Below are 67,876 nucleotides of genomic sequence, written 5' to 3' on the forward strand. Positions count from 1 at the left end.
ATCCTATCACAATTTCTATCATCTTCTGTAATCACATCCTATCACAATTTCTCTTCCTATCATAACTTCTGTAATCACATCCTATCACAATTTCTCTTCCTATCATAACTTCTGTAATCACATCCTATCACAATTTCTCTTCCTATCATAACTTCTGTAATCACATCCTATCAATAACTTCTGTAATCACATCCTATCACAATTTCTCTTCCTATCATAACTTCTGTAATCACATCCTATCACAATTTCTCTTCCTATCATAACTTCTGTAATCACATCCTATCACAATTTCTCTTCCTATCATAACTTCTGTAATCACATCCTATCACAACAATTTCTCTATTCCTATCATAACTTCTGTAATCACATCCTATCACAATTTCTCATCCTATCATAACTTCTGTAATCACATCCTATCATCTATCATAACTTCTGTAATCACATCCTATCACAATTTCTCTTCCTATCATAACTTCTGTAATCACATCCTATCACAATTTCTCTTCCTATCATAACTTCTGTAATCACATCCTATCACAATTTCTCTTCCTATCATAACTTCTGTAATCACATCCTATCACAATTTCTCTTCCTATCATAACTTCTGTAATCACATTCTATCACAATTTCTCTTCCTATCATAACTTCTGTAATCACATCCTATCACAATATCTCTTCCTATCATAACTTCTGTAATCACATCCTATCACAATTTCTCTTCCTATCATAACTTCTGTAATCACATCCTATCACAATTTCTCTTCCTATCATAACTTCTGTAATCTATCACAATTTCATCCTATCATAACTTCTGTAATCACATCCTATCACAATTTCTCATCCTATCATAACTTCTGTAATCACATCCTATCACAATTTCTCTTCCTATCATAACTTCTGTAATCACATCCTATCACAATTTCTCTTCCTATCATAACTTCTGTAATCACATCCTATCACAATTTCTCTTCCTATCATAACTTCTGTAATCACATCCTATCACAATTTCTCTATCTATCATAACTTCTGTAATCACATCCTATCACAATTTCTCTCACTATCATAACTTCTGTAATCACATCCTATCACAATTTCTCTTCCTATCATAACTTCTGTAATCACATCCTATCACAATTTCTCTTCCTATCATAACTTCTGTAATCACATCCTATCACAATTTCTCTTCCTATCATAACTTCTGTAATCACATCCTATCACAATTTCTGTAATCTCTATCATAACTTCTGTAATCACTCTCTTCCTATCATAACTTCTGTAATCACATCCTATCACAATTTCTTCTCTATCATAACTTCTGTAATCACATCCTATCACAATTTCTCTTCCTATCATAACTTCTGTAATCACATCCTATCACAATTTCTCTTCCTATCATAACTTCTGTAATCACATCCTATCACAATTTCTCTTCCTATCATAACTTCTGTAATCACATCCTATCACAATTTCTCTTCCTATCATAACTTCTGTAATCACATCCTATCACAATTTCTCTTCCTATCATAACTTCTGTAATCACATCCTATCACAATTTCTCTTCCTATCATAACTTCTGTAATCACATCCTATCACAATTTCTCTTCCTATCATAACTTCTGTAATCACATCCTATCACAATTTCTATCTCTATCATAACTTCTGTAATCACATCCTATCACAATATCTCTTCCTCATAACTTCTGTAATCACATCCTATCACAATTTCTATCCTATCACAATATCTCTTCCTATCATAACTTCTGTAATCACATCCTATCACAATTTCTCTTCCTATCATAACTTCTGTAATCACATCCTATCACAATTTCTCTTCCTATCATAACTTCTGTAATCACATCCTATCACAATTTCTGTCTCTATCATAACTTCTGTAATCACATCCTATCACAATATCTCTTCCTATCATAACTTCTGTAATCACGTCCTATCACAATTTCTATCTCTATCATAACTTCTGTAATCACATCCTATCACAATATCTCTTCCTATCATAACTTCTGTAATCACATCCTATCACAATTTCTCTTCCTATCATAACTTCTGTAATCACATCCTATCACAATTTCTCTTCCTATCATAACTTCTGTAATCACATCCTATCACAATTTCTCTTCCTATCATAACTTCTGTAATCACATTCTATCACAATTTCTCTTCCTATCATAACTTCTGTAATCACATCCTATCACAATTTCTCTTCCTATCATAACTTCTGTAATCACATTCTATCACAATTTCTATCTCTATCATAACTTCTGTAATCACATCCTATCACAATTTCTCTTCCTATCATAACTTCTGTAATCACATCCTATCACAATTTCTCTTCCTATCATAACTTCTGTAATCACATCCTATCACAATATCTCTTCCTATCATAACTTCTGTAATCACATCCTATCACAATTTCTATCTCTATCATAACTTCTGTAATCACATCCTATCACAATTTCTGTCTCTATCATAACTTCTGTAATCACATCCTATCACAATTTCTGTCTCTATCATAACTTCTGTAATCACATCCTATCACAATTTCTCTTCCTATCATAACTTCTGTAATCACATTCTATCACAATTTCTTTTTCTATCATAACTTCTGTAATTTTCTATTATAATTTATAACACCTTTTATCACACTAACTTTCATATCCTTTCAAATTTTTATCACTTTCCATCACAACTTTTGTGACCTGATATCACATTTTTATCTCATTCTCAAACAATTTTGATGACCTATCATAATCCCTACCACGGTCTACCGCAATTTTTACAACCTTCTTCCACACATATTTTCACCCTCTATCATAATTTCTATCACAACTCCTATCACCTTTTTCACAATTTCTTCCACAATTGTTATCACACCTGTCATCTTCTATCCTATTTCTATCGTCTTCTAAGACCTTCTATCGCCATTTTTCAGATTCTCACACAGTTTCTTTGACTTTCTATCACGCCTATCACAATAAGTGGCATCTTCAATCACAACATCTGTCTCCTATTTCTATTACTTTTATCACAATTTCAATGACCTTCTATAGGCTATTATTGCACCATCTATCACAACAGTTATCAACTTGTATCACACCAATTTATCACCTTCTATTGCAACTTTTGTCATCTTCTATCACCTATTTTTCTCACTTTCTGCCACCTTCTATCAAGATTCTATCACTTTCTTTCACTCCCTGTCACAAATTCTATCATCCGCTGTCAAAATTTCCTTCGCAATTTTTCTCATCCTCTATCACATATTTTATCATCCTCTGTCACGACTTTTATCGCCTATCACAATTTCTTAAACCTTCTACAGCAATTTCTTTAACCTTCTACAGCAATTTCTTTCATCTTGTATCACAATTTCTATAATCTTCTGTCACAAGCCCCATTTTTTACCTTTTCAAATCTCACACGACTTGGAGCTATATTTTGTTTTCCGTTACTCTCTTTGATAACTTCCCCTTTCTGTCATCACTTCGGAACATGATATAGGATCGCCATCTATCCCTACTCCCATGAATCTGAAGGGTTCTGACTTATATACCCACTGTTTGATGTTGCCTTGGTAAATCAGAAAACATCTCCCAATTCTTTATACAAACATCAAATTCTAGCGATCCTTTCAATGGTCAGCATTCACGAAATGCTTTGCTAATTTACGACATCGCATTAGTTTTAAATACATCGTTTGAAAAGCTTTGTTTCTACTTACTGGCGTATGTATCAAAAAGCAATTAAAGTGTTGCTAAATAAGGGTATCTACTTATTTTCACTTTCAATCATCCATCCTTATAAAACGACCAAACCGTTACGTCTAGGAGGTTCTGTAATGGTTGTTAGGGCAAAATATTATCTAATGTCTTTGACACATATACGGCTCAGTAAAACAGTTTTCACGTTCCGTTGCTGTAAAATCTAAAACTATAGGCCTTGTAGGGGTCGGTAAAATTTATATATAGGGAGAAACTCTGACTACCGACCGAGCCAAGAAAACATAGCGATACGGATAGATAGAATCTTTGGCACTCTACTCTCCCTTTCTCTACACTCCAAACTTCAATTAGACCCAGTTATAAATTTTGCGTCCTACAGAATTAAGTTTTTCTTCTACTAAAGGAACATTGAAGAAACCAAATTGCGCAGTCCCGATTTCAATAAATGGGGATCTGAATACTTTCCATTGGGATCCAATACTTTCCTTTGGGATCTGAATACTTTCCATTGGGATCTGAATACTTTCCATTGGGATCCAATACTTTCCATTGGGATCTGAATACTTTCCATTGGGATCCAATACTTTCCATTGGGATCTGAATACTTTCCATTGGGATCCAATACTTTCCTTTGGGATCTGAATACTTTCCATAGGGATCTGAATACTTTCCATTGGGATCTGAATACTTTCCATTGGGATCCAATACTTTCCATTGGGATCCAATACTTTCCATTGGGATCTGAATACTTTCCATTGGGATCTGAATACTTTCCATTGGGATCTGAATACTTTCCATTGGGATCCAATACTTTCCTTTGGGATCTGAATACTTTCCATTGGGATCCAATACTTTCCATTGGGATCTGAATACTTTCCATTGGGATCTGAATACTTTCCATTGGGATCCAATACTTTCCATTGGGATCTGAATACTTTCCATTGGGATCCTTTTCTGTCTTTTTTTATTTCTGCTTGTACTGAATACAAATACAGTTAAGATACAGCAGTAATGGAAATCATAGAATACAAATACAGTTAAGATACAGCAGTAATGGAAATCATAGAATACAAATACAGTTAAGATACAGCAGTAATGGAAATCATAGAATACAAATACAGTTAAGATACAGCAGTAATGGAAATCATAGAATACAAATACAGTTAAGATACAGCAGTAATGGAAATCATAGAATACAAATACAGTTAAGATACAGCAGTAATGGAAATCATAGAATACAAATACAGTTAAGATACAGCAGTAATGGAAATCATAGAATACAAATACAGTTAAGATACAGCAGTAATGGAAATCATAGAATACAAATACCTGTTGAGCATGTATCATGCTAATATTTTTCTATCTCACATTAAATCAAATGAAAATTTGTATCTCGGCTAAAAACCAACTAAAAACTTTTTATTTCAAATCAATTTCAATGTCTCTCTACAAGTACATGTATTTTGTAAATTTTCCTCTCTTCTATAAAATAATTAACTTGATGATTGCAAATAGTTTTTGACATTTATCACTTCGCTATATATTTACGTAAGCGTCCAGAATATGTTAATGCCCAAATTAAGCATCACCTATACCCAGCTACATTACTTAAAGGCTGAAAAGGTCTCGCATACAACATTATTTTCTCAACATTCCAGTCATTTGTTCACTGCGGCCATTCTATGTGATCTTGTTAATCACATCTGTCATGTCAATTAAGAGATCAGGGGTTATCTTGACTCTACCGTTTGTCCTTTGTTAAAGAAGTATCGGCCTTGTTACAGTCTATTAGGACTCAGGTATGCTTATGTAACAAGCCTGTTAGAAAGATGTTTTCTTCTTTTTCTTTGAGCGAACCCACGCTATGTTTTGACTAATCAACGTGAAAGGTCCCAAGATCTGGCCAATCAAATCTGTGAAGACTCCCGAGTAAGTTGGCAGTATCGCGTAACTCACAACCAACTCAACAGGCTGTCTCCATGATCATTTCAGATACCAGCTAAAACGAAAACAACATTTAAAGACAAACAAACGCAACGTTAAACATGTTCTAGTGTCAAATCATGATCGATTTTGTGTTAGAATGTCTCACTTGATAACTGGCGATTGGCCCCCTTTATGTAATCATCTCTGTCCATGACAACCACTGTGAAGCCTTTGTCTACTGGTTTGATCACGATATCGGTGTTCTGTTTTAAGGCCTGCAAGGTCTTTCCTTCTCCCATCCCAAGGTTATCTCTTCGGGAATGAGTTTTGGTGCAGTGTTCAGATATCTCCTGTTTTACCGCATCCATAAATGCTTCCAGTGCTGGAACTTTACTGGATGGTGGCTCCCATATACTTTTTTCTTAAATGCGTTAACAGGGGCCGGTATGGCAGAGTCATCTGTTTCTTCATCATTGGCAAAGTGCGAAGACGGAGTCTTCTGTAGAAGCTTTCCATATCCTGAACCCGCGTTGTTTGGATTACGTGGGATAGAGCAGTTGGATTACGTGGGATAGAGCAGTTGGATTACGTGGGATAGAGCAGAAATTTAAGTTAGTCTTGAGACAAATTCAACATGAACTGTCTCAAGACAAACTCAATTCATCATCCCATGAAATCAACATATGCAAGATTCAATCCTTAAATGTACACATTTTCAGCTTGCAATTATAGCATACAAATGGAGGTGCATTAAAGATCAAGAAATAATAGGTTAGTGAAACCTTTAACATACCATGTTCTCCCCATACTGTCGTTCATTATTATATGTATACACAAACACACACATATATGTATACCACATTCAAGGTATCCTTTCACCTCGTATATCACATATCTGATGACAAAAACTTCACATCTCATACCCTACCATCACACCTATTATCCTATATCATCACACCTCATAACCTATATCATTACACCTCATATCCTATATCATCACACCTCATAACCTATATCATCTTACCTCATAAACTATATCATCACACCTCATATCCTATATCATCACACCTCATAACCTATATCATCACACCTCATAACCTATCACACCTCATAACCTATATCATCATACCTCATAACCTATATTATTACACCTCATAACCTATCACACCTCATAACCTATATCATCACACCTCATAACCTATATCATCACACCTCATATCCTATCACACCTCATATCCTATATCATCATACCTCATAACCTATATCATCACACATCATATCCTATCACACCTCATATCCTATATCATCACACATCATATCCTATATCATCACACCTCATAACCTATATCATCACACCTCATAACCTATATCATCACACCTCATAACCTATCACACCTCATATCCTATATCATCACACATCATATCCTATATCATCACACATCATATCCTATATCATTACACCTGATATCCTATATCATCACACCTCATATCCTATATCATCACACCTCATACCTTATACCATCACACCTCATATCCTATATCATCACACCTCATATCCTATATCATCACACCTCATAACCTATATCATCACACCTCATATCACACCTCCTATCCTATATCATCACACCTCATATCCTATATCATCACACTCATAACCTATATCATCACACCTCATATCCTATATCATCACACCTCATATCCTATATTATCACACCTCATAACCTATATCATCACACCTCATAACCTATATCATCACACCTCATGTCCTATATCATCACACCTCATATCACACTTCATATCCTATATCATCACACCTCATAACCTATATCATCACACCTCATAACCTATATCATCACACCTCATAACCTATCACACCTCATATCCTATATCATCACACATCATATCCTATATCATCACACATCATATCCTATATCATCACACATCATATCCTATATCATCACACATCATATCCTATATCATCACACATCATATCCTATATCATTACACCTGATATCCTATATCATCACACCTCATATCCTATATCATCACACCTCATACCTTATACCATCACACCTCATATCCTATATCATCACACCTCATATCCTATATCATCACACCTCATAACCTATATCATCACACCTCATATCACACCTCCTATCCTATATCATCACACCTCATATCCTATATCATCACACTCATAACCTATATCATCACACCTCATATCCTATATCATCACATCTCATATCCTATATCATCACACCTCATATCACACCTCATATCCTATATCATCACACCTCATATCACACCTCATATCCTATATCATCACACATCATATCCTATATCATCACACGTCCTATCACACCTCATATCCTATATCATCACACCTCATATCCTATATCATCACACCTCATATCCTATATCATCACACCTCATAACCTATCACACATCAACCTATATCATCACACCTCATGTCCTATATCATCACACCTCATATCACACTTCATATCCTATATCATCACACCTCATAACCTATATCATCACACCTCATAACCTATATCATCACACCTCATAACCTATCACACCTCATATCCTATATCATCACACATCATATCCTATATCATTACACCTCATATCCTATATCATCACACATCATGTCCTATATCATCACACATCATATCCTATATCATCACACATCATATCCTATATCATTACACCTGATATCCTATATCATCACACCTCATATCCTATATCATCACACATCATATCCTATATCATCACACCTCATATCCTATATCATCACACGTCCTATCACACCTCATATCCTATATCATCACACATCATATCCTATATCATCACACATCATATCCTATATCATCACACATCATATCCTATATCATTACACCTGATATCCTATATCATCACACCTCATATCCTATATCATCACACATCATACCTTATACCATCACACCTCATATCCTATATCATCACACCTCATACCTTATACCATCACACCTCATATCCTATATCATCACACCTCATATCCTATATCATCACACCTCATAACCTATATCATCACACCTCATATCACACCTCCTATCCTATATCATCACACCTCATATCCTATATCATCACACTCATAACCTATATCATCACACCTCATATCCTATATCATCACATCTCATATCCTATATCATCACACCTCATATCACACCTCATATCCTATATCATCACACCTCATATCACACCTCATATCCTATATCATCACACATCATATCCTATATATCCTATATCATCACACATCATATCCTATATATCACATCTATCACACCTCATATCCTATATCATCACACCTCATATCCTATATCATCACACCTCATAACCTATCACACCTCATATCCTATATCATCACACCTCATAACCTATATCATCACACCTCATAACCTATATCATCACACCTCATATCACACCTCATATCTTATATCATCACATCTCATAACCTATATCACACCTCATTTCCTATATCATCACACCTCATGTCCTATATCATCACACCTCATGTCCTATATCATCACACCTCATATCCTATATCATCACACCTCATATCCTATATCATCACACCTCATATCACACTTCATATCCTATATCATCACACCTCATATCACACCTAATATCCTATATCATCACACCTCATGTCCTATATCATCACACCTCATGTCCTATATCATCACACCTCATATCCTATATCATCACACCTCATATCCTATATCATCACACCTCATATCACACTTCATATCCTATATCATCACACCTCATATCACACCTAATATCCTATATCATCACACATCATATCCTATATCATCACACGTCCTATCACACCTCATATCCTATATCATCACACCTCATATCTTATATCATCACACCTCATAACCTATATCATCACACCTCATATCCTATATCATCACACCTCATAACCTATATCATCACACCTCATATCCTATATCATCACACCTCATATCCTATATTATCACACCTCATAACCTATATCATCACACCTCATAACCTATATCATCACACCTCATATCACACCTCATATCCTATATCATCACACATCATAACCTATATCATCACACCTCATACCACACCTCATAACCTATATCATCACACCTCATAACCTATATCATCACACCTCATATCACACCTAATATCCTATATCATCACACATCATATCCTATATCATCACACGTCCTATCACACCTCATATCCTATATCATCACACCTCATATCTTATATCATCACACCTCATAACCTATATCATCACACCTCATATCCTATATCATCACACCTCATATCCTATATCATCACACCTCATATCCTATATTATCACACCTCATATCCTATATTAACACACATCATATCCTATATCATCACACCTCATAACCTATATCATCACACCTCATATCCTAGATAAGCAAAAGTATAAATCGGTTAAATGTCTACATAATGTCTACAAACTCTTTGGAAAGGCTCAGTGTGGTCAACATAGATAATATTTTGATATTGTCTTAATTCCTCTGAGCAGTCTTCAAATTCGGTTTGGGATATTTCTAAGAGATTCGATTGACAGGAATTATTGCTTAGAAAGCTGTTCTGAGTGCTGGCTCTGTATAAGTGGTATTAGGTTATCTGGCTAACAGGTTACAGCAGTGAATGGTTGGAAGCTCGAAGGGATTTCCCAGAGCTCAATTAGGGGGCCCTTCTTTTAAACATTTTTTAGCCCACCATATTGTGGTGGGTTATTCAAATCGACCTATGTTCGTGGTCCGTCCGTTCGTAAACAATTTTTGTTAGTTTAAACATATTTTATTGTCATGTTAGAATGTCAAAAGGACTCGTCCTTTAACAGAAGAGAGTCTACCAGACCTTCCCAAGAAATGCTGTTCAGCTTTCACAATCCTTATATTGTCATTAAGTGAGATATTGGGATTTTTCTTATCGATATTTCTATGTATTCTTTCTCAAATTTCATATGTGGGTTCACCTTGATCCCTAGTTGTGCCCAAAACCAAAATGACCAACAAGCTGTCATCTTGGATTTTGATTTTGAAGTATTTTAATCGCTATTTCTTCAGAACTAATGCATAGGCCTTTCTCAAATTCCATGTGTAGGTTCAATGTGATTCCTTGTTGTTTCCGTTTAATTTTGGGTTTGATGAAAAAAAAGAAATAGCCGACAGGCAGTCATTATGAATTTTAACTTTGAAAGTTTGTTATCGCTATTTCTTAAGAACTACTGAATATTTTTTCTCAGATTTCATGTGTAGATTTCTCTTGGTCCCTAGTTGTGCTTGTATAATTTTGAGAATGATTAGAAAAACAAAATGGGTTCCAGTACTTGGAGTAAGTTAAATCTTGCATTAAGAATATTAAGCAGCAATATTGTTTACCCATCTATAATTTAAACTCTCTTAACCACATTCCTGATAGTGAACTACAATTCCTGATAAAAGACCAACTTTTCATAGAAACTCTTTTATTAGAAATAATGGGTAAGACTATATCATATGCATCATTTAGAAAAAAAACTAAATAATAAGATCTAATAAAATCTATTGCTCGGCTAGAGGCTGAAACTGACCAGGGACTTTTAGAGGGACTTAGAACTAAATTGGGAATCTATTCGATCAAAAAAGATAAAAGGTAGTTTAATTCGGTCAAGGGCAAAATGGGTAGAGGAGGGAGAAAAACCTACTAGTTATTTTGTAAACTTAGAAAATAGAAATTTACCTCAAAAATCATCCCAACAATCCAGGAAGAAAATATTTTTATAATAAAGCACGAAGATATTCTGTCTGAAATTAGTTCCTTTTATGAAAATTTGTATAAGTTTAGAGAGGTTAATGATGTTGATTTAGAGGCTCATCTTTTGAATTGTAATGTTAAAAAGTTAAGTAATTCAGAGTCAGATAGCTCAGAGGATTAAATAACTTTTGATTAGGCAGGAAATGTTTTAAAAGATATGAAAAATAGTAAACGTCCGGGGTCAGATGGCTTTAATGCAGAATTCTTTAAAGTTTTTTTGGAAATATATAGGTTTTTTGTTGTACGCTCTATAAACTATAGCTTTTTAGCTGGGCAGTCACACAGTCACACAACGACATGCTGTAATTACATGTATTCCAAAGGGAGACAAACCTTGTCAGTTCTTAAAAAATTGGAGACCTATTTCTCTTTTAAATGTGACTTACAAAGTAGCGTCAGGGGTAATTACACGTAGAATTAAAACAGTGCTAGGTAACGTTATTAGTGAAGACCAGACTGACTTTTTATCAGGGAGGTGCATCGGGGAAAATATTCGAACATTGTATGATACTATGCAGTATGCAGAGGAACATAATATTCCTGGTTTGTTATTTTCAATTGGTCGACTCAGTCTCATGGAATTTTATTAATAAAGTAATGGGGTATTTTAACTTTGGCAATGACATTAGGAAATGGGTCAAAACTTTTCAAACCAACATAAGTGCATCCGTTAATCAGGGTGGTAATATCTCTAAGCATATAAACATTCAGCGTGGCTGTCGTCAAGGGGACCTTATTGCGCCCTACATCTTTATTCTATGTACAGAGATCCTGTCTGCGAGAATTAAAAATAATATGTTCATTAGAGGGATTGATATTGATAATACAGCTGTTCTAAATGTACAGTATGCAGATGACACAGAGCTGATATTGATAATACAGCTGTTCTAAATGTACAGTATGCAGATGACACAGGGCTGATATTGGATGGGTCGGAAAGATCTTTGCGAGATTCAATCACAGAGTTAAATGCTCACACAAGTATTTCTTGTCTTAACATTAACACAAGCAAATCACAAGTAGTCTGGATAGGAAGTATGAAGTATAGTGATACAATATATTTGCCAGAACTTAATCTCCAACGGGGAAAACATAGGTTCAAGTTTCTGGGTATAGATTCCTCAGTTGATCTAAAAAAGATTCCAAAAATGAATTCTGATAAAAAAATTGGTTAGCTAAAAGCTTTAATTAGCACTTGGAGTAGAAGAGTTGTGACACCATTTGGTAAGATAAATGTTATAAAATCTCTATTCATTTCACAATTGAGTTATCTGTTTATTACCTTAACAAATCCAACCGAAAAAAATAAATCTCTCAGTTGAACTCTGTATTATTTGAATTTCTATGGAATGGTAAATCTCATAAAATCAAAAAGGAAGGCGTTATACAGAACTATATTGAAGGGGGCTTAAGATGGTTGATGTGTCTGTATTTATGAATTCCTTAAAGTTAGGACGGGTAAGGAGAACTTTTTATTTCAATAGTAAGTAGGTATTTATTTTGAAATCAATTGTTGATATTCAAAAGCTTTATAAGTGTGGAAATGAGTACATCTACTACTGTGCATCTAATTATCATAATGTCTTCTGGCGAGATGTTTTCAAGGCTTGGTATATACTTAATAACTGTAATTCTGAGAGTATTTATAGACAGGAATCAATTCTAAAAACACCTTTATGGTATAATAAAGATATCAAGATTAATGGAAGGCATGTTTTCTATTCCCATTGGCTCAATCTATACGGTTAATGATTTACTCATAAATGTTGACAGTAGGAACTTTCTCTCCCTTCACGAATTTTCACAAAGTTTCCAGATAATTGCTAATTTTCTTCAATACTATGGTCTAGTTCGTGCAGTCAGACAATTTCTTAGAAATTATGTTGTGTTGGAAACTACTTCTCAGCCTGCCATTCCGCCCCAATTAGAAATCTTAATAAAAAAAGGGTCAAAAGACTTCTATAATGGTATTATCCCAGCAGCACCAGAGTCTACTGGGACCGGAAAATGGAATCTGGAATTTGATTCTAATGATGAGAAATGGAAGAAAACATTCAAAATACCATTCTTAATTACCAAAAATTCTAGACTGCAATTGTTCCAGGTTAGAATCATATATCGTATTTTGGCAACAAATATTTTTCTTCATAAAATAAACTTAGTTGATAGCCCTTTATGTACCATTTGTAATCGGGAAAATGAAACAATTGTGCACTGTCTCTGGGAGTGCCAAGAGGTCCAGACATTACTTCAGCTATTTGAATCTCTCCTTGATATCTTATTTATTCCGTTTGCGTATAACAAAGAATCGTTTCTCTTTGGAATAGTATTGCAAAATTGTACTCCTGTTGATAATGAAATACTGCTTGTTATCAAATTTTACAAATATAAAAGTAGATGTCTTAGTAATTCTCTACACCTTAATGCAGTTGTCAATGCCATAAAGGACCATTACTGGACTCAAAAATATATCTATAGCAGTAAAACGGATCTCCGTAAAAAGCAGTTTGAAGTTGATTGGAGTAAATGGAAGCCCATTCTGGAACTTTAGTAAGTCTTTCCTGGAAATTGTTCATTTTCAGTTACAATATATTTTTTATTGGAATTATACTACTATTAGTAATCTACCGTTTTACAGTGCAATAGCTTGTAAAGACCCTGACATATTTTGCCTACAATTTTTGTCCACTTTAAAAAGGTATTCATCTCACACTAAATTTATTGATGCTTTTTCTGTCTATTATTCCTCAAATACAAAGCTGTGTGTCTCTCTCTCTCTCTCTCTCTCTCTCTCTCTCTCTCTCTCTCTCTCTCTCTCTCTCTCTCTCTCTCTAACTTCCCATCTCTTCTTTTCTCTTTCCCTGTCTGTCCATTCGGATAGAATATTTAAATACATGCATATATTTGAGCGTTGGTGTGTGTACAGTGTGTTCGAGGGTGTGTGTATATGTGATTGTGTATGCGTGAGTGTGAGGGTGGGCGCGTGTGTGATATGGCGTGTGTGTGTTGGGTGTGTGTGTGTGTGTGCTGTGTGTGTGTGTGTGTGTGTGAGTGTGTGTGTCTTGTGATACATTGTAGATAGTTGAACTTATACGGTATGTACATTGTATAGAAATTAAAGTAAAGTGGTTATATTACGTCATATATGCAAAAACACTTAACTGCAAGTCTGATGATATTGATGATGATGATGATGATGATGATGGTGGTGGTGGTGGTGAATGTATTATGTTGTTGATGTTGTTTGATGATGATGTTGTTGTTGATGATGATGATGATGATGATGATGATGATGATGATGATGATGAATGGATGACAATGTTATGACACTGATGATCAAGTATGATGTTCTTGTATCATCAAGTATTAAATATGGTGATGGTGATGATGATGATGATGATGATTGGATGATGGTTGTGATGATGAGGATAATGAATGCAGCAGTGTTGTATATCTGTAATGATTTTCTTGAAATTGTCTAAAATGTATGGAAAATAACAATAATAAAAAAAAATTTTAAAAAATGGGCTCCAGGCAACCATCATGGATTTGGCAGTTAAAGATTATTATCGATATTGCTGCAAAGAAAATGTTCAAATTCATCATTAATAACAAAAACAGAGACGATAAGAGAAAAGAAGGGAAAATATCCAACTTTCAAAGAACAAATAAAGATCAAACAATGGTGGGCTCCAAGATCCATGTGGAGAACTCTTGTACAAATGATATATTCGTTTATGCCAAGTCTTCCAAACTCTATAATTATTCGGATGACAATATAATAATTACATCAAGCAAAGACCCTCGTGTTGTAAATCAAACAGTCTATTCAAGCAGACTGTACAAATTTGGTTAAATGGTTCCTGATATCAATCTCAGATTATATATTTTGGTAAAAAAAACTGTCGCGATTTCAAAATGTTTTGAGATAGAAAATGTAGCTATCAAGCCTGAAAAAACTGTAAAAATTACTTAAGTTTGACTCCTTTTAAAATTTAGATACGTATGCCTCAGAAATGTGCTTTAACGTTTCTACTCAGCTACACATGTTTCTAAAAATAGAATTCTTATAAACAAAGCGATATACATATAGGATGATCTCATGGAATTCTTTCAATATATGCTGTTTTTAATTTTGCCCATTGGTTTGGCATTTTACAAATTTGAAAAATGCAATAAAGATGTAAAAAGGCCAGGGGCGTGTACTGAGATTTGTTCAGAGTGATAATGTTTCATCTTTTGATAAGCTTTAAGATCCGCAAACACCCCTTTATTACATGATAAGAGGTTTACGGATATGGTATGAGAAATTTTCAAAATCTCTCCTACATATATACAGGACCTAGTTAAACTTAAATGATTTGTTTAAGAATTTTGGGAGGGGTTTTACAGTCAACATTCTGAAAGTGTAGAAAGCACAACAAGGTAGGTCAGAAGTCCTTCGTATTTTCGTAATGCAGAGTTATCTGCTCTTGTGAGCGAGTTTTGGTTTTTTGAGCTTGAGTTCTTGATTGAGAAAACAACGCAAACTAGGGACGAAATAATCAATACTACTAACAAAGGCAGGTAACTCTGCATTACGAAAAGACGGAATTGTGGGATGTGATTACTTCCCAAAATTCTAAAGGGCTGGTTCGCCTGGGATAGACCCATCTACATGTATTTTTAGAGCTTTTAATATGTAAGCTTATTGTTTTCATTTTATTTTTCAGTACTGCTTTGTATTCCACTCCTATTTTACTTTGCAATTGTCGGTAACGTTGAAAATGGACCCGCGCTGAAAACAGAACCGACTAGCCCTGTAAAGTGTGATTTAATTGAGAAGTGGACAATGTCTTTAAGGCATGCCATAGAAATAGCATGGAACCTTCAATTATATAACTTGTCATATAAAAATAATCATATTACGACATGCGTCCATAATTGATCCAAGACTAATCCTTGGTCCATACGTTCTGAGCCCATGGAATCATTCCTAAAGCCCGGACGTCAACGTTTAAAAACAGTTGAGATCCCAGATCATTTCAGGAATGGCGAGACGAACACACTCGTGGCGAACAGCACATTTGTGTTGCTGATTTTGATTCTGTTATATCTTATGTTCACTGTAGAATTAATTTATATATTAAACATCACGTCACATGTACTGAAGTACTCGTCCTAAATACTGTTGATGCTGATTATACTAAGGAAAGTGCTAAACATGTTAAATGGAGATGTGATCTTTACAAATTTTACAAGACTTTACAAATTTGATTAAATCATAATTTTTTTGAAATTTACTTAGTAAATGAAAAGTTGAACCAGTTAAGTGGTTCCCTACAGTCTGTTAACGCACAAAATAAATTAATAATGCTGTTGCTGAAATAAGCAAAATATTTGCAGATTCTTGTGAATTGGTGTTTGGACTAAATAAAAGAAACTCGTATTTGTCGCATAAGCATCAGTAATAACAAACCGTGATATTCACAAGAGTGCGTGATGAAAAGGTACGAAAGCGTATTTGTGCAACTTTAAAACTTTTTTATTTTATGTTTTATCTGTAAATTTTACACATTTATCTGTAAAATTTACATATTACTAATTTTTCACTTTAATCTGTAAATTTACATTACACGTTAATCTGTTAAGTTTTCACTTTAATCTGTAAAATGTAAAGTTTACAGATTAATATGTAAAATTTCTTGATTAAGGTGTAAAATTTACTGACTGACGTGTAGAATTTACTGACTGACGTGTAGAATTTACTGACCGACGTGTAGTATTTACTGACCGACGTGACCGACGTGTAGAATTTACTGACCGACGTGTGGAATTTACTGACCGACGTGTAGAATTTACTGACTGACGTGTAGAATTTACTGACTGACGTGTAAAATTTAAGAAAGTTTTAAAGTTGCACTAATACGTTTCCGAAAATATCAGCTTGGAGGTCTTAAATAATAATGAAGCATATTTTTATGTATTGTTGTAATATTTTGGTTTAACTTTGATTTATTATATACTATTCGATACTTTGTTTGTACTTTGCCAAAACATTACTTTTAATTTCTGTAATATTTTTATATGTTTGGTCGTAATAATAAATGGATCTTTCTAAGCTGGTGCTTCATGCTTTCTTATATACGTCAAAACACTTTCCTTTATCTTGTTATTACTGACAGTGAAATATCAATATTGCCAGCGAACATCAGAATTTAAGCCATGTGAAAAAGTATTGATCAATACCCTGACATGTTAAAATCCGGATTTGTTTTACCCACTAGTTGTTTTATTCTCATATATACTTTCCACTACCTACATCAAGGTCTGTGCAACGATTTACTCTCAGGCGTTTACGAATTTTACAGTCAAGCTTGAATTTAACTGCGATTAATTTGTTTGCGATCGCTACAAGAATTTGTGTCCACGAGGATGTCGAAGTTTCGTAATATGACGAGCGGGCCAGACGCTGTTATATCTCTCGGTAATATAACACTTTTGTAGTTCTAATGTTAATGACTGACAAAGACACTAATGTTTCCGAGTTTATCTAGATTTCTATGTCGTCAAACCACGCACATCCAAGAATCATTTCTCGTTATTTACACTATGTCGATGAACTGGCACCAAACAGATGTATAAATGACTTGTGTTCATACTTTAAGATTTATTTAAAAACTTACCGGTGAAACACCAGTATCTTTTCAAAAAAAAATATACTAACTCAAATTCGTTCACCTGAAATGACCGACATGTGTATCGGACATGTGACTGTACTTCTGTGATCAATAAATCACAGAGATGCTTCAGTTAGTTTACAGTGACCCAGAAATACACATGTATTACTTAAAATCATCATTTGATGGAATGGGATTTTAACGACAAAATATTAAAATGACATAATGCTGTATAAATGGTGGATATCTGTGACGACGTGTGCACCTTTTCTAAGGGGTTAGATTCCAGTTTTCTCAAATGAAAAATATTTCGTGGTAAATTGGAAATGGACCACAAAATTCGAGAATTCCTCTAACCACATTTCATCACCTTTCAAGGTTACATACTTCTTTTTACTAAGTTGTCTTCCTTAATTACATTTTTATTATCAAGTTTAGGGTATTAACTTGCCAAGTGCTGGTACATTCTTATTTAAGTGTGGTTATATTTTGATATATTTGATACTGTATTAACTGCAGAAATACTATAGGGAGGATGATTCCAATGTAATTTACAAAGTACTTGTATATATGCAATACAGTAATAAGACATGTTAAATATCAAATTACAGCTTCGATGTTCAGATCTTCATTGGGCGTGAGACATGGGTAAGTGATATTGATCTTATTGTAATGAATTGCTTTATTTGTCTGTATATTATATGCTGAAGCTTTGTGCCTTATTGATATAATATTCCTGTTACCTTTGTAATACAATATGTAATCAACACAATTTACACCACGAAAGAACTTTTCAAATTGTTTTGTGACTAAACGGTCTACTAGTAGAAATCACTGAAATCATAAACAGAAATTTATAAAATCTGCATTCTTTTGTTTAAATATTGCTATTTGTACTATAATTTAATTTTGTTTTAAAACTATTACAGAAAAAGATCTGGAATAATTCTTTGACTGTTATGAGAAAAAGAAATAATGCATTATCTTTTCTATAAGGTTAGACATACAGGATCCAATCACAGAAAGGATGTTCTGAAACTGTGCTGATTTATTTACAGATACAAATGCATAGTTGATGGTGACAAAGAACTTTTCTTGAGGTCAGCGTCCCTGATGCTACAGAACCTGGATATTGAGGTAATGATACAGAGTAGGTAAGATTATGGATGTCTGGGATGCTGTTTTCAAGAATTAAAATAAACGAAAGGAATTAGGTGGCAGCCTTGTAGCTTGACAAATTCAAACTGCTGACTGTGATCAAGTATTGTGTTGATCTATATTTGATAGTTTTCAATATTTCCTATATATTATGACATTGTCTAATAATCCATGCAGTAAATGTGTATGATATGTGTTTAGTCATTGATGATTTATACATTTAAAAATATCTAACCAATATTTCTAGGTCATTTTTAATATGAAGTCATGAAGGAAGATGGTGGTACACATTCTGTGAACATGGTGTGCATTACATAAAAAAAAAACAGTTGATGTTTAATGTTTTTAAGAAGGAACTGCTCAGTAATTTTACAAACTGTATCTTTCATGCTAGCAACTCCAGTTGTCCCACCCAAAACTGGTGAAAATCTACCAAAAAGTAAAAACCTAGTAGATATTTTCTTTGTAGTTGTCAGACCAGACAGGTGTTTTGTTACATGTAAGTTATGACACTGGCTCAATAAAAACAGGTTTTTAATAGGAATTTTATCAAATAAAAGTTGGCATACTAGCGATTAGAGTAACAAAGGAAAATAGTCAAACATAACAGGGAACTGGAGCAAAATAAATATTGTTATTATCAGTGATACCAGAGTGTTTAAAATATTGTTAAATACACACAAGACCATAATAACATGTTGTGGTGGTATACATTTACAGCATCCTGTTGGTCAGTACCTTGTTCTCACCTGTCAATCATTCCACAAACGTCATGGAAACGGCGTCAAAACGCTCCTCTTTCTGATTGGGTCCCTGATGGAGATGGCTGTCTCTCAACAGGAAAAAGTAAAATATTTATAAATAAGAAGCATAAAATTTTGACTTTTTCATCACTGTACTTACTAAAAATCTTATTCAAACTTCACAATGCGTATATAGAGCAAATAATTATAATTAATGGTAATTTTATCTTAGTGCTTTTTGTTTAAAAATTATCAATGAAAATGTTATTGTGCTAATATTTGTTTCTGGATATTGTTATCACAAATTTATCATTACCCTTATCAACAAGTGATAATGCACTAAAATTTGATTGCACTAGATTCAATACTCTTACAGTAATTTGTCTTTTCTTAGGGGGCTTGCCGTAGCTAAGTTGGTAGAATATTTACTATATAACCTCAGGTGAAGATCAGAGGTGTGTTGTTCCAAGTTCCTTACAGGTGGCAATTTGTCTTTCTCAGGAAGCTGAGAAATGGATTGGTTCGTGGTGACATAGCTATGTCCTTGGGCGAGACAATTTACACTAATTACTCCAGATGGCATATGACACGCCTCCCATATATCATTCAGTGAGGCAGCTACTATAATGGAACCTAAATATAAACCTGGACATTCATGGAGCAATTTACATCAGTGAAACTACAGGACTAAAAAACTTAACTTTACAACAAGATCTCAACTTATGTAAAAAATTGCTTATATTTTCCATTGGTCAAGATGGAAGCTTAGTTGAGGGTCTTTTACTATTAATGCAAACTGGAATATTCAGAAAATTTTAGGTGTTTTTTGCAGGTGTCCTTATAAGTTTTAGGGATAGGAATCATGTTGGCTCAGGTAAAATTCTCTTATTTTTGTGATAAAACATACATTGCTATAAATAATTAATGGTTCACTTCCACAGGCTATACCAGTGTGTGACATCGTGTCGGCTATCCAAGAAGGGGTCAAGCAGTGTCAGAAGGTCATTGAAGAGGTCAAGCTACCATTGTCTGATGTCTTACAGTCATGTGATCAGGGCAAAGTCTTTCCATCGACAACTGAACAATCACCAAGTGAGACAACAACAGGATTCCCCACTCCAGCAATTCCTAAGCCTGCTTTAGCGATGGTACAGCTAAGCCTTAAAGAAAAGATTACAGAGCCTGAGGAGGATGTTGATTGGTTCTTTGATGATAATCCAATCCTCCAAGGTCATGATAGTAATAGTCATATCAAAGTTCAAGGTCATTCAATACCAGATGTTTTTGAAAACAGAACAAGGGACACTGACTTTGTGATGACTTTAGCTGTAACACATGAAACTCTCTCGGATGACTCTGACTTTGATGATTGTTTTGAGGACATTCCAGAAGTAAGAAAAACCGGAACATCAGATTCTTGCAACACTCCCAGTTCCAGACTTCGTGTTGCAGACACCTCGAACACATCATTGGCAAAATCGTTTGATATTTCCAAACCCAGCAATAATGTCAATTCAGGTCTTCTAGAAAGTCAAGGCCAGAGAAGACAGGAAAGTGGGACTGGTCATGTAGATAACAATTTTAGTGAGGAGTATGGTAGCAGGGAGTCGACTGTTGGCAAATCCTCCAATGAAGGCCAACACACCATAAGAAGTCAGCAGGTCACAGGTCAAGGTATTTTAGGTCCACCTGACCTGGATAAAAATTCCAGCCATAGACAAGTGTTGTCTGAAACTTTTGCAATAAAATTGAAAGAGTTATTACACCAAAAGATGAGAAATAAGAAGCAGGAGCACACAGTTATTTATAATTCTAGTCGGCACTTCAGATCTGTTGAATCAACAGTGGACATGCTAAAGCAAGGAAAATTCAGTACAGATCAAAAGAATCTCACTCATGAATTCATGTATCCTTGTACCCATGACCATCAACATCAGTCAGTAACATCTCAAGGTCAGTGTCTGAAGGATCAAGGACATTTTTTTCATAATCAATCATGTTATAAAGAGGAAAGCTTAAATAAACAACCATACAGACAAGAAATACCAGAAACAACACATTCTGTAAGTTTGGAGAAAAAGCTTGGTGATATACTAGGAAAGGCAAGGTCACAGAAAATGTCTGGGGCAATGCTTCAGAGTCGACACTTTATAGAGATAGGACAATGTATTAATGACATTGAAACAGTTCAAAGGTTAGAGACTAAAGGTCAGTATAAAATGGATGAGAAGGTATTCACTAAAGATCAAACGCTGACAGACAAAAGTGATTTTGCAGTATCAGCATCTCAAAGTTCAGAGGTCAAAATACAAGAACAAAATATGTTAGCACAAGGTCAGAATTCAAAGGTTCAAAATCAGGAAAAAGGTATGCTATCACAATCTTTTGAGAGTTTAGAAGTAAAAAGTGGGGATTCAGGGTCAGTATCTACAGGAGATCTTCATGTACTGTCAGGGTTTGACTTGATGAACAGGAGAAGTGTTTGTGGAGTCAGTGGAGAGATAGACTGGTGGGTGGGGCTGAAGAGTGTGGCCAGGAGTTTGAGTCATTGTGATGAAGATATGATGGATATTTTAGTAGAGGCTGCCATGTCACAGTGGAGGACAGAGGGATGTCAGGATTTGAGGAGTCAGGCCAGGTAGTATTAATAATTGTGCTGTAGAAATATATCTAATTCACAAAAAAGCCAAGTATGTGAACCAGATCAATTGGGTTTCTGTTAGTCTTCTCTCTTATTTTCTGTTCCCTAATATCGTCATACAGATTATCTTTGTATTCCATTTTAAAAATGACATCCCATAATTTTTTTTCCTTAGTTGTATACTATATTAGTGTAAACATTGATATAATATGTAGACATTGCCATATTATTTTCATCTGCATTAAAAGATTGCTTTCTTTTTTTGTCAACACTTCACTGATGATGTTGACAACCACTGTTTTCCAGGTTGACGTCAGACTTGCTGTATTGCTGTGTAACCCTGGGTCCTTTTCCTACATCTCGCCTTGTGTCTGGGGTTATCATGGCTGCTGAGGTGGCCAACTTACCTCTAGTTCATCAGTATAAGGACAGACCACTCAATGCTATTGTAAATACTGAAATTTTATGCTCAAGGATATCTCAGCTTGAAATCCATTTCAGTTTCAATTGTTTTTGTGAAAATTGAAAAATTTCTTTACAATTTACATCAAAAGTCATACATCTTGTTTATCTACAATAATTACCATCTTAATGTGGTACAATTTAGTTTTCAAATTTACTTTGATCATATCCAGAATGTAGTAAAAATATCCTTAAGATGTTGTCATTGGTATTTTGAAGAGTTGTATCTTTTTGTGTTATTAGATGATCAATGGAGATATCAAGCCAAATTATCATCACATTGGATACAAACAAACATTGGAGGTTCAAAAAACAATGACTGCTCTAGATTTCCTCCACACTGATAAGCAGTCAAGCTGGCTCAATAATGTGGAAGACATACTTCATCAGGTAACAGAGGTTATCACCTGATCCCAGTGATAATTAGGACAGAACACCATTGGCTTACTTCCTGGAATTATAGTGAAGCTCCAAATATTTTTTGCCACAGCTTTAAACAAGAAATATCAGTCAATCTTCAAAATTCTAAAAATTAACTACATGTCCTGTCATTTACTAGGGTAGGCCTCCCCATTTTCACTGTACAGAGCTATAATTGAGTACCTTTCAAAGCCTGAATATCAGTGAGACATTCACGTTATTGTTTGTCAGAAGTACATAAATCAGTACATCTTTTAGCACAACAGCTTGTCGTCATGTTCCATCACATTTTTTATAAGTATTACATTGTATTTTACAGTTCTCCGTTATGTGTCTTCTTGTGCGTGGCTCAGTCTGTGATGAGGTCAAGGTCATGTGTGAAACACTTGGTGTGATTGCTATAGAGAATGTTCCATATAAGGCATTGCAAGTGATGTGTGCAGCCACTGTAACCAGCATGACTACCTATCTAACTGAGGTGAACAAGGTGAATATCTCTCTCATATATCATAATCTAAGGTCCCGTTGGGAAGCTGGTTAGAGGCTTTACATTTGAAGGAGGTGACTGGTTGTCTATAAATAGATTTGTTTGTATTAACCCATGGCACCTTGTAATTAGTAACTGTAAAATCATAAACATGTATTTTTGTAAAGCTCAATCATCATTATTCATACTTTATTTTGTGGACCAGTATAACAAGTATCTCAGTATATAAACTTATACTAATTTTAACAGTTCATGGACATATCAATTGGTGGATCAATAGTATCCATGAAAAAGTGAAAACAAAGTGTGCACAGAAGTAGCCACCATTTTGTCAAAGTCAAGATCTCTTTTCACCAACTTATGCATGTAATATGTATCATTTCTGCTGTGAATGCATTGTTGACAAATAACTGTACATCCTGCTTATACGATTAATATATCAGAGTAATTGATTAATCATCCCTGTAATGAACAGACCAGTGTGTGTAGCAGCATTTCCTTAGATATCTACACCGACAAATGGATGATGGGATGTGAGGCTAATTTTGTCAACGTTGCTTGTAACAACACACCTGTCCAGGTAAGTACACCCTCACTGCAGGTATGAACATCCTCTCTCCAGGTATGTACATCCTCTCTCCAGGTACATACACCCTCTCTCCAGGTACATACATCCTCTCTGCAGGTACATCCACCCTCTCTCCAGGTATGTACATCCTCTCTCCAGGTACATACACCCTCTCTCCAGGTATGTACACCCTCTCTATAGGTATGTACATCCTTTCTTCAGGAACATACACCCTCTCCCCAGGTACATACATCCTCTCTCCAGGTATGTACACCCTCTCTCCAGGTATGTACATCCTCTCTCCAGGTACATACACCCTCTCTACAGATATGTACATCCTCTCTCCAGGTACATACACCCTCTCTCCAGGTACATACACCCTCTCTCCAGGAACAAACATCCTCTCTTCAAGTATGTACATCCTCTCTCAAGGTACATACATCCTCTCTCCTGGTATGTACACCCTCTCTCCAGGTACATACACCCTCTCTCCAGGAACAAACATCCTCTCTTCAAGTATGTACATCCTTTCTCCAGGTACATACATCCTCTCTCCTGGTATGTACACCCTCTCTCCAGGTACATACACCCTCTCTCCAGGTACATACACCCTCTCTCCAGGAACAAACATCCTCTCTTCAAGTATGTACATCGTCTCTCCAGGTACATACATCCTCTCTCCTGGTACATACATTCTCTCTCCAGGTACATTCACCATCTCTAAAAGTACATACAGCCTCTCTCCAGGTACATACATCCTCTCTCCAGGTACATACATCCTCTCTCCAGGTATGTACATCCTCTCTCTAGGTACATACACCCTCTCTCGAGGTACATACACCCTCTCTCCAGGTATGTACATCCTCTCTCCATGTACATACACCCTCTCTCCAGGTATGTACATCCTCTCTCCAGGTACATACACCCTCTCTCCAGGTATGTACATCCTCTCTCCAGGTACATACATCCTCTCTCCAGGTACATACAGTCTCTCTCCAGGTACATAAACCCTCTCTCCAGGTACATACACCCTCTCTCCAGGTACATACACCCTCTCTCCAGGTACATACACCCTCTCTCCAGGTATGTACATCCTCTTTCCAGGTACATACACCCTTTCTCCAGGTATGTATATCCTCTCTCCAGGTACATACACCCTTTCTCCAGGTACATACACCCTCTCTCCAGGAACAAACATCCTCTCTTCAGGTACATACATCCTCTCTCCAGGTACATACACCATCTCTCCAGGTATGTACATCCTCTCTCCAGGTACATACACCCTCTCTCCAGGTACATACATCCTCTCTCCAGGTACATACACCCTCTCTCCAGGTATGTATATCCTCTCTCCAGGTACATACACCCTCTCTCCAGGTACATACATCCTCTCTCCAGGTATGTACATCCTCTCTCCAGGTACATAACCCTCTCTCCAGGTATGTACATCCTCTATCCAGGTACATACACCCTCTCTCCAGGTACATACATCCTCTCTCCAGGTACATACACCTTCTCTCCAGGTATGTACATCCTTTTCCAGGTACATACAACCTCTCTCCAGGTACATACACCTCTCTAAGTACATACATCCTCTCTCCAGGTACATACACTCTCTCTCCAGGTATGTATATCCTCTCTCCAGGTACATACAAACTCTCTCCAGGTACATACACCCTCTCTCCAGGTATGTACATCCTCTCTCCAGGTACATACACCCTCTCTCCAGGTACATACACCCTCTCTCCAGGTATGTACATCCTTTCTCCAGGTATGTACACCCTCTCTACAGGTACATACATCCTCTCTCCTGGTATGTACATCCTCTCTCCAGGTACATACACCCTCTCTCCAGGTACATACAACCTCTCTCCAAGTATGTACACCCTCTCTCCAGGTACATACACCCTCTCTCCAGGTATGTACATCCTCTCTCCAGGTACATACACCCTCTCTCCAGGTACATACACCCTCTCTCCAGGTATATACATCCTCTCTCCAGGTACATACACCCTCTCTCCAGGTACATACACCCTCTCTCCAGGAACAAACATCCTCTCTCCAGGTACATACACCCTCTCTTCAGGTACATACATCCTCTCTCCAGGTACATACACCCTCTCTCCAGGTACATACACCCTCTCTCCAGGTATGTACATCCTCTCTCCAGGTACATACACCCTCTCTCCAGGTATGTACATCCTCTTTCCAGGTACATACACCCTTTCTCCAGGTATGTATATCCTCTCTCCTGGTACATACATCCTCTCTCCAGGTACATACACCCTCTCTCCAGGTATGTATATCCTCTCTCCAGGTACATACACCCTCTCTCCAGGTACATACACCCTCTCTATAGGTATGTATATCCTCTCTCCAGGTACATACACCCTCTCTCCAGGTATATACATCCTCTCTCCAGGTACATACACCCTCTCTCCAGGTATGTACATCCTCTCTCCAGGTACATACACCCTCTCTCCAGGTATGTATATCCTCTCTCCAAGTATGTACATCCTCTCTCCAGGTACATACATCCTCTCTCCTGGTACATACATTCTCTCTCCAGGTACATACACCCTCTCTCCAGGTATGTATATCCTCTCTCCAGGTACATACACCCTCTCTCCAGGTATGTACACCCTTTCTTGAGGTATGTACATCCTCTCTCCAGGTACATACACCCTCTCTCCAGGAACAAACATCCTCTCTCCAAGTATGTACATCCTTTCTCCAGGTACATACATCCTCTCTCCTGGTACATACATTCTCTCTCCAGGTACATTCACCATCTCTAAAAGTACATACAGCCTCTCTCCAGGTACATACATCCTCTCTCCAGGTACATACATCCTCTCTCCAGGTATGTACATCCTCTCTCCAGGTACATATAACCTCTCTCTCGAGGTATGTACACTCTCTCTCCAGGTATGTATATCCTCTCTCCAGGTACATACAAACTCTCTCCAGGTACATACAACCTCTCTCCAGGTATGTACATCCTCTCTCCAGGTACATACACCCTCTCTCCAGGTACATACACCCTCTCTCCAGGTATGTACATCCTTTCTCCAGGTATGTACACCCTCTCTACAGGTACATACATCCTCTCTCCTGGTATGTACATCCTCTCTCCAGGTACATACACCCTCTCTCCAGGTACATACAACCTCTCTCCAAGTATGTACACCCTCTATACAGGTACATACACCCTCTCTCCAGGTATGTACATCCTCTCTCCAGGTACATACACCCTCTCTCCAGGTACATACACCCTCTCTCCAGGTATATACATCCTCTCTCCAGGTACATACACCCTCTCTCCAGGTACATACACCCTCTCTCCAGGAACAAACATCCTCTCTCCAGGTACATACACCCTCTCTTCAGGTACATACATCCTCTCTCCCGGTACATACACCCTCTCTCCAGGTACATACACCCTCTCTCCAGGTATGTACATCCTCTCTCCAGGTACATACACCCTCTCTCCAGGTATGTACATCCTCTTTCCAGGTACATACACCCTTTCTCCAGGTATGTATATCCTCTCTCCAAGTATGTACATTCTCTCTCCAGGTACATACATCCTCTCTCCTGGTACATACATCCTCTCTCCAGGTACATACACCCTCTCTCCAGGTATGTATATCCTCTCTCCAGGTACATACACCCTCTCTCCAGGTACATACACCCTCTCTATAGGTATGTATATCCTCTCTCCAGGTACATACACCCTCTCTCCAGGTATGTATATCCTCTCTCCAGGTACATACACCCTCTCTCCAGGTACATACACCCTCTCTCCAGGTATGTACATCCTTTCTCCAGGTATGTACATCCTCTCTCCAGGTACATACATCCTCTCTCCTGGTACATACATTCTCTCTCCAGGTACATACACCCTCTCTCCAGGTATGTATATCCTCTCTCCAGGTACATACACCCTCTCTCCAGGTATGTACACCCTTTCTTGAGGTATGTACATCCTCTCTCCAGGTACATACACCCTCTCTCCAGGAACAAACATCCTCTCTCCAAGTATGTACATCCTTTCTCCAGGTACATACATCCTCTCTCCTGGTACATACATTCTCTCTCCAGGTACATTCACCATCTCTAAAAGTACATACAGCCTCTCTCCAGGTACATACATCCTCTCTCCAGGTACATACATCCTCTCTCCAGGTATGTACATCCTCTCTCCAGGTACATATAACCTCTCTCTCGAGGTATGTACACCCTCTCTCCAGGTATGTACATGCTCTCTCCAGGTTCATACACCCTCTCTCCAGGTACATACAACCTCTCTCCAGGTATGTACATCCTTTCTCCAGGTATGTACACCCTCTCTACAGGTACATATACCCTCTCTCCAGGTATGTATATCCTCTCTCCAGGTACATACACCCTCTCTACAGGTATGTACATCCTCTTTCCAGGTACATACACCCTCTCTCCAGGTATGTACATCCTCTCTCCAGGTACATACAACCTCTCTCCAGGTATGTACATCCTTTCTCCAGGTATGTACACCCTCTCTACAGGTACATATACCCTCTCTCCAGGTATGTATATCCTCTCTCCAGGTACATACACCCTCTCTACAGGTACATACAACCTCTCTCCAAGTATGTACACCCTCTCTACAGGTATGTACACCCTCTCTCCAGGTATGTATATCCTCTCTCCAGGTACATACAAACTCTCTCCAGGTACATACGCTCAACCAGCTGAAATCAGGTTTTTGTACTACGGTCAAGGTTAATGGCATGGATTTAAACACAGAATTTATTCTGTTATGGTATTAGTTTGACTGAAATAGATATTCTACAAAAATTTTTAATGATTTGCCTAAGTCAATATGGATGGAACAAATTTTGCCATTAAATATATCCTCAAGTATAAGTCTCTGTGATGACATCAAATGATGGGTTTTTAGGTCGCCTGAGCCAAAGGCTCATGATGACCTATTGCCATCATGATTTGTCTGTCCTCGTGCGTCGTTAACTTTTCATATATTCGACTTCTTCTCAAAAACCACCAAATGGATTTTGACCAAACTTGGCACAAAGCATCCCATATAAAGCCGCTTCAAGTTGGTGAAGAAAAAGGGCATGGCCCAAATAGAGGCCCCAGGAGGGGGAAAAAGGGGGCAAAATTAGGTAAATCTTTAAAAATCTTCTTCTCATGAACCAACAGTCAGATTAAGTTCATATTTGATATTTAGTGTCCTTATGGCAAGGTCTACATAGTTTGCGAATGAAAAAAAAATCGGGTCAAAAACGGCCCCACTAGGGGGCGCTCAAAAGGGTCAAAAATTCAACTTTGACCGATTTCAACCAAATTTGGTAGACAGCATCCCTTAGTGAAGGACATATGAAATTATGTTGAAAAAAGTGATTATGTCCCCTTTGGGGCCCATAAGGGGTGTAAAAGGGGCCATATGTAAAAACCTTCCTTCAATGACTTCTTCTCAAGAACCATTGGATTGATTTTGACCAAACTTGGCACAAAGCATCCCAATGTGAAGCCGCTTCAAGTTTGCGAAGAAAATGGGTGTGGCCCCAGGAGGGGGGAAAAGGGGAAACTTGATACGAATGTTCTACACAAGGTCTTGGCAAGTGTTTAAACTTTTTGGGGCGATTCAAAATCCAAGATGGCCTCCCTGGCCTCTGTTTGGCTAAGACATTATGGACTTCCTCTCAAGAACCATTGGATGGGTCATGTTCAAACTTGGTACAGATGTTTTACACTTGGTCCTGCACAAGTGTTGTTACATTTTTGCAACATTTTAAAATCCCCAGATTATTGACATATATTCCTCAGGTGACCGTTAAGGCCCCTTGGGCCTCTTGTTATGACCAGTAATTAAGACTATTGTTATTACAGACATGTGTTATCACTCATCCTACAAGAGGAGGAGGGGACCTGATGGAACAAGACTATTGGCGATGTGCCAACATTCTGTCTTCCTTACTCTCTTCCAGATATGTTCTCCCAGGAGCAGGGAAAACAGAAGAGTTGTGTAGTCAGGCTTTATCATCAAAGTCTGGTAAGTTAAAATAGATTGATAATGACCTAGAAATAAGGTTTTGATATATAATTATTTACCTCTATTTGTACTGACGTTTTAAGTGTTGTATTTAGCAAATAATATGCTTGTTTTATGCATATAGTGAAGATCAGATCATGAATTTTGGTTTTAACATGAACCAAATTTAAGTGATATAATGACAAAGTTAATGTTCTTACTCCAATGTGTACATTATAACAAACATAACATCCTCATTCTGAAATAATTTGAGTTGATAAGTGATGTAGTTGTGATATTACAGTTTAGGTTGACCCCTGGATTGAGTATATGACCCAAGCATTGTTGTTGTCATATTTTTTGACATCTTGACAAAGTGACATTACCAACAAACTCAATTTAAGCACAGAAAACTGAATTGGAACATGACATTAAGATTACCATTGTACTCTCCACCTCATATTTTGATGACACATTTGAGCATGTGGTTATCATAAATTTCTCCAATGTCGTAGTTGATCATTTGCCTATCCAGGGAAGATGGCTGCTATATATAGGTAAGAATAGGTCTGCGGTATGTAAAGTATAGGTAAGAATAGGTCTGTGGTATGTAAAGTATAGGTAAGAATAGGTCTGTGGTATGTAAAGTATAGGTAAGAATAGATCATGGTATGTAAAGTATAGGTAAGAATAGGTCATGGTATGTAAAGTATAGATAAGAATAGGTCTGTGGTATGTAAAGTATAGGTAAGAATAGGTCTGTGGTATGTAAAGTATAGGTAAGAATAGGTCTGTGGTATGTAAAGTATAGGTAAGAATAGGTCTGTGGTATGTAAAGTATAGGTAAGAATAGGTCTGTGGTATGTAAAGTATAGGTAAGAATAGGTCTGTGGTATGTAAAGTATAGGTAAGAATAGGTCTGTGGTATGTAAAGTATCGTAAGAATAGGTGGTATGTAAAATATAGGTAAGAATAGGTCTGTGGTATGTAAAGTATAGATAAGAATAGGTCATGGTATGTAAAGTATAGGTAAGAATAGGTCATGGTATGTAAAGTATAGGTAAGAATAGGTCTGTGGTATGTAAAGTATAGGTAAGAATAGGTCATGGTATGTAAAGTATAGATAAGAATAGGTCTGTGGTATGTAAAGTATAGGTAAGAATAGGTCTGTGGTATGTAAAGTATAGGTAAGAATAGGTCTGTGGTATGTAAAGTATAGGTAAGAATAGGTCATGGTATGTAAAGTATAGGTAAGAATAGGTCTGTGGTTTGTAAAGTATAGGTAAGAATAGGTCTGTGGTATGTAAAGTATAGATAAGAATAGGTCTGTGGTATGTAAAGTATAGGTAAGAATAGGTCTGTGGTATGTAAAGTATAGGTCTGTGGTTTGTAAAGTATAGGTAAGAATAGGTCTGTGGTATGTAAAGTATAGATAAGAATAGGTCTGTGGTATGTAAAGTATAGATAAGAATAGGTCTGTGGTATGTAAAGTATAGGTAAGAATAGGTCTGTGGTATGTAAAGTATAGATAAGAATAGGTCTGTGGTATGTAAAGTATAGATAAGAATAGATCTGTGGTATGTAAAGTATAGGTAAGAATAGGTCTGTGGTATGTAAAGTATAGGTAAGAATAGGTCTGTGGTATGTAAAGTATAGGTAAGAATAGGTCTGTGGTATGTAAAGTATAGGTAAGAATAGGTCTGTGGTATGTAAAGTATAGGTAAGAATAGGTCTGGTATGGTATGTAAAGGTCTGTGGTATGTAAAGTATAGGTAAGAATAGGTCTGTGGTATGTAAAGTATAGGTAAGAATAGGTATAGGTAAGAATAGGTCTGTGGTATGTAAAGTATAGGTAAGAATAGGTCTGAGGGATGTAAAGTATAGGTAAGAATAAGTCTGTGGTATGTAAAGTATAGGTAAGAATAGGTCTGTGGTTTGTAAAGTATAGGTAAGAATAGGTTATGGTATGTAAGATATAGGTAAGAATAGGTCTGTGGTATGTAGGTAAGAATAGGTCTGTGGTATGTAAAGTATGTAAGAATAATGGTATGTATAGGTAAGAATAGGTCTGTGGTATGTAAAGTATAGGTAAGAATAGTGTGGTATGTAAAGTATAGGTAAGAATAGGTATGAGGGATGTAAAGTATAGGTAATAATAAGTCTGTGGTATGTAAAGTATAGGTAAGAATAGGTCTGTGGTATGTAAAGTATAGGTAAGAATAGGTGTGGTATGGTATGTAAAGTAAAGTATAGATAAGAATAGGTCTGTGGTATGTAAAATATAGGTAAGAATAGGTCTGTGGTATGTAAAGTATAGGTAAGAATAGGTCTGTGGGATGTAAAGTATAGGTAAGAATAAGTCTGTGGTATGTAAAGTATAGGTAAGAATAGGTCTGTGGTTTGTAAAGTATAGGTAAGAATAGGTTATGGTATGTAAAGTATAGGTAAGAATAGGTCTGTGGTATGTAAAGTATAGGTAAGAATAGGTCTGTGGTATGTAAAGTATAGGTAAGAATAGGTCTGTGGTAGGTAAAGTATAGGTAAGAATAGGTCTGTGGTATGTTAAGTATAGATAAGAATAGGTCATGGTATGTAAAGTATAGGTAAGAATAGGTCTGTGGTATGTAAAATATAGGTAAGAATAGGTCTGTGGTATGTAAAGTATAGGTAAGAATAGGTCTGTGGTATGTAAAGTATAGGTAAGAATAGGTCTGTGGTATGTAAAGTATAGTATAGGTAAGAATAGGTCTGTGGTATGTAAAGTATAGGTAAGAATAGGTCTGTGGTATGTAAAGTAAGAATATAGTATAAGTAAAGTATATAAGAATAGGTCTGTGGTGGTATGTAAAGTATAGGTAAGAATAGGTCTGGTATGTAAAGTATAGGTAAGAATAGGTCTGTGGTATGTAAAGTATAGGTAAGAATAGGTCTGTGGTATGTAAAGTATAGGTAAGAATAGGTCTGTGGTATGTAAAGTATAGGTAAGAATAGGTCTGTGGTATGTAAAGTATAGGTAAGAATAGATCATGGTATGTAAAGTATAGGTAAGAATAGGTCTGGTATGTAAAGTATAGGTAAGAATAGGTCTGTGGTATGTAAAGTATAGGTAAGAATAGGTCTGTGGTATGTAAAGTATAGGTAAGAATAGGTCTGTGGTATGTAAAGTATAGGTAAGAATAGGTCTGTGGGATGTAAAGTATAGGTAAGAATAAGTCTGTGGTATGTAAAGTATAGGTAAGAATAGGTCTGTGGTATGTAAAGTATAGGTAAGAATAGGTCTGTGGTGTGTAAAGTATAGTATGGTATGTAAGAATAATGAATAGGTCTGTGGTATGTAAAGTATAGGTAAGAATAGGTCTGTGTATGTAAAGTATAGGTAAGAATAGGTCTGTGGTATGTGTAAAGTATAGGTAAGAATAGGTCTGTGGTATGTAAAGTATAGTAAAGTATAGGTAAGAATAGGTCTGGTATGTAAAGTATAGGTAAGAATAGGTCTGTGGTATGTAAAGTATAGGTAAGAATAGGTCTGGTATGTAAAGTATAGATAAGAATAGGTCATGGTATGTAAGATATAGGTAAGAATAGGTCTGTGGTATGTAAAGTATAGGTAAGAATAGGTCTGTGGTATGTAAAGTATAGATAAGAATAGGTCTGTGGTATGTAAAGTATAGATAAGAATAGGTCGGTGGTATGTAAAGTATAGGTAGGTAAGTATATAAGAATAGGTCTGTGGTATGTAAAGTATAGGTAAGAATAGGTCTGTGGTATGTAAAGTATAGGTAAGAATAGGTCTGTATGGTATGTAAAGTATGTAGGTAAGAATAGGTCTGTGGTATGTAAAGTATAGGTAAGAATAGGTCTGTGGTATGTAAAGTATAGGTAAGAATAGGTCTGTGGTATGTAAAGTATAGGTAAGAATAGGTCTGTGGTATGTAAAGTATAGATAAGAATAGGTCATGGTATGTAAAGTATAGATAAGAATAGGTCTGTGGTATGTAAAGTATAGGTAAGAATAGGTCTGTGGTATGTAAAGTATAGGTAAGAATAGGTCTGTGGTATGTAAAGTATAGTATAGGTCTGTGGTATGTAAAGTAATAGGTCTGTGGTATGTAAAGTATAGGTAAGAATAGGTCTGTGGTATGTAAAGTATAGGTAAGAATAGGTCTGTGGTATGTAAAGTATAGGTAAGAATAGGTCTGTGGTATGTAAAGTATAGATAAGAATAGGTCTGTGGTATGTAAAGTATAGGTAAGAATAGATCTGTGGTATGTAAAGTATAGGTAAGAATAGGGTCTGTGGTATGTGTGATAAGTCCCTTTCAACAAATACAAATAGTGTTTTAAATAGGAATGACTTCTCTTCTGTTGGTGGACTGGACATCTATGACAAAAAGGAAAGCACTGCTGTGATATTTGATGACTATAAATCAAAGATGGAGAGTATGCAGACGGCCTGTGACTTTGTGGCTACTGTTCTCTTATGTGATTCCTTCATTGTGACAGGAGTTGACCAGACTCAAGGTTTACATATAGACACTACAAATCTTGTCACTGGACAATTTGTTGATGTGATACTATAATGAATGAAATATTTTCCTATGCTTGTTAAATGATAGTTGAGTTAATTGATAACCAAGAAATTCACATATCAATCCACCAGAGACCAGGCCCAAGTTGTTTATATCAATCCACCAGATACCAGGCACAAGTTGTTCATATCAATTCACCAGAGACCAGGCCCCAGTTGTTCATATCAATCCACCACAGACCAGGCCCCAGTTGTTCATATCAATCCACTGGAGACCAGGCCCCAGTTGTTCATATCAATTCACCAGAGACCAGGCCCCAGTTGTTCATATCAATCCACCACAGACCAGGCCCCAGTTGTTCATATCAATCCACTGGAGACCAGGCCCCAGTTGTTCATATCAATTCACCAGAGACCAGGCCCCAGTTGTTCATATTAATCCACCGGAGACCAGACCCCAGTTGTTCATATCAATCCGCCAGAGACCAGGCCCAAGTTGGTCATATCAATCCGCCAGAGACCAGGCCCCAGTTGTTCATATCAATCCACCAGAGACCAGGCACAAGTTGTTCATATCAATCCACCAGAGACCAGGCCCCAGTTGTTCTTATCAATCCACCAGAGACCAGGCCCAAGTTGTTCATATCAATCCGCCAGAGACCAGGCCCCAGTTGTTCATATCAATCCACCAGAGACCAGGCCCAAGTTGGTCATATCAATCCGCCAGAGACCAGACCCAAGTTGTTCATATCAATCCACCAGAGACCAGGCACAAGTTGTTTATATCAATCCACCAGAGCCCAGGCCCAAGTTGTTCATATCAATCCACCAGATACCAGGCACAAGTTGTTCATATCAATCCACCAGATACCAGGCCCAAGTTGTTCATATCAATCCGCCAGAGACCAGGCCCCAGTTGTTCATATCAATCCACCAGAGACCAGGCCCAAGTTGTTCATATCAATCCACCAGAGACCAGGCCCAAGTTGTTCATATCAATCCACCAGATACCAGGCACAAGTTGTTCATATCAATCCACCAGAGACCAGGCAAAAGTTGTTTATATCAATCCACCAGAGACCAGGCACAAGTTGTTTATATCAATCCACCAGAGACCAGGCACAAGTTGTTCATATCAATCCACCAGATACCAGGCACAAGTTGTTCATATCAATCCACCAGATACCAGGCCCAAGTTGTTCATATCAATCCGCCAGAGACCAGGCCCCAGTTGTTCATATCAATCCACCAGAGACCAGGCCCAAGTTGTTCATATCAATCCACCAGAGACCAGGCCCCAGTTGTTCTTATCAATCCACCAGAGACCAGGCACAAGTTGTTTATATCAATCCACCAGAGCCCAGGCCCAAGTTGTTCTTATCAATCCACCAGAGACCAGACCCAAGTTGTTCTTATCAATCCACCAGAGACCAGGCCCCAGTTGTTCTTTTCAATCCATCAGAGACCAGGCCCCAGTTGTTCTTTTCAATCCATCAGAGACCAGGCCCCAGTTGTTCTTTTCAATCCATCAGAGACCAGGCCCCAGTTGTTCTTTTCAATCCATCAGAGACCAGGCCCCAGTTGTTTATATCAATCCACCAGAGCCCAGGCCCAAGTTGTTCTTATCAATCCACCAGATACCAGACACAAGTTGGTTATATCAATCCATCAGAGACCAGGCCCCAGTTGTTCTTTTCAATCCACCAGAGACCAGGCCCAAGTTGGTTATATCAATCCATCAGAGACCAGGCCCCAGTTGTTCATATCAAGTCACCGCAGACCAGGCCCCAGTTGTTCATATCAATTCAACGCAGACCAGCCCCCAGTTGTTCATGTCAATCCACCAGAAACCAGGCCCCAGTTGTTGAAAGCTTGGCTGGAGGTAATCTGTGGTTAGTGATTAATTTCAAATATGAATCAAACAACAATTTTTTTTTACCTTAACACTGATTCATGCCAACCTGCCTTTGAGCCTCATGGACCAGAAGGCATGTCAGTCTGATTTAGATCACATCATAACACTAATTTATCATCTCTGACAAAGGTATAGTATTGATGTGGTCATTCAGATATATCCCAATGATTTGTTTCAGGCAGTTGAAAGTACTTGTCACGCATTAGTGAGAAATTTAATGAGGTGGTCAGTCACATGATACATGAGGTTAAAGTGTTACTTTTCCTGACCATGTCTAATGAGTAAACAGTGGTGTAGAAGTCCAGCACTCTAATATGATCCTGTTTTTAGGTCGCCTGAGCCGAAGGCTCATGGTGACCTATTGCCATCATGATTTGTCTGTCCTCGTGCGTCGTTAACTTTTCACATATTCAACTTCTTCTCAAGAACCACTGAATGGATTTTGACCAAACTTGGCACAAAGCATCCCCATGAGAAGCCGCTTCAAGTTTGCAAAGAAAAAGGGCAAGGCCCCAATACAGGAGGGGGAAAAAGGGGGTAAAATTAGGTAAAACTTTAAAAATCTTCTTCTCATGAACCAACAGTCAGATTAAATTCATATTTGATATTTAGGGTCCTTATAGCAAGGTCTACAAAGCTTGCAAAGGAAAAAAAATCGGGTCAAAAACGGCCCCACTTAGGGGCACTCAAAAGGGTCAAAAATTCAACTTTGACCGATTTCAACCAAATTTGGTAGAAAGCATCCCTTAGTGAAGGACATATGAAATTATGTTGAAAAAAGTGATTATGTCCCCTTTGGGGCCCATAAGGGGTGTAAAAGGGGCCATATGTAAAAACCTTCTTTAAATGACTTCTTCTCAAGAACCATTGGATGGATTTTGACCAAACTTGGCACAAAGCATCCCAATGTGAAGCCGCTTCAAGTTTGCGAAGAAAATGGGTGTGGCCCCAGGAGGGGGGAAAAGAGGAAACTTGATACGAATGTTCTACACAAGGTCCTGGCAAGTGTTTTAACTTTTTGGGGTGATTCAAAATCCAAGATGGCCTCCCTGGCCTCTGTTTGGCTAAGACATTATGGACTTCCTCTCAAGAACCATTGGGTGGGTCATGTTCAAACTTGGTACAGATGTTTTACACATGGTCCTGCACAAGTGTTGTTACATTTTTGCAACATTTTAAAATCCTCAGATTATTGACATATATTCCTCAGGTGACTGTTAAGGCCCCTTGGGCCTCATGTTTCATGATACCGTTGATTGAAAGCAAAATATTCTATTTTAACTAAACATTAAACATTGTTATACAAAGTCTTGAGCAGTGATTCTGTAATGAAGATCTGAGGAGTGTGGTATGATTATTCCTTCTTTGGCTGTGATTGTCTGGTGATGATCTGAGGGGTGTGGTATGATTATTCCTTCTTTGGCTGTGATTGTCTGGTGATGATCTGAGGGGTGTGGTTTGCTTATTCCTACTTTGGCTGTGATTGTCTGGTGATGATCTGAGGGGTGTGGTTTGCTTATTCCTACTTTGGCTGTGATTGTCTGGTGATGATCTGAGGGGTGTGGTTTGATTATTCCTACTTTGGCTGTGATTGTCTGGTGATGATCTGAGGGGTGTGGTTTGCTTATTCCTACTTTGGCTGTGATTGTCTGGTGATGATCTGAGGGGTGTGGTTTGCTTATTCCTACTTTGGCTGTGATTGTCTGGTGATGATCTGAGGGGTGTGGTTTGCTTATTCCTACTTTGGCTGTGATTGTCTGGTGATGATCTGAGGGGTGTGGTTTGCTTATTCCTACTTTGGCTGTGATTGTCTGGTGATGATCTGAGGGGTGTGGTTTGCTTATTCCTACTTTGGCAGTGATTGTCTGGTGATGATCTGAGGGGTGTGGTTTGCTTATTCCTACTTTGGCTGTGATTGTCTGGTGATGATCTGAGGGGTGTGGTTTGCTTATTCCTACTTTGGCTGTGATTGTCTGGTGATGATCTGAGGGGTGTGGTTTGCTTATTCCTACTTTGGCTGTGATTGTCTGGTGATGATCTGAGGGGTGTGGTTTGCTTATTCCTACTTTGGCTGTGATTGTCTGGTGATGATCTGAGGGGTGTGGTATGATTATTCCTACTTTGGCTGTGATTGTCTGGTGATGATCTGAGGGGTGTGGTTTGCTTATTCCTACTTTGGCTGTGATTGTCTGGTGAAGATCTGAGGGGTGTGGTTTGCTTATTCCTACTTTGGCTGTGATTGTCTGGTGATGATCTGAGGGGTGTGGTTTGCTTATTCCTACTTTGGCTGTGATTGTCTCTGAGGGGTGTGATGACTTTGGCTGTGATTGGGGTGTGGTTTGATTATTCCTACTTTGGCTGTGATTGTCTGGTGATGATCTGAGGGTGTGGTTTGCTTATTCCTACTTTGGCTGTGATTGTCTTTGCTGAGGGGTGTGGTTTCCTACTTTGGCTGTGATTGTCTGGTGATGATCTGAGGGTGTGTGGTTTGGCTGTGATTGTCTGGTGACGATCTGAGGGGTGTGGTTTGCTTATTCCTACTTTGGCTGTGATTGTCTGGTGATGATCTGAGGGGTGTGGTTTGCTTATTCCTACTTTGGCTGTGATTGTCTGGTGATGATCTGAGGGGTGTGGTTTGATTATTCCTACTTTGGCTGTGATTGTCTGGTGATGATCTGAGGGGTGTGGTTTGCTTATTCCTACTTTGGCTGTGATTGTCTGGTGATGATCTGAGGGGTGTGGTTTGCTTATTCCTACTTTGGCTGTGATTGTCTGGTGATGATCTGAGGGGTGTGGTTTGCTTATTCCTACTTTGGCTGTGATTCTCTGGTGATGATCTGAGGGGTGTGGTTTGCTTATTCCTACTTTGGCTGTGATTGTCTGGTGATGATCTGAGGGGTGTGGTTTGCTTATTCCTACTTTGGCTGTGATTGTCTGGTGATGATCTGAGGGGTGTGGTTTGCTTATTCCTACTTTGGCTGTGATTGTCTGGTGATGATCTGAGGGGTGTGGTTTGCTTATTCCTACTTTGGCTGTGATTGTCTGGTGATGATCTGAGGGGTGTGGTTTGCTTATTCCTACTTTGGCTGTGATTGTCTGGTGATGATCTGAGGGGTGTGGTTTGCTTATTCCTACTTTGGCAGTGATTTTCAAGAGGCTGAATTTACAGTCATTTGTTTGATAATGCACATCTTTTCCTGACCCAATTTCTTTGAATATCAGGTGGTGTGCCTCCACATGTTGTCAAATGAGGTAGCCACCAGCCATTACAAGGAAACCCCACCTCAATAGGATGATAATGATAAAGCCAGGAAATAAAGCATTTGGAGTATTATAAATTTAATTGCTTTTTAACAAAGAAGGACATAAATAATAAATATTGTACACACGTAATAAATCACATTGACAACTCTGGATTCTTTTTTTAATTGAAACAAACATTACAATTGATACCTTTCCTTAAAATCAAAACAAGCACTATAGCTATAGATAAGAAAAAAATTAGAAATCATATAATAAGCTTGAGATTCGTTGTTTTGAAATTAAAAACATTGAAATTGTAGTTATTAGATAAATTGCATAAGAAGAACTTGAGTTTCAAATTCAACAATAAAATGCCAAAAAATGGAAACATTATACAAAACAGTAACATATTCACAAAATTATGTAGAAATTTAATTGTGGCAACAGATTGTGGTAAGTGTATAACACAGATTTAAAGAAGAAAGGTTATAATTCACATACTTCAACACATCGCCATAAAACTAGAAAAAAAATGTGTACGTACAAAAAATGTATACATACCATTATGGTACCGTCTTGGACACTAAATACATCAGTACTATTTACCCTTCTTACTGGTTATTTGTCCGATAAGGATGACTGTATAGTTATTAAAATGTCACACCCTTATCTTCTACTGGTTGTGTTAAAAGATGAAGGTGACCTTGTAGTCATCGGAACGCCACACTCCAATCTTCAACTGGTTGTGTTATAAGAACTATAAGGTAACCATGTAGTCATCGGAATGTCACACTCCAATCTTCTACTGGTTGTGTTATAAGATGAAGGTGACCGTGCAGTCATCGAAACGTCACACTCCAATCTTCTACTGGTTGTGTTATAAAAGCTACTATTCTATTGAAATTATCAACCTGAAGAAAATGTACCAAAAATGTGTTATATGACAAGAACACCATTCTTTGATACAATGGTGTAGTATACTTATGCTTTATTTTGTCGTTCATTTCATGAGTGTGAAATTCATGCAACAGTTGAGTCAGCCTTGTCACAAAGATAGTCTTATGAACAGATTGTGTTATATAGTTTCATTATACATATTGCATTTTGTAGGGTGTAAAGTTTAAACTTAGTGAATTACAATACCTACTGTGTTAAGAAATTTATACTAAGTCATGTTTTGTAGGGTACACATAGATGTAGTGAGGCAATAATACAATACATTAGACTCTTTGAAGACCTGTCTGAGTTTGAATCTCTACTGTAGACAATGTTTGTATATCTATGTATCTGTCGAAAACATTTGTCACTAACCTTAAAGTGAAAGTTAATGAGAGGTATTTCTGTGTATCCATCCAATGGTATCAACTATAGCATGTGATCCTAAATGTCCAGTATAACAAACATTGTAACAAAAACACACATCTACATAAAATATACCATTAAAAGAGATTTAAATAACTGGATTTATCCAGCAGTATGCCCAGTTTGGCCAACACTTGGTGGAGGAGGGGTGGGGGAGGAGGAGGACAAGGAGGAGGATGTAGGGGAGGAGGAAGAGGAGGAAGGAAAGAGGATGGGGGAGGAGAGGATGAGGAGGAGGAAGAGGAGGAAAAGGAGGAGGTGGGGCTTATTAAATGACAATGACCTAACATTTTGTAATTCCATGGAGCATTTATGAATATTGGCAGACTTATGATTAGGGTGATTAGGGCAGACTTATGATTAGGGTGATTAGGGTAGACTTATGATTAGGGTGATTAGGGTAGACTTATGATTAGGGTGATTAGGGTAGACTTATGATTAGGGTGATTAGGGCAGACTTATGATTAGGGTGATTAGGGCAGACTTATGATTAGGGTGATTAGGGTAGACTTATGATTAGGGTGATTAGGGTAGACTTATGATTAGGGTGATTAGGGTAGACTTATGATTAGGGTGGGCTTACTGCAGGATTTATACACTTTATACAGATTGTCACTATATTCCTGCTTGTGTTTCTTATAAAACTGAAACATCATTAAGATTATTTACGGCAGATATAACATTTTCTTTAGAAATAACAATAGTATAGTTACAATATAATACATCTATATATACTAATGTTATAGATAACAAATATTGTTTTATGTACAGAGCATCGTAGTAAAAAGGCAAAAAAACATCTTCATTACTTGATTAGTCAACTAATCCAAATCTCAATTATCTGTTTATTAAAAATAATGGCACTTCTAAACACATGATTTAAAAATGTAAAACTACAACTCCAAACATATTTATGGAATGTGGTAAAGAGTCCTGCAAGGTGGTATATATTACAAAAATATATAAACAAAGTCACCTTATTAGCAACAAGAGGCGTGAAAAAATCAGTAACCATATACTCATCTCTTGATGACATATTTGGGTTATGTTGTAAAAAATATTTTTTCATTGAACATTTTTGTGGTTTTTCAAAATAGACACAATGCCATCAGCACTTGATTTCTTAAATAACATGAGGCCCAGAGGGCCTGTATCGCTCACCTGGATCTTTATGACCAACATTACTATATCTGTTCATATGTTCCACGTTTAACACATTTGACCCCTGTGACCTTGACTATGGGTCAAGGTCATTTCTTTTACATTCTTGGACTTCATAAAAGGAACATACTGGCCAAATATAATGATTCTAGGCTTTTCGATATTTCAGAAGAAATTGTTTAAACGTTTTAACACATTTGACTTCAGTGACCTTGAATATGGGTCAAGGTCATTTCTTTTAGCAAACTTTGTAGGACACCATAAGAGGAACATAGTAGCCAAATATAATGATTCTAGGTTTTCCGGTATTTTGAGAGAAGTCGCTTAAAGTTTTTAACACATTTGACCTAAGTGACCTTGAATATGGGTCAAGGTCATGGTTATTTTTATTTGTGGACATATGGATTAACACTGTGTCACACTTCTAGTGGTTATTTTTATTTGTGGACACATGGATTAACAGTGTCACACTTCTAGTGGTTATTTTTATTTGTGGACACATGGATTAACACTGTCTATATATTACAAAAAAAAAAAAAAATTCTGAAGCTGATCACTAAAAGTAGTTTCATCAGCAATGTAACTTCTCTTATAAAGTGTGCGAGTTCTCTCTTGGAAGGGGAGTGTGTAATTCGGATTAATAAAAAACTGGTCACAGTATGTGGTACCTAAGACTTAACTCAGACTAATGTCCAAAATTTCTTCTTCTAACCCTAACCCAAGCAGGTCCCCTACTTATATTGGCCTAAACAAAGGTAAGGTCCCTGTCTTCTTAGGCTCCAAATAGAGTTTTCCTGATGGCTTTGATGAGTGGATGTTTTGTTTTTCCATCACAAACACCTTCTGTATCATCACTTTTCATATTCCAAACCATTACACCTCCAAAACCATGATCTTTGACCCACTGAGCCTGAAACAATTAACACAACATTTCAACTTTTAATGGACAGACTATGCTTCAGGATAAAACATTCTCCCTACTTCTGACAGACATCTGTCAGACCAGGAGACCAACATACCCCTACTTCTGACAGACATCTCTTAAGAACCAGGAGACCAACATACCCCTACTTCTGACAGACATCTGTCAGACCAGGAGACCAACATACCCCTACTTCTGACAGACATCTCTAAGACCAGGAGACCAACATACCCCTACTTCTGACAGACATCTCTAAGACCAGGAGACCAACATACCCCTACCACTGACAGACATCTCTAAGACCAGGAGACCAACATACCCCTACTTCTGACAGACATCTCTAAGACCAGGAGACCAACATACCCCTACCTCTGACAGACATCTCTTAAGACCACGGGACCAACATACCCCTACTTCTGACAGACATCTGTCAGACCAGGGGACCAACATACCCCTACTTCTGACAGACATCTCTAAGACCAGGAGACCAACATACCCCTACTTCTGACAGACATCTCTAAGACCAGGATACCAACATACCCCTACTTCTGACAGACATCTCTAAGACCAGGAGACCAACATACCCCTACTTCTGACAGACATCTCTTAAGACCAGGAGACCAACATACCCCTATTCTGACAGATATCTCTTAAGAACCAGGAGACCAACATACCCCTACTTCTGACAGACATCTCTAAGACCAACATCTCCCTACTTCTGACAGACATCTCTAAAACCAACATACCCCTACTTCTGACAGACATCTCTTAAGACCACGGGACCAACATACCCCTACTTCTGACAGACATCTCTAAGACCAGGAGACCAACATACCCCTACCTCTGACAGACATCTCTTAAGACCACAGGACCAACATACCCCTACTTCTGACAGACATCTGTCAGACCAGGGGACCAACATACCCCTACTTCTGACAGACATCTCTAAGACCAGGAGACCAACATACCCCTACTTCTGACAGACATCTCTAAGACCAGGAGACCAACATACCCCTACTTCTGACAGACATCTCTAAGACCAGGAGACCAACATACCCCTACTTCTGACAGACATATCTAAGACCACGAGACCAACATACCCCTACTTCTGACAGACATCTCTTAAGACCAGGAGACCAACATACCCCTACTTCTGACAGACATCTCTTAAGACCAGGAGACCAACATACCCCTACTTCTGACAGACATCTCTTAAGACCAGGAGACCAACATACCCCTACTTCTGACAGACATCTCTTAAGACCAGGAGACCAACATACTCCTACTTCTGACAGACATCTCTTAAGACCACGAGACCAACATACCCCTACTTCTGACAGACATCTCTTAAGAACCAGGAGACCAACATACCCCTACTTCTGACAGACATCTCTAAAATCAGTGAACCAACATACCCCTACTTCTGACAGACATCTCTAAGACCAACATCTCCCTACTTCTGACAGACATCTCTAAAACCAACATACCCCTACTTCTGACAGACATCTCTTAAGACCACGGGACCAACATACCCCTACTTCTGACAGACATCTGTCAGACCAGAGGACCAACATACCCCTACTTCTGACAGACATCTGTAAGACCAGGAGACCAACATACCCCTACTTCTGACAGACATCTGTCAGACCAGGGGACCAACATACCCCTACTTCTGACAGACATCTCTAAGACCAGGAGACCAACATACCCCTACTTCTGACAGACATCTCTAAGACCAGGAGACCAACATACCCCTACTTCTGACAGACATCTCTAAGACCAGGAGACCAACATACCCCTACTTCTGACAGACATCTCTAAGACCAGGAGACCAACATACCCCTACTTCTGACAGACATCTCTTAAGACCAGGAGACCAACATACCCCTACTTCTGACAGACATCTCTAAGACCAGGAGACCAACATACCCCTACTTCTGACAGACATCTCTTAAGACCAGGAGACCAACATACCCCTACTTCTGACAGACATCTCTTAAGACCAGGAGACCAACATACCCCTACTTCTGACAGACATCTCTTAAGACCAGGAGACCAACATACCCCTACTTCTGACAGACATCTCTTAAGACCAGGAGACCAACATACCCCTACTTCTGACAGACATCTCTAAAATCAGTGAGACCAACATACCCCTACTTCTGACAGACATCTCTAAGATCCACAGGAGACCAACATACCCCTACTTCTGACAGACATCTCTTAAGACCAGGAGACCAACATACCCCTACTTCTGACAGACATCTCTTAAGACCAGGAGACCAACATACCCCTACTTCTGACAGACATCTCTTAAGACCAGGAGACCAACATACCCCTACTTCTGACAGACATCTCTAAGACCAGACATACCCCTACTTCTGACAGACATCTCACCAGGAGACCAACATACCCCTACTTCTGACAGACATCTCTGACAGACCAACATACCCCTACTTCTGACAGACATCTCTAAGACCAGGAGACCAACATACCCCTACTTCTGACAGACATCTCTAAGACCAGGAGACCAACATACCCCTACTTCTGACAGACATCTCTAAGACCAGGAGACCAACATACCCCTACTTCTGACAGACATCTCTAAGACCAGGAGACCAACATACCCCTACTTCTGACAGACATCTCTAAGACCAGGAGACCAACATACCCCTACTTCTGACAGACATCTCTAAGACCAGGAGACCAGACCAACATACCCCTACTTCTGACAGACATCTCTTAAGACCAGGAGACCAACATACCCCTACTTCTGACAGACATCTCTTAAGACCAGGAGACCAACATACCCCTACTTCTGACAGACATCTCTTAAGTCAGGAGACCAACATACCCCTACTTCTGTCAGACCAGGAGACCAACATACCCCTACTTCTGACAGACATCTCTAAGACCAGGAGACCAACATACCCCTACTTCTGACAGACATCTCTAAGACCAGGAGACCAACATACCCCTACTTCTGACAGACATCTCTTAAGACCAGGAGACCAACATACCCCTACTTCTGACAGACATCTCTTAAGACCAGGAGACCAACATACCCCTACTTCTGACAGACATCTCTAAGACCAGGAGACCAACATACCCCTACTTCTGACAGACATCTCTAAGACCAACATCTCCCTACTTCTGACAGACATCTCTAAAACCAACATACCCCTACTTCTGACAGACATCTCTAAGACCAGGAGACCAACATACCCCTACTTCTGACAGACATCTCTAAGACCAGGAGACCAACATACTCCTACTTCTGACAGACATCTCTTAAGACAAGGAGACCAACATACCCCTACTTCTGACAGACATCTCTTAAGACCAGGAGACCAACATACCCCTACTTCTGACAGACATCTCTTAAGACCAGGAGACCAACATACCCCTACTTCTGACAGACATCTCTTAAGACCAGGAGACCAACATACCCCTACTTCTGACAGACATCTCTTAAGACCAGGAGACCAACATACCCCTACTTCTGACAGACATCTCTTAAGACCAGGAGACCAACATACCCCTATTCTGACAGACATCTCTTAAGAACCAGGAGACCAACATACCCCTACTTCTGACAGATATCTCTAAAATCAGTGAACCAACATACCCCTACTTCTGACAGACATCTCTAAGACCAACATCTCCCTACTTCTGACAGACATCTCTAAAACCAACATACCCCTACTTCTGACAGACATCTCTTAAGACCAGGAGACCAACATACCCCTACTTCTGACAGACATCTCTAAGACCAGGAGACCAACATACCCCTACTTCTGACAGACATCTCTTAAGAAGGAGACCAACATACCCCTACTTCTGACAGACATTCCTAAGTCCCACTTGTGTTTAGATGTGTGATCCTTTTATCTTACCAACATACCCCTACTTCTGACAGACATCTCTTAAGACCAGGTGACCAACATACCCCTACTTCTGACAGACATCTCTCAGACCAGACCAACATACCCCTACTTCTGACAGACATCTCTAAGACCAGGAGACCAACATACCCCTACTTCTGACAGACATCTCTTAAGACCAGGAGACCAACATACCCCTACTTCTGACAGACATCTCTAAGACCAGGAGACCAACATACCCCTACTTCTGACAGACATCTCTTAAGACCAGGAGACCAACATACCCCTACTTCTGACAGACATCTCTAAGACCAGGAGACCAACATACCCCTACTTCTGACAGACATCTCTTAAGACCAGGAGACCAACATACCCCTACTTCTGACAGACATCTCTAAGACCAGGAGACCAACATACCCCTACTTCTGACAGACATCTCTTAAGACCAGGAGACCAACATACCCCTACTTCTGACAGACATCTCTTAAGACCAGGAGACCAACATACCCCTAATTCTGACAGACATCTCTTAAGACCATGAGACCAACATACCCCTACTTCTGACAGCCATCTGTTAAGACCAGGAGACCAACATACCCCTACTTCTGACAGACATCTCTAAGACCAGGAGACCAACATACCCCTACTTCTGACAGACATCTCTAAGACCAGGAGACCAACATACCCCTACTTCTGACAGACATCTCTCAGACCAGGAGACCAACATACCCCTACTTCTGACAGACATCTCTTAAGACCAGGAGACCAACATACCCCTACTTCTGACAGACATCTCTTAAGACCAGTGAACCAACATACCCCTACTTCTGACAGACATCTCTAAGACCAACATCTCCCTACTTCTGACAGACATCTCTAAAACCAACATACCCCTACTTCTGACAGACATCTCTTAAGACCACGGGACCAACATACCCCTACTTCTGACAGACATCTGTCAGACCAGGGGACCAACATACCCCTACTTCTGACAGACATCTCTAAGACCAGGAGACCAACATACCCCTACTTCTGACAGACATCTCTTAAGACCAGGAGACCAACATACCCCTACTTCTGACAGACATCTCTAAGACCAGAAGACCAACATATCCCTACTTCTGACAGACATCTCTAAGACCAGGAGACCAACATACTCCTACTTCTGACAGACATCTCTCAGACCAGGAGACCAACATACCCCTACTTCTGACAGACATCTGTCAGACCAGGAGACCAACATATCCCTACTTCTGACAGACATCTCTAAGACCAGGGGACCAACATCTCCCTACTTCTGACAGACATCTCTAAGACCAGGAGACCAACATACCCCTACTTCTGACAGACATCTCTTAAGACCACGGGACCAAGATACCCCTACTTCTGACAGACATCTGTCAGACCAGGGGACCAACATACCCCTACTTCTGACAGACATCTCTAATACCAGGAGACCAACATACCCCTACTTCTGACAGACATATCTAAGACCACGAGACCAACATACCCCTATTCTGACAGACATCTCTTAAGAACCAGGAGACCAACATACCCCTACTTCTGACAGACATCTCTAAAACCAGTGAACCAACATACCCCTACTTCTGACAGACATCTCTAAGACCAACATCTCCCTACTTCTGACAGACATCTCTAAAACCAACATACCCCTACTTCTGACAGACATCTCTTAAGACCACGGGACCAACATACCCCTACTTCTGACAGACATCTCTAAGACCAGGGAACCAACATCTCCCTACTTCTGACAGACATCTCTACAACCAGGAGACTAACATCTCCCTACTTCTGACAGACATCTCTAAGACCAAGGAACCAACATCTCCCTATTTCTGACAGACATCTCTAAGAACATGTAACCAACATGTCTTGTGATAGACATTCTTTTTACTTTAACCTGGTACTCAGATTAGAAAATTTTGAAACTACAGCATTTGTATAATGTAAAAATGATGCCACATAAATAATACACTAATGTAATATAACCTAAGGGTACATTAAGGAATAAAAAGATTTCAACCCAAAGGAAGGTTATTCAGTTGCCATATTACCTTGGTAATTACCAGATAGCCGTGGAATTTCTAAAATTCTGTCATATTACCTTGGTATATCCATGGCTACCCCTAAACTTACCTTCTCAGAAAGACTTCCTTCATCATCGTAGCTAACCCATTGGTCACCTCGGTAGACATAAGGGACCCTGGCACCCTCATCAAACACACGTGTGCCATTCTGTTTTATCATTGCACAAGCCCAGGTATAGCCACAGAAGTCACACTGTCCTTTCGACCGAGCAGGTGAACCCGGAGCAGTAAAGTGTTCAAATAACAGGGTGTAGGTATGGACGTAGGTGGGCATTCCAATCATCATCTTCTGCGGTGGAATTCCCCTACGAACCCACTCCTGTGATGCCCAGGCCTGAAACGTAACTTCTATGTTAGTTATCTTGCTTTCAGTCTTGCTGAATAACAAAGGGCAGATTTAAGTCGGATGTCTTGAAGATTGCCAGTGGCACAAGGACTTTGTTCTGTGTAATCCCTAACAACTACACAACATGCCAATCGACAAGAGGGCACTCTGGTTTGGGTAGACATGCAAAACAAGATGTTAGCTTAGGAATTAAAGTGATGAGGAGATTACCTGTTACAATTACACTAAAGGTAATTATCAATCAGATTTTGATAATCTGTAACTTTCATTTGTTTTAATATAGTCACGGTTAAAAAGATATCAGTGTTGGGGCTTATTAATATCTCCTCAATCTTGAAACTTTAAATGACATAAAAAAATAAACTGAAATATTGTTGGAGGTATCCATATTTATGGAACATATTATTTGCAAGCACAGACCAAGCAAATGACATTAAAAACATGCCAGAATCAAATTCACTCTTATATTGTAGTCAAAGTTAATAATAACAATGAATTCACCCTTGTGCTGTAGTTATCGTCATAACATCAGATTCAACCTTGTGTTGTAGTTATCATCAAAATTCAGACAGTCATGGTATTTCATTTTTTGTATATTTCCATCAACACATACCAAGAAAAGCCAATTCAATTAGCAAAATTAAAGAATAAACAGAACCTTCATTCTGTATTTCGACAATCATATAGAAGAGGATACATATAAATAACAACTGGCAATGTCTAAGAAAGTATTTACAACAATTTACTGACGCTTAGAAATCACAAGCCTAATCCAAATTACCAAATTATTGGTTATGAACATCTCCTTGTCATATCTCTCTGGTTTCAGTGGACAGTTGAAGTACACAAATGGGTGCAAATCGTTGAAGGAGTTGAAATCATATCCCATCAAGTTAACGTAGTCCAAAGTCCTAGAAACAGAAAACAGTAATATTTATTGAGGAGATATAGGAAAACACTAGGCAAGTCTGAAATAGAAAAATGGTCTGTACTCTCAGCTTGAACTTACTTTGCAAGGATGTGGAATTCATAAATGACCAGCATTACATTAGCTGTAGACGTGGCTGCACTCAGAAGTAGGCGGGGTTTGGATGTTTGTCTTGATTCTGTCTCAAACAGTTCTTGTAGACCCTAAAAATTTCCAAAAAACAAACCTTAATACAACAGTCCTGGATGTTCCCTTAATACATAAGTCCTGGTTGTTCCCTTAATACAACAGTCCTGGATGTTCCCTTAATACACAAGTCCTGGATGTTTCCTTAATACACAAGTCCTGGTTGTTCCCTTAATACAACAGTCCTGGATGTTCCCTTAATACATAAGTCCTGGTTGTTCCCTTAATACAACAGTCCTGGATGTTCCCTTAATACAACAGTCCTGGATGTTCCCTTAATACAAAAGTCCTGGATGTTCCCTTAATACAACAGTCCTGGATGTTCCCTTAATACAACAGTCCTGGATGTTCCCTTAATACAACAGTCCTGGATGTTCCCTTAATACAAAAGTTCTGGATGTTCCCTTAAAATAATGAATGATGATACCAATGGGAATCATCAACTATTGACCCCCCCCTCCCAAAAAATAAACATTTTAGTTTAGACATCAGATCTCTGATTGGTCAGTGGTTTTGACAAAACATTTATAATTGATTACCGAAGATGTAATAATTACATTTTTTTTCATGTTCAAAAAGTTGCAGATGTATTGCTATTTATACATTCTGTAACAAAATGGATAGTAAAAGTACATTTTGGGTCAGAAATTAAAGTTCAAAAGGTGTCTCAGGGATCAATAACAACAGGTGTCATAGGTCAGGCACTGGACCAGGCTTAACGACCTGTGAGTGACAGGTAGTGATGCACGCCTGATAACGGGAGGGGTGTGCACCTCAGTGTTGAAACACTGTGGCAGAATATCGCTGGTATGAGTGATCAGAACAGGTAGATGCTCTCTCCTGTCTGCCTCGCACTGGCGAACGTACTTGTAAGTAAACAAGATTAGAAACAATGTATAAGGTAGATCAAAGATAGGAAGTTGATACCGGGTACTCCTAGTCGCATGTGCCTTCATAATTAGATGCTCCATGGGTTAGGTTATTGTTGTCCAATAGGGACTAGGCTGAAATTAAGTATTTGGTATTATTTATACTAAGACAATAGCCAAAAGAAGTTAGTCTGGGATTGAGTAGCTAGAGAGAGTTGGTGATTGGGAGTCTCGGACATGGAGATGGGCAGAGTCCCGTATATTACCTGCTCCGCGATGGAGCGGGCCCTGGCCAAGTTGGCCCAAGGACATTTGTATGGAACTCTTTGATATGGACGGGTAACCTATAGAACCTGTGGATGCTTCTGTATGTTGATTAGGAATTACCTTTTGTAATGGATATTAACGCGAAGTACTAACTATGGAAAACCACTATACGATGAAATAAACATTTTGGCCAACCCAAGTAAACATCGCATTTAGTCATTGTATTACACAGGTGTTTATTTATGATTCTGACCCTTAAATCTCACCACAGTAAGCATAGAGAAATTATGTCGTTGTCCAACAGGGCGACCATTCCAGCCAGGGAACTCCCAGTCCAAGTCAAACCCATCAAAGTCATACTTCCTCAAAAGTGGCACAGTACTGTTGATAAATCTGGACATGTTGTATGGAGAAGCGAGGACTGGATCAAACGCTCCTCCATTAGACAGCATCACCGTCAAGGCTGGGTTCTGTCGCCTTATCGCAGGGATGACCTTGGAAAAGAAGTCAAGGTGAAAAGGATATGCAACAGCCACCTCACAACTGGCACTGATGATACTTGGAATGAATATGATATGCGTACACAGCATGGGATCCAGATTGTCAGGGACTGTGGTATTCGGGGGAGAATCGGGAAGTGGGTAGTAACACATTAACTTATTGGTCTTGTTCTGGCTCGGTGTCATCCTCCTCCATGATCTCAGGATGGACTCTGCATTGACTCGTTCTGAGAAAAGGAAAAATCAATACATGTATTTCCAAACCTCTTGAACAGCAAAAACCAACACATTAAGTTAAACTTAAGTATATATAAACTCTGTAGAAAGATTGTATTTGTCTTTCTGTGTCTTCATTTTCAACTTATTTTGAATCTAGCAACATCAATTTTTACCTGTAAATTTGTGCAGAGTTTTTTAGATTGTATAGTGTGTTCAGGTCTCCTATTTTAAGTTAATTATCTCTGTATCATACATCTTTAATGATTAAAATTATTATTATAACAATGATTTCAACACTAAATAGAAAGTGTGCAATCTCTGCATCAAAAGGATTGTAATCCTCAGGCTGACAATAATTATATCTCTACATGGAGAGGATTGTAATCCTAAGGCTGACAATAATTATATCTCTACATGGAGAAGATTGTAATCCTCAGGCTGACAATAATTATATCTCTACATGGAGAAGATTGTAATCCTCAGACTGTCAATAATTATATCTCTACATGGAGAGGATTGTAATCCTAAGGCTGACAATAATTATATCTCTACATGGAGAGGATTGTAATCCTCAGACTGTCAATAATTATATCTCTACATGGAGAAGATTGTAATTCTAAGGCTGACAATAATTATATCTCTACATGGAGAAGATTGTAATCCTCAGGCTGACAATAATTATATCTCTACATGGAGAGGATTGTAATCCTCAGACTGTCAATAATTATATCTCTACATGGAGAGGATTGTAATCCTCAGGCTGACAATAATTATATCTCTACATCAAAAGGATTGTAATCCTAAGGCTGACAATTATATCTCTACATGGAGAAGATTGTAATCCTCAGGCTGACAATAATTATATCTCTACATGGAGAGGATTGTAATCCCCAGGCTGACAATAATTATATCTCTACATGGAGAGGATTGTAATTCTAAGGCTGACAATAATTATATCTCTACATGGAGAGGATTGTAATCCTCAGGCTGACAATAATTATATCTCTACATGGAGAAGATTGTAATCCTCAGGCTGACAACAATTATATCTCTACATGGAGAAGATTGTAATCCTCAGGCTGACAATAATTATATCTCTACATGGAGAAGATTGTAATTCTAAGGCTGACAACAATTATATCTCTACATGGAGAGGATTGTAATCCTCAGGCTGACAACAATTATATCTCTACATGGAGAGGATTGTAATCACCAGGCTGACAATAATTATATCTCTACATGGAGAGGATTGTAATCCTCAGGCTGACAACAATTATATCTCTACATGGAGAGGATTGTAATCCCCAGGCTGACAATAATTATATCTCTACATGGAGAGGATTGTAATTCTAAGGCTGACAATAATTATATCTCTACATGGAGAAGATTGTAATCCTCAGGCTGACAATAATTATATCTCTACATGGAGAAGATTGTAATTCTAAGGCTGACAACAATTATATCTCTACATGGAGAGGATTGTAATCCTCAGGCTGACAACAATTATATCTCTACATGGAGAGGATTGTAATCCCAAGGCTGACAATAATTATATCTCTACATGGAGAGGATTGTAATTCTAAGGCTGACAATAATTATATCTCTACATGGAGAGGATTGTAATCCTCAGGCTGACAACAATTATATCTCTACATGGAGAGGATTGTAATCCCCAGGCTGACAATAATTATATCTCTACATGGAGAGGATTGTAATTCTAAGGCTGACAACAATTATATCTCTACATGGAGAAGATTGTAATCCTCAGACTGTCAATAATTATATCTCTACATGGAGACGATTGTAATTCTAAGGCTGACAACAATTATATCTCTACATGGAGAAGATTGTAATCCTCAGGCTGACAATAATTATATCTCTACATGGAGAGGATTGTAATCCTAAGGCTGACAATAATTATATCTCTACATCAAAAGGATTGTAATCCTCAGACTGTCAATAATTATATCTCTACATGGAGAGGATTGTAATCCTCAGGCTGACAATAATTATATCTCTACATCAAAAGGATTGTAATCCCCAGGCTGACAATAATTATATCTCTACATGGAGAGGATTGTAATCCTAAGGCTGACAATTATATCTCTACATGGAGAAGATTGTAATCCTCAGGCTGACAATAATTATATCTCTACATGGAGAGGATTGTAATCCTAAGGCTGACAATAATTATATCTCTACATGGAGAGGATTGTAATTCTAAGGCTGACAATAATTATATCTCTACATGGAGAAGATTGTAATCCTCAGACTGTCAATAATTATATCTCTACATGGAGAAGATTGTAATCCTCAGGCTGACAATAATTATATCTCTACATGGAGAGGATTGTAATTCTAAGGCTGACAATAATTATATCTCTACATGGAGAAGATTGTAATCCTCAGACTGTCAATAATTATATTTCTACATGGAGAAGATTGTAATCCTAAGGCTGACAATAATTATATCTCTACATGGAGAAGATTGTAATCCTCAGACTGTCAATAATTATATCTCTACATGGAGAGGATTGTAATTCTAAGGCTGACAATAATTATATCTCTACATGGAGAAGATTGTAATCCTCAGGCTGACAATAATTATATCTCTACATGGAGAGGATTGTAATTCTAAAGCTGACAATAATTATATCTCTACATGGAGAAGATTGTAATCCTAAGGCTAACATACCAATTGCAACTATTAGTCAGCGGCTTCTATTTATGAAAGGTCAAGGTTAGCACAGATTAAAGAAATGCAATCAAATTTACAAACTCTCCAGATATTTCATTCATACACATGAATGTCCTGGATTTGACAGTGGCTTTATCTTAACGAAACACATGTTACAGTGTAGAACACAACCGAGACAAAAGTATAAAAAAAAATTATGATATAGCTCAGTTTCTTAACATGGCAAACTTACAAACTGACTGAAAGACAGATATCATGTATTTCATCAAATATTAATAAATCATACAAATCTCATCCATGACATATGAATAAGCACTTTTAAGATTTTCTGAGTTATTGACTTTATAATGGGAGTACTCCTGACTTTTCGGTGTCGGCAATGTCCATAATCAGGTTAAACACCAAAGTCATCAATAGCTGACAAGAAACACAACTGAAATCAAATCAGTTACTCATCCATGAGATAATGAGCAGGAAGCTGAGGTTTTTTTTAGACATTTTCTCAATCCATAAGGGCCATAAATCTGTTAAAAAGGTAAATCACCAGGACCTTCTGAAGTTATGAACTTGACTTGCATATTCTTTTATACAACATACCCTTGTCAAACATGTTAAAATTTAGTTACTAATATTCATTGCATCCAGTTTTGAGAAGGAAAAAAAAGAAGAAAAAAAACTCGGTTTAAGGCCTATATAGCAGTGTTTTAAGAAATGTTGGCTAAACCATATTAACATATGAAAAGCAAATTATGACAAAATGACGGCCAGGGGCACCACTAAGCCCTTTGCGCCTATGCTATATTAAAAAATTATCAATTATTACTCTGTTTTTCACTAAATTGTAATTGTATAATTTTACCTGTGAGAAGTGATATTATAACTACTGCCAGCAAAGCAACAAAGTTGAGATAACTGGCATACCCAGACATCATCACACTTGCTTTTCAGTTCCTTGTTTTCAAACTTAATGGGTCTGGAACTCGAGTCTGTGAAACCAAAAAGATGAAAAAATATATTTCAATCTTAAATTCTCTTTCCCTCTCCCTCTCTTTTGGATAAACTTTTAAAACTAAATTCGATAAGGCTTTACACAGTTTGAAACACGATTCTATCTCATTTAGTCTTTGAGTAAGCATCTTCAAAATGAAAAAAAAAGGTATCATCATACAGATATTTGAAAAAAGATTATACATTAATCAAGTTAAGAAATTCGGCGTCGTAAGAGAGTTACTTCCCTTCGCATCGGCATCCGCTAACTGCTTGTTAGTAGACCAGTATTAACGTAGGATCTTGAAATATGCCACACTTTATGTTTAAAGCATGAGGTATTTGAATTAATATTGTGGTATCCACATTCCGACAGTCAGGTTATCTCTTGAAAATGATGTTTTATTTCGTATTGCGTAAACTCATACTCACGTGCTTCTTCGAATGTGACTTCCTGTTTACTAACAACAACTATGGGTGTACTCGGTCCGGAATGAATAACCTAATCTCAAATGTTCAAAACACAAAGTTTTATATGTCGCTTACCTAGTAGGACAATTGTAACAGAGGTTAACAAATTACATAAATGTGACATAATACTGCATCAGCAATACTTCAGCATGATTAAAATAATAAATACTGGTTTACTGTTTAAATGATAAATAGGGTTATCCAACTTACAACTATCACCAATTTTAAGTTAAATCAGGGACGTATAATACGTCCCTGGTTAAATCACTGTTAAAGTTACTATGAGGTTCGCTTAAAACATGTTTGTATATATGAACGCTTAAAACTGTTCGTATGAATTACAATAAAAAAATTGCGATGTCTCAGATGTAAGGGTTAATCTTGTTATGATAAAACGACCTAGCATTGACAAGAGCTCCCTTTTTGGATGTATTCTTGGCAAATCTAAGTCGAACGCACCCAACATATTTAGAGGGCGAGAGGAGTCATCAGAACGCTTCACAGCTATCTAATACGTCAAGTTTCATCGTGACGACACGATCTGCTCAGCTCGCAGAATGGAGGAAAACACTGAAAACTGTTCCCAACCAACGCGCGAAATAGGCGATTCAGGTATAGTAACGGTTTAAGATGAATGAGAAAATCACCATGAAATAATTTTTGACTGATTACTTAAATAGAAACATACATCTGTCTTGTATAATGTGACTAAATATCTCTGTTACATTACGTTTACGTCAACACTGACTGTTATGTCATACAAGGACTGTTGGCAGATTATCGATCACGACAGCTTCTAATGTTATAATTCTTTTTTTTCTTTCTTTCATTTGTTTGAGACTGTAATTGTTCAATTGAACAGCTGCGTGTATAAAATCCGCTTTTTATGACGAATTTTAGATATTTTCCATATGCTTCTGACTCAGAGTGGGTTTTCAGATAAATTATTCAGTATAAAAAATGATATGTATAAACCGCCTGATTCTGTCTGATCTTGTAAATCGTCTTTTGGTACTGTGCGGCACATTACGTTATGTGAAAAGAACATAATACTTTTTTTTGGCCGTTTTTTATCAATATGAAATTATAATATTTTAACTAAAGTCGTTTAACACTACAATAATTACACTTAAAACAATTTAATGTCCAAATTCTACATGTAAACTGCCCGATTCTGTCCGATCCTGCAAATCGTCTTTCGGTCCAGTGCAGCACATTACCTTATATGAAAAGAACATAATACTTTTTTGGCCGTTTTTGGAGCAGTATGAAAAGATAATATATTTTAACTGATAACATTTAACACCACAATAATTACACTAAAAACAATTTAAAATCCAAATTCTGCATATAAACCGTCTGATTCTGGCCGATCCTGTGAATCGTCTTTTGGTCCAGTGCAGCACATAATATTATGTGAAAAGAACATAATACTTTTTTGGCCGTTTTTGATCAATATGAAATTATGATATTTTAACTAAGGTCGTTTAACACTACAATAATTACACTTAAAACAATTTAATGTCCAAATTCTACATATAAACTGCCCGATTCTGCAAATCGTCTTTCGCGACCAAAACAGATATGAGTGTTTTATGTAAATACGTCTTCAGTTTCCTTTTGTATGTAATACGTCTCCATTTTTCCTGAAAAACTGAACATAGTGTTAAAAAATATGTTGGTATTAATGCGAAAGTAATTCTTTAAAATGAATAAAACGGCACTGTTCTACCCTGATTCTGCCCGATCCTGTAAATCGTCTTTCGGTCTTGCACGGCACAGTATGTTCTGCCAGAAAAATACAATATTTTCGCCATTTTTGGTAAATTTGAAACTTAAATATTTGAATAATGGTCATTTAAAAACAAATTTACACTAAGAACAATTTAATGCCCAAATTCTACATATAAACTGCCCGATTCTGCTTGATCCTGTAAATCGTCTTTCGGTCTTACGCGACCAAATCAGAAATTAGTGTTTTATGTAATATGTCTTCATTTTTCCTTAAAAACCTTTCACAATGTGTAACATGATGATATCAATGCAAAAGAAATTCACAAAAATCATTAAAACAGCACTATTCTAGTCCGATTCTGCCCGATCCTGCCTGATTCTGCCTGATCCTGTAAATCGTCTAACCCCTTACTTACAGTTTAGTTTTTAGTAAATTTGTTCAAACGCAACCCAAGAAGCAATGGTTCACTGCTTGCCATCACATACCTATCTTGATTTTATATTAGTACTTAGAGATTGTATGTTTATACTGTATTAATTAGTAGGCCCAGGCCTTCAAGGAGACCGTAGTTATAATGAGTGTAACATTCACACAAGTCATTATTTCATTTCAATGCCTTTGCCAGGTTCAGAGCTGGAATTTCTCGATTACTGGTCTTGTGCTTCACCAATCAAGCTTAAGTAAATTCTCTCCAACTAGCCAAGAATTACCTTTATATTGCAGCGAGTATTTACTAGGGTTACATAGATAATTGCATATATACTGTATCTACCTTCGGATGTAATTTACAGAACACCACAGTGTAATACTGCCACTGTCTTTATATTTTGGACTAACAAATTAGTCCACTGCCTGGAGCTTTATGGATAGTAAATTTAGTCGAAACCTTGTGATATGACAGATTATAGGATTTAAGCTTAGTGCTTTTAAGTTAGTCCAAAAATTGAGAAAAACTTCAGACTTATGAATTGCAAGGAAAATATTAGATTATAATTTATTATCAGAGTTCATGTGTATAAGAATATAGCTAGGTTGAACTAGTAAATCATTTCAAAGGCTGTTTGCGATATATCTAAATATGTAATACTCAAGCACAAGATATAGAGTTTTACATATATAGCACTGTGATTGGCTTTTAGTAATGAAGGGACACTTGATGATCTTTTAAATCATTTTGTATTGGACAGGTGAATATCCATTGATATGGACTGGTACAAAGAGATAACCTTAGACTAAAATGTCCTGAGTTCTTAAATATGATAAAGTTCACCACCTTTTAATATTGTCTAAACTGGCTGGAGGTCATGTATACTGATAAGACAAGCTGGTATCCAAGGTCAGTAGCCTGTTGCAGGTATCAGTCTGACAGTATATGGACTAGCTGTATGTTGGATGGTCTAATGATAAATATCGTATCTGATTTATATTATGAGTTCGGTCCTGAAGAAGCCCGGGAGGACGAAAGCGGTAGACGGTATAATAAATGCTAGTAACTACCACTCCGCAGACTGTTGTGATTGATTCTTATAGTCTGATTTATATTATCATTCTTTCTTTTTCTGATTTGTTTATGCAGAGAAGAAAATTTAAAAAATTAGTTAAATATTTTGATATCTTTTCATGCAAATGTGTTTTGATTATGGAATGTAATTAAGTTATAATTCATCAGATGTACATATATTTATATAAAATTTAAATGTAGTTAAATACAGATCCTAATTTAATTGTAATTAAATTTAATGGGTTTTACATCTACTATTACAGCCTTTCAGCTTTTCAGGGGACGAGTGCAGTACATACCCTATCCCAGACTCCCTTATAATATCACTGACTGATCTGGACGATGCTATGCATATATCTATATACACAAGGATTCTGTGATCAAAATGATAATACAGTGAAACCTCACCTAACGACCACCTCAAAATTACGACCACCCCACTATTACGGGCACTTTTTTTCAGTCCCATTTTTTTCCACTATATATCTTTGTATTGGTCGCTTCAGTATTACGACCACCCCGCTATTCCGTATTACGACCACTTCATACAGTCCCAACGACCACTTATTAACGATAATTGACCTCACCATTACGACCACGGTCTGACCAGTGATTAAAGTTTACCTGGTGGGCAGTGAACCGCGAACGTGTGCGTCGTTCACGACCATTGTTTTCGTCACGGGTTACCGACCCTTTCACCAGGTGGCGTTAAACGAAATAAACATCATTATCGGATTAACTTGGCCTACCCGTCCGAAACCGCGTGCTAGACACGTTTTAATAGCGATCTGTTGTTTGTTAATTATATTTTGATAGATCGGTAGGTATGCTGTTAAACACCTTAGAAGCCCTGCATACACAAAAGTGAATTATGCAGTCGTTTCGGCCGATATTCCTTGGCTTGCACGCGCACACGTTGTCGAGGGTTTTTAACTTTTTTTAGCAATGTTACACTCTCAATATCGTTTGAACAATAAAAAAACGTGTATGTGTTCCAATTTTTTTACGACACATTTTCTCTGTCTCAAAACTCCGATGAACTTTATCAAGCAATGACGAAACCACGGAAACGAAACGAGTTATCGCGATCGGTAAAAAGGACGTATGAAAGAGGAGGCTGTCCAGATCCGTAGCTCTTCGCAATATTGTGCACTGGACTCTTTTTTATAAATAAAAAGAAAAATGTGTTGTACTGAGTGATACACTGATAAAGATAATGTGTTTGCGATTTTATGTGAAAAATGAAGCGTTGAAAGACTTTATAGTGACTTCATTAAAGTTGTTACGAATACTGAGTAAATGTGTTCGTAAATTTATGTGAAATAGTTGCAAAATTAACGTTGAATTCCAATTGAACTTAAAATGGATTGTTTGTTTCCTTTAATCAATGTTTATAATAGTAAATATACATGTATATTATGATATTAACTAAGGAATATATTAATAATTATTCTTCTGACAATTCAGCAATTTTGTCTTTTTTAAATGCATTTCATAAAATTCAACATTTTAGTTTATTATTATCAGTTATTATTGTTGAATAATATATATGTACATTACTTAATGATATATATACTCTTTATTTTAAACAGAGTTACAGTTCTTTGTGGTCAATCTGATCCACCTCACTATTAAGACCACCTTGCTATTAAGACCACTTTTGTCCAGTCCCCAATGTGGTCTTAATAGCGAGGTTTCACTGTATGATTAATGTTTGGCTAGGAGTAATATCTATCTGTGCTGAGTAGTGATTAGTATAATGTCACAATAAGACAAGCATACTTTTTTTTCTCCACTGAAAGAACTGTCTGTTGTTTTACTCTAATATTTTAGATTCCATCTTTTCATCACCAAGAAAAATACACAGATTCCTTCTATTCTGAAATAAATCTGTACATAAAAAAATAAAAAAAATCATAGTAATATGATGTAAATGCCTCTACCAGTGTTAGTACTGGTACAGTGATAACATTTCTTATTTCAATCATTGTGAAAGAGCATTCCAATGATATGGATTACTTTTACATTTCCTCTCATTATCTTTTTAAACAGACAACTGAAATGCTGTGACAATATCGACTTAAGGATAAATCTGATTTTATAATAGAAAACATTCTCATCCTTGTATGATATCTTAATAATCACAGATATAAAACACACATTGAAAATACAGACATAATTAGATCTTCAAAAATAAATACCATAAAATTCCACAGTCAGAAAGATTCATAAAGTTATTTATTTTTCTTTATATTAGATTTTCTTGGTATTTAAGTGTCTTATTAACCTGTCTGTCAGGTTATTACAGAAACCTGTAGATCTCACTAATTAGATATAAATGTAGTTTTTAATTTTTTTTCTTGCTATTTTCTTGCCTGTAGTTACATACAAAATAAAACTTATTAGATCAGGACACAGCAAAATGCATGTCTACCATACACTGGGTAATACAAGTACAGCTACAAGTGATGTTTAACACAAGGTGTCACAAATCATCAGCAACTCCATTCAGCCATCTTGCCACACCTCAGTTAACACCTACAATATATCAAGTAACAGGTTTTCCTGTTGGCATACAGAGATCACGAACAGGTCAGGAGCCTGTTATAACAATATAGCTTGTATTTAACTTGTAAGTATGTTTGCGTCAGTTAGATAATTAAAAAGATAAATCAACACATTAGTTTGCCAATGTTTATGGCTGTTGATTATATGCTGTTAATTATATAAAATTTATATATAATTCCAAATACAACCTTAAGTGTTGTATTGTTGGACAATCTGACAACATAATCTAAGAGAGTTCAGTAACTTTCTGAAACTAGTTCAGGCTTTGCTTTGATCCACATATATACCAACATTAAAAAGTATGTCACTAGACCTTCATATATATAGAATTAATTACATCCTGTTCACTACTTAAAATTCATCAATAAAATAAAAATGCAACTGGTACTTTATACATAAACATGTTTTTGACCAGTGTCCTTTTCCTGAGCTGTTCAGCCTGGTGTCCTTTTCTGGATCATGATCAGCCAAGTGTCCTTTTCTGAGTCCAGATCAGCCCAGTGTCCTTTTCTGGATCATGATCAGCCAAGTGTCCTTTTCTGAGTCCAGATCAGCCTGGTGTCCTTTTCTGAGTCCCGATCAGCCCAGTGCCCTTTTCTGGGTTCTGATTGGACCGATGTCCTTTTCTGAGTCTCAATCGTCCTTTTCTGAGTCTCAATCATCCTAGTGTCCTTTTCTGGGTCCCCATCAGCCCAGTTTCCTTTTGTGGTTCCTGATCAGCCCAGTGTCTTTTTCTGGGTCCCAATTGGACCAGTTTCCTTTTTCTGAGTCCCGATCGGTCTAGTGTCATTTTCTGGGTATCGATCACAATCACTCAGTTTGTGTTGTGTGACATATTAAGTATGCAATATTATTCCAAACTTGGATTGATTAAGTCACACTTATTAAAACATCACTAAGTCTTTTTCATGATCAAGCTTTTAACCATGACTGCTATTGCATGTATGATGACAACTCACCTCGTGTGACTGAAAAAATGTCATTTGATGACTTTTGTTGATGGAGTAAAACACAATGATACTTCTCAATGCTAATGATTGTTTACTTCCTGAGTGACAAAACAAATGTTACTGTATTGATACGCTAATAAAATATGAACAGATGCCTAATTTAACAAATGGATTTGCCATTTGAGCAAAGGATATTTTCATTTACAAATATATTGTGTAACATAGAATTACACTAGCTAGTAATTCCTACTTGTTAAAATTTTTATTACAAAACATCAGATTTAGAAACAATCAAATTTACATAAGTGAGAAATTAAGAGTTGACACATGATTTTCAGTTATATACATACCTACTTCGCAAATTTAATATATTTAATTAACCAATAATGACAACAGTGCATTTCAACTTCTTTTATTCAAGATACATAGCCGAAAATCTAAGGTTATTTTGCTCAAAATCTCACTGAAAATACACAAAAAACAATACAAAAGACTCAAAAATTAGTAAAGGTCAAAGGTATTTCAAGAATTAAAGTGGGATTTTGATAAGGCATTCTTTATTACCGGAACAATGGATATAACAATGATATTACACATGTTATCCATAATGTTGATATTTTATTTGTCAGCTGTACATAATATTATGTTGATATATGATATGGATATCTTGGTAATATTTGAAATACCAACTATCAGGTAACTTAGAAACATGATATGAACATTTCTTTTATCATCAACTTAAAAAACTTCAAAAATGTCAAACATATGTATAATAGTTCTCTTTAAAACCATATTTATTAAATCATTTAGATCTAAATAATCAGATTAAAAAAGTTGGGACGCTTGCAAACTGTTTAAATAAATGGACCAATGTGATTTTAATAAACAATATCATGTATCATTTGATGAATATTGTTGATTTTCTAATCTGTTGTAGCAATAATTCTATCTAAACTGAGGATTTTTCGTGTCTGTTAATTTATCCAGATATTAATTCAATATCAATTTTTTGCATATATGCTCTCAATGTTTTTCTCTCACAAATACAGAAATTGCGGGCCACACATTATCTGATGAGGTCAATAATTTCAACATGACATAGATATAGTGCACACCATATAAAATTATCTGATGACAACATGACATAGATATGGCGCACACCATGTAAAATTATCTGATGACTTCAATAATTTCAACATGACATAGATATGGTGCACACCATATAAAATTATCTGATGACAACATGACATAGATATGGTGCACACCATATAAAATTATCTGATGACAACATGACATAGATATGGTGCACACCATATAAAATTATCTGATGACAACATGACATAGATATGGTGCACACCACATAAAATTATCTGATGACAAACATGACATAGATATGGTGCACACCATATTAAATTATCTGGTGACAACATGACATAGATATGGTGCACACCATATAAAATTATCTGATGACAACATGACATAGATATTGTGCACACCATATTAAATTATCTGATGACAACATGACATAGATATGGTGCACACCATATAAAATTATCTGATGACAACATGACATAGATATTGTGCACACCATATAAAATTATCTGATGACAACATGACATAGATATGGTGCACACCATATTAAATTATCTGATGATAACATGACATAGATATGGGGCACACCATATAAAATCATCTGATGACAACATGACATAGATATGGTGCACACCATATAAAATTATCTGATGACAACATGACATAGATATGGTGCACACCACATAAAATTATCTGATGACAAACATGACATAGATATGGTGCACACCATATTAAATTATCTGGTGACAACATGACATAGATATGGTGCACACCATATAAAATTATCTGATGACAACATGACATAGATATTGTGCACACCATATTAAATTATCTGATGACAACATGACATAGATATGGTGCACACCATATAAAATTATCTGATGACAACATGACATAGATATTGTGCACACCATATAAAATTATCTGATGACAACATGACATAGATATGGTGCACACCATATTAAATTATCTGATGATAACATGACATAGATATGGGGCACACCATATAAAATCATCTGATGACAACATGACATAGATATGGTGCACACCATATAAAATTATCTGATGAGTTCAATAATTTCTACATGACATAGATATGGTGCACACCATATAAAATTATCTGATGACAACATGACATAGATATGGTGCACACCATATAAAATCATCTGATGACAACATGACATAGATATGGTGCACACCATATAAAATTATCTGATGACAACATGACATAGATATGGCGCACACCATATAAAATTATCTGATGACAACATGACATAGATATGGTGCACACCATATAAAATTATTTGATGAGTTCAATAATTTCAACATGACATAGATATGGCGCACACCATATAAACTTATCTGGTGAGTTCAATAATTTCAACATGACATAGATATGGTGCACACCATATAAAATTATTTGATGAGTTCAATAATTTCAACATGACATAGATATGGTGCACACCATATAAAATTATCTGATGACAACATGACATAGATATGGCGCACACCATATTAAATTATCTGATGACAACATGACATAGATATGGTGCACACCATATAAAATCATCTGATGACATGACATAGATATGGTGCACACCATATAAAATTATCTGATGAGTTCAATAATTTCAACATGACATAGATATGGTGCACACCATATAAAATTATCTGATGACAACATGACATAGATATGGTGCACACCATATAAAATTATCTGATGACAACATGACATAGATATGGCGCACACCATATAAAATTATCTGATGACAACATGACATAGATATGGTGCACACCATATAAAATCATCTGATGACATGACATAGATATGGTGCACACCATATAAAATTATCTGATGAGTTCAATAATTTCAACATGACATAGATATGGCGCACACCATATAAAATCATCTGATGACAACATGACATAGATATGGCGCACACCATATAAAATTATCTGATGACAACATGACATAGATATGGTGCACACCATATAAAATTATCTGATGACAACATGACATAGATATGGTGCACACCATATAAAATTATCTGATGACAACATGACATAGATATGGCGCACACCATATGAAATTATCTGATGACAACATGACATAGATATGGTGCACACCATATGAAATTATCTGATGACAACATGACATAGATATGGTGCACACCATATAAAATTATCTGATGACAACATGACATAGATATGGTGCACACCATATAAAATTATTTGATGAGTTCAATAATTTCTACATGACATAGATATGGCGCACACCATATAAAATTATCTGATGACAACATGACATAGATATGGTGCACACCATATAAAATTATCTGATGACAACATGACATAGATATGGTGCACAGCATATAAAATTATCTGATGAGTTCAATAATTTCTACATGACATAGATATGGTGCACACCATATAAAATTATCTGATGACAACATGACATAGATATGGCGCACACCATATAAAATTATCTGATGACAACATGACATAGATATGGTGCACACCATATAAAATTATCTGATGACAACATGACATAGATATGGCGCACACCATATAAAATTATCCGATGAGTTCAATAATTTCAACATGACATAGATATGGTGCACACCATATAAAATTATCTGATGACAACATGACATAGATATGGTGCACACCATATAAAATTATCTGATGACAACATGACATAGATATGGTGCACACCATATAAAATTATCTGATGACAACATGA

The 67,876-nt window shown here is 37.1% G+C and overlaps 4 protein-coding genes across 4 annotated transcripts; 2 read left to right on the forward strand and 2 right to left on the reverse strand.

Annotated features, from left to right (window-relative positions):
• The first annotated feature begins 17,936 nt into the window (after window positions 1-17,936).
• Window positions 17,937-35,273, forward strand: LOC132547841 (uncharacterized). The gene is made up of 11 exons (XM_060211647.1): window positions 17,937-17,988; window positions 18,793-18,829; window positions 19,240-19,318; window positions 20,060-20,185; window positions 21,024-22,720; window positions 23,030-23,171; window positions 23,429-23,575; window positions 23,925-24,092; window positions 24,568-24,672; window positions 30,553-30,715; window positions 34,975-35,273. Exons 1-11 carry the CDS (start codon window positions 17,937-17,939, stop codon window positions 35,271-35,273), a joined length of 3,015 nt encoding a protein of 1,004 aa, XP_060067630.1.
• LOC132547851 (postacrosomal sheath WW domain-binding protein-like) lies at window positions 25,305-25,976 on the forward strand (the record flags this gene model as incomplete). The annotated part of the gene is made up of 2 exons (XM_060211656.1): window positions 25,305-25,407; window positions 25,891-25,976. Coding segments are annotated over exons 1-2 (189 nt in total), but the record flags the coding sequence as incomplete, so codon positions are not given.
• Window positions 35,274-38,434: 3,161 nt separating the features above from the next.
• LOC132547842 (cell surface glycoprotein 1-like) lies at window positions 38,435-41,731 on the reverse strand. Its single transcript, XM_060211648.1, has 3 exons — window positions 41,691-41,731; window positions 39,543-40,293; window positions 38,435-39,457 (listed from the first exon to the last, which is right to left on the reverse strand). Exons 1-3 carry the CDS (start codon window positions 41,729-41,731, stop codon window positions 38,435-38,437), a joined length of 1,815 nt encoding a protein of 604 aa, XP_060067631.1.
• Window positions 41,732-42,512: 781 nt separating this feature from the next.
• On the reverse strand, window positions 42,513-57,159 carry LOC132547849 (acidic mammalian chitinase-like). Its single transcript, XM_060211654.1, has 6 exons — window positions 56,689-57,159; window positions 52,679-53,139; window positions 51,172-51,293; window positions 50,944-51,073; window positions 49,866-50,150; window positions 42,513-43,812 (listed from the first exon to the last, which is right to left on the reverse strand). The coding sequence occupies exons 1-6, from the start codon at window positions 56,759-56,761 to the stop codon at window positions 43,675-43,677; spliced, it is 1,209 nt and encodes a 402-aa protein (XP_060067637.1). The 5' UTR covers window positions 56,762-57,159; the 3' UTR covers window positions 42,513-43,674.
• Between the last annotated feature and the right edge of the window lie 10,717 nt (window positions 57,160-67,876).

Source organism: Ylistrum balloti, unplaced genomic scaffold (assembly GCF_031769215.1).
Source record: "Ylistrum balloti isolate Yb309-2 unplaced genomic scaffold, AGI_CSIRO_Ybal_v1 Utg369984, whole genome shotgun sequence".
Lineage (NCBI taxonomy): Eukaryota > Metazoa > Mollusca > Bivalvia > Pectinida > Pectinidae > Ylistrum > Ylistrum balloti.

Excerpts from the sequence above, each read along its gene's own strand:
- LOC132547841 (XM_060211647.1), top strand. The coding sequence starts at position 17,937 with ATGTCGAAGTTTCGTAATATGACGAGCGGGCCAGACGCTGTTATATCT. Across the intron at positions 18,830-19,239 it reads TCATTGGGCGTGAGACATGG|ATACAAATGCATAGTTGATG; the intron begins GTAAGTGATATT and ends ATTTATTTACAG. Across the intron at positions 19,319-20,059 it reads TACAGAACCTGGATATTGAG|CATCCTGTTGGTCAGTACCT; the intron begins GTAATGATACAG and ends ATACATTTACAG.
- LOC132547842 (XM_060211648.1), bottom strand. The coding sequence starts at position 41,731 with ATGGATACACAGAAATACCTCTCATTAACTTTCACTTTAAG. Across the intron at positions 40,294-41,690 it reads TCATTAACTTTCACTTTAAG|CCTCTTGAAAATCACTGCCA; the intron begins GTTAGTGACAAA and ends CTGTAAATTCAG. Across the intron at positions 39,458-39,542 it reads CAAAGACAATCACAGCCAAA|CCAAAGTCATCACACCCCTC; the intron begins GTAGGAATAAGC and ends CCCCAATCACAG.
- LOC132547849 (XM_060211654.1), bottom strand. The coding sequence starts at position 56,761 with ATGATGTCTGGGTATGCCAGTTATCTCAACTTTGTTGCTTTGCTGGCA. Across the intron at positions 53,140-56,688 it reads TATAATATCACTTCTCACAG|AACGAGTCAATGCAGAGTCC; the intron begins GTAAAATTATAC and ends TCCTTTTCTCAG. Across the intron at positions 51,074-51,171 it reads GAATTCCACATCCTTGCAAA|GACTTTGGACTACGTTAACT; the intron begins GTAAGTTCAAGC and ends TTCTGTTTCTAG.